This window comes from Oratosquilla oratoria, chromosome 4, assembly GCF_046742065.1.
Source record: "Oratosquilla oratoria isolate Oo_2021 chromosome 4, ASM4674206v1, whole genome shotgun sequence".
Taxonomy (NCBI): Eukaryota; Metazoa; Arthropoda; class Malacostraca; order Stomatopoda; family Squillidae; genus Oratosquilla; species Oratosquilla oratoria.
The window spans coordinates 32,484,070-32,544,069 of record NC_134780.1 but is presented as its reverse complement, the minus strand read 5'-3'; the positions used below and the strand labels follow the sequence as shown (position 1 = coordinate 32,544,069).

General features: G+C 40.9%; 1 protein-coding gene across 1 annotated transcript; it reads left to right on the top strand.

Annotated features, from left to right (window-relative positions):
- The first annotated feature begins 16,788 nt into the window (after positions 1 to 16,788).
- LOC143024749 (uncharacterized) lies at positions 16,789 to 55,480 on the top strand. Its single transcript, XM_076183857.1, has 4 exons — positions 16,789 to 17,494; positions 47,488 to 47,601; positions 49,343 to 49,448; positions 55,163 to 55,480. The coding sequence occupies exons 2-4, from the start codon at positions 47,515 to 47,517 to the stop codon at positions 55,279 to 55,281; spliced, it is 312 nt and encodes a 103-aa protein (XP_076039972.1). The 5' UTR covers positions 16,789 to 17,494; positions 47,488 to 47,514; the 3' UTR covers positions 55,282 to 55,480.
- The last annotated feature ends 4,520 nt before the right edge of the window (positions 55,481 to 60,000 follow it).

The window sequence follows — 60,000 nt, the reverse complement described above, 5'->3', positions numbered from 1 at the left end:
TCGCCAGGGGCTTGGATGCGGAAACAGCGGCTACGGCCGCAGCTTTCCGCGTTCTAATCCCTCGTTTTCCCCTTCGGCCTCGGCCTCGGGGCGGAACCCCAACACGGAATTCCCAGCACGAAGAAGAACGCGAAGAAGAACTCGAAGTAGAATGCAAAGAAGAGGAACGCGAGGAAGAAGAAGAGGAGGAACGCGAGGAAGAAGAAGAACGCGAAGAAGAAGAAGAATACCACCTGACCCCGACTTACCCAAACCCCCTGGGGCTAGGGGGTATAATATAGAATATAGCCCCCGCCACGTCGGCTGCATGTCGTAAGAGGCGACTAATGCTGATCCCCGAGCGGGGCTCTTGTTTCCCCGCACAGGGCTTCCTCTTAGACTTCTTTTTCCACTCTTCTCTTCCACTTGCTGTCCCCTCCCTCCGACCTAATTTTCAGCCGCCCCTCTCAGTAGCGGCGCTACACCCATCCTACGGTAATGCGTCCCTGCCAATAGGTTCGTTGGTGGCAGGGTATCATGCCACCTCGAAGGGCGCCTGCATTGCAGCACGGTAAGCCGGTGCAGTAGGATTTCGGTAAGCCGGTGCAGTAGGATTTGTTCCAAGTCCTAGCCCAGGCGTGAGGCTCCGCCTGGTGCCGTCCTCCCTATCCTCATTTACAACCTGGCCTTGGCAGCCAATCATGAAAAAATCCCCTTTTAGTGGGGTAGCCGGCCCCCTAAATCCCTGGACACATCTTTAATGACTTCTAAGATAAAAAATCCTTTTGCAACCATTGATATATCCTGTTTTCTAATTTTGAAACTTTTGAAAACTTTTAAATGCAAACGAACGCAACGCAGACGCCGTCTGACAACAAGATGATGCATTCATACGATCACGCCAAGGATGTGCGTGGTGTATTGCAACATACGTTGTCAGAGTACAGTTGCAAATCAGTTGGACACATTTTAAAACATAAACACAAATAAATATGATGATTTATTCATCCCAGAAAAGGAAACAACGGGCGTTTTATACACTCAAGAACGTCCTAATTTATTTTGAATATTTGATTATGTATTTATGAGTCGTTTTATTTGATGTATTTATAAGTCGTTTTAACGCACGTCCCTCCTCCCCCCCACTCTCTCTCTCTCTCTCTCTCTCTCTCTCTCTCTCACTCACACTCACACACACACACTCACACACACTCGGTGGCGCGGTTGGTAGTCTCCGACTGTCGCTACGGCGGTCCGGTTCGAATCCTGCTCAGGGCTGAAATCATTTCAGTATCACTGCGCTTCGAGTCGTTACTCCAACTATCGTCGGCGGGGAGTTGGGTGTGTGTGTGCGTGTGAGGTCACAGTATTACCCATAGATCGGTCATATGAGCGAGCTCTGAGCCCTCTTCCGGGAGGGAAAGAGCTGTCGATCACGGGTCCAGCACGTGATCCAAAGACCAAGAAATTAAAAACCATCTAGATAAAATGAGATATGAAGACGGGACACCACGAGCATAGCTCCCCTTCCTGCAAAATACAACTAGGTAAATACACACACACACGTCGGTCGGGGTGGCAGCGAAGTCTGGATTCCGGTGACATCTTCAAAATTACGAGGATCACAATAAGGAAGTATCTGTGTTGTATTAATAGGGAAGGGGAAAGCTCATGGTGCAGTGGGAAGGTGAAGAAAAAGGAGAAGGGGAGGGATTACTGAAGAAAATGGAAGGAAATGAGGAAGGGGACGAACGGGCCACGGATGTTAGAAGGGGTGTAAACAAACGGGATTCAGAATACACAGACGAACAAGGAAGCAGAGGTGTCAAGAGCAGAAATATAGTTAATAGCAGCTCAATGGAAAGAAAAGATAACTGCTTTTATGGATTTAATGAGGGAGGAGGTGACAACCTCTCCCGACTAGTAAATCTAGAGAAACTAGGGGAAAAAAAAAAAAAAAACGAAGAATGAGAGGTTAGGTTTGACCAATTGACTCTAGTTGCCGAGAAAGTTGATAAACTGGAAGAACTATGGAAAGAGAATAAAATCTAACTAAAGAAATAGAAGAATTAAAAAGACAATTAAGGGAAGTAAAGGAAGAGAATGAGGAATTAAAAAAAAGTACAAGAGAACAATAAAATGGAATTTAGAGGTATAATGGAACAGCAGATGAAAGAACAAACTACGGACACAGTTATTAAAGTGATGAGGGAGAAAGAGAATATAGTAAGAGACTTAGTGGCTAAAAAGAAATGTACAATTATATTAGGGATGGAAGAGAAGTATAATCTAAATAGGACTACAAGAATGAAGGAGGAAAAGGAAAAAGTAAATAATATATTAGAAGTAGTTCAAGAAGATGAACTAGAAGTAGAGAAACAAATAAAATAAATGTATAGGCTCGGGAAATACAATACAGATAAGACTATACCAATTAATGTTAAATTTAGGTCACAAACGACAGTAGAGAATATCTTAGCAAAACAGGGAAACTACCACAGTGAGTAATATAAAAAGGTATGAATAAAAAGAGAAACGAATAAGCAGGAAAGAGAGGATGAGAAAACAAAAAGACTAGAAGCCCAGGAAAAAAAAAACGAGAAAAGAACAGTCGGAAAAAGAGAAATTCTATTGGAGAGTAGTGAATATGAAAGTGAGGAAATGGTTCATAGCAGAGGAAAACAGAAGGGAAACGGAAGTGTCTTACACAAATATAGATGGCTTAATAACAGGCTTGAATGAACTGAATGATTACCTGAAGTAAATAGAACCGGACATAATGGGAATTGTAGAGACAATTGAAAGGTCCACTACCACCCAACAGTGTAGGACATGGTGCATATAATTATTAGATTAGAAACAGAGAGGTAAAACAAGGGGATGGAGTTATGTTTCTGACTAAGAAGGATATAAATGTGAGGAATGTCACATATGGAAAGAACAGAGTAGAGATGATTATGATGGGAGTGGAGGACAGGGATGGGAAGAGCAGGAAGTTTGTAGTAAATTATGTGTCTCCTTAAACGGCCTCGTGGGAAGAGAACACAAATGTATGTTGGAAGACACAAGGATAACACTAAATAAGATAATGGAAGATGGAGGAAGAATAGTTATAATGGGTGACTTTAATTGTAAAGAAATCTGCTGGGAAGAGATGACAGTGAAGGGTGGAGACAACCATGGGGAAATGTACTACTTGCAGAAAAAGAGAAGACAGGGAGAAATCACTTCGGGCTGCATCAAAGTATAATTCACACATGAGCACCCTACCCCCCATCCCCCACCCTTCCATTATTTTCATAACAGTATCATCTAAACACAGTCAATCTCCATTCATCCCTATCTCCTGCCTTCTCCCTTGCTCAGCATACATTCTGTTCTTTCTCAACTCCCTTTAACCCCATCCATCTCGGTCGTCCCCTCAACTTCGCTCTCTCCACCTTTGCCTTATAACTGCACCACACCCTGCTCTAACCCCATTCACTGATCCATCACAGAAAATATGTATGGGATTAATTCTTGGTATTGTACTGAATTGGGGCAAGAATTGCTGCCTTGGTTTATTACTGTTCAAATCACATTTCTTAGTGTCCAACTTGTTTATGTTTATTCGTACTTTCAGTGTGGTCCAAGGTTTAAGTTTGGCTTCCTTAGGTATTGTATGACAATATTTGAGTATTTCATAGTCCATTACTGCTTCACGCAGTCTTGTCAGGTATTTGTTCTTTCTAACAGTGTCTGAAGCTATTTCCACTCCTAATTTCCTTTCACCGTTTCTTATCATCCTTACAATTGACCTTACTGCTAGTTCTTTTAGGCTACTCTAATTGTGATGCTTGAAAGATTTAGTTCTAGTCGTATAACTTCGATTCATGTAGTTCTCGGACAGCCTAATATCATTCTCATGGCTTTATTCCATATTATTTCCAGTGGTTTCAGTTTGTTTTCTGTGCATGCTATTAATAATGGCACAGCATAGTCTATCAGCAATCTGATTGTGGTTATATACATCATTCTTAGGACAGAGATTCCAGCTCCAATTCCTTTACTGGACAATACCTGCAACAGCTTTAATCTTGATGTGCAGACATGTTTCAAGTAGTCTATTTCATTATTTCTCATCTGAAATCCAACATACATACCTAAGTATTTATATTTTAAGACTTTCTCTAAATTTATTCCATTTACTTCAAAGGTTTTATCATTCCTCATTCGTGTTTGTGCTTTGTTTTTATTTTCATTTATTACAAATCCCATGTCTAAGCATAGACCTTTAAGTTCTGCCAATGCATTTTCCATTATGCTTTCATTTGCACATTGTAGTACTATATCATCCGCATAGATGATGATCTGTGTTCCTGAGGTAAAGTTATGCCATGCAATTTTGTCTATCAATACATTCAATAGTGTAGGACTGAGTACATCACCTTATGGTGTCCCTAAGTCTATTTCCATTGTGTTAGAATCACATCCTTGATACCACATTTTTACTTTTCTTCCACGTAAATAGTCATTTACCCATTGTAGCAATTTCCATTTAACACCTTTATTTGCTAGTTCCACCAGTGTAACATATTTATTGGCCCTGTCAAAGACTCCCTGTAAATCTACATTTGTGTTGCATGGTAGTTTAATAACACATTCTGCTGTGCTCTTTCCTTTGATGTATCCGTGTATATTTCCCGACAGTTGATCTATCACATACAATAACCTATTTAGTATTACTCTTTCCATACAGTTGCATAGACATGATGTTAATGATATTGGTCTATATTCTCCATTTCCTTTTGGTATTGGGATAATGGTCGCTATTTTCCAGCTTTCAGGTAATTTACCATTTTCATATGGCAGGTTGATTAGATCTAGTAATGGACTATTTTCCATCACTATCAGACAGTTTATTTATTGTGCCGTTACGAGAGGTAACGGGGCTTTTTTATATGTCCGTGTATCCCCATGTTTACATATCTTTTTGTCGTAAGGCTCGTTTCCCCTCGGAAGAGGTTTCCAAGTTTGTTTTTCGTAATGTTTAATTTAAGTATGCTGCGAGCAGAAGCTTCGTCTGCTTAAGAATACTATCGTTGTAAGTTGTCTGCAAGCTGTGCTGCAAGATAGCATCTCATTATTTGTACAATGTTCACTTTAAGAATTAGACTTAAGAAGGTGTGTAAGAACCTGTTGCGGTGGTGTGATGTCACATCACGCCTCCAGCCAGTGTGGTTTGAAACGCCTTCAGGTATACCCGCTCCCTTCGCGGCCTACTCGGTGAGTTTTGAGCCGAATTTAGTTTTAGATCTGGTATATTGTTTCTTGTATGTCATAATGAATTTAGCCTTAAGCTGCTCGTATTTCATGTTCAGATTATTTGTAATTCTGTATAAAAGCTGTTAGTAACGAGCGTTGCTCTGGTTTGTTTACAGTTTTTCATCTCCTACTCCTACTCCTACTACTTCTACTTCTACTCTTCCTCCCAATTACTGTGTGCTGCCATGGTTTCAACGGCAGCACCTGTTGTGTGAAGATGAGAAAGTCGTGTTTTCTATTGCCAATAAATGTTAGCGACGAGTACCCCGTGGATCCTTAACCCCGCGTTGTTTACGTTACGTAATCCAGAAAAGAGGGCACTCGTTACGCTAACCCCCTATGCGTCGCAGAGTAATCTGTGACGCCAAAATGAAAAACGATGGCCATTGGCGCTCTCTGCCAAGAAAATCGCTTTCGTGAAGAGGTGAATGAAAAGAGCCGCTGCGAAGGAGTTAAAAGTTAGCCATGCAGTATGCCAAGTCCATCTTGAGGATGTGGCAAGACCACGCCCTGCACGCCGTTGCCACGTCTAGATTCCCCTCGTCGTCACCACATGAACTTGATGTGTCGCCTTCCTGGCATAAGTTTGCGTGTGTGTGCTTGGGTTTGTAGCGCAAGTAAAAGTGTAGTGTAGCGCAAGCCAAAGTGTAGTGATCGTATCGGCGCGCGAGTGTGATGTGGCAGTCTTAGTGATCGTATCGGCGCGCGAGTGTGATGTGGCAACAACGTATGGTTGCCAAGCCCCAACAGTGTTTACATAACACCACGTCGCAGTTAAGCATGTGTTTTTCCTTTGAAGGCAAGCTACCTTGCCTAAATCCTGTCATATGTTAATATAAGCATGCGACTAATGTGCATTTTTAGATTGAACCAAATGTAGGGTTTAATCTGTTGTTGTCTACCTCAATAGTCGTATAGTTAGGAGTGTGGTAACGTACTCCGTGGTTTTCGATTAAGTTCGAGTTTTCCTTGTCTGCCTAAATCCTGTCATATGTTAATATAAGCATGCGACTAATGTGCATTTTTAGATTGAACCAAATGTAGGGTTTAATCTGTTGTTGTCTACCTCAATAGTCGTATAGTTAGGAGTGTGGTAACGTACTCCGTGGTTTTCGATTAAGTTCGAGTTTTCCTTGTCTTCTTTATCATATTACTGTCTTGTCTCTCACTGTTTCTCTCGCTTGGCAATATGTCTTCCAACCACAGTATAGATGAAGGACCCGTCTCTGGTAGGGTCAGAGTCCTCACGGCTGAAGGGCAAGAGGCTTTTCAGAGAGCGTCTGATCAGCATGAAGAGAGGGTAAAGGCGAGTAGAGAAGGAGTACAAGCCTTATTGGAAGAACCGAATCATGGTCCTTGGTTGTATGAGGCCCACGCTGTGTACCAGGATACTGTAAAAAGGTACCTGGAATTCTTAATGCGTGAACGTACTCCAGAAAGTCTGGCTCGTGCTGAATCAGTGAAGCACGAAGACAGGGATTTTCAGGCATCTTTTCGTCAGGTAATCAGTAACTATGCTTCCTCTTCCTCAGTTGAAGTCACGGAAGAGGAACACCACACTGAACCGTTTTTACAAGATGACCCGAAGTCCAATCAAGTTCCTTTATCCCTCGTCGACCACTCTGAGCGTTGTATGCCCCCTTCCATGAAGGGCAGTTCAAGAAGGTCGGTTAGGTCAGGTCGTTCCAGTAGCACCAGTGTTAGTGTTGCAAGGAAGCAACGAGCCAAGGTGGAGACCGCTCGTATCAGAGTCAAGTTTGCCGAACAGGAGGGTCAGCTTATGAAAGAGCAGGCTGAAATGCAGGCCAAGTTCAAAGTTATGACACAGCAAAAGGAGTTGGAAGAAGCCGAAGCCGAACTTAGGCACTTAGGACCCGACGATGATTGGGAAACATGCAGTGACTGGGACCAATTAAAAGGTACAGTCGCTACCCGCACCCAACTATATGTGGAGCAACAGGGTGGTATAGTCGATGTTTCCGCTAGTCAGAAGGATCTGGTAGGCTTGAATCCTGAAAGCCCTGTTTTCAAGCCCTGTTCTGATTTCAGAGTTAACTCACAGCCTGCTAACAATGTTCCATTCAGTTTTGAACCTCGTATCGAAAAGGTAAAGGTGAGGTCTGTGCAACCTGCGCAGCAACCTGTTGCTAACCATGTTTCTTATGTGTCACCACCTGTAGTAAAACCTCCTCGGAGTGCATCTCCTAGGTTGGGGACAACCTCCAATTCTGCCGATTTGAGCAAGTTCTTCTTGCGGAAGGATTTACTTCTTAGCAGGCTGTCTACGTTTGATGATACTGCGGAAGACTATGCTGTTTGGAAAGAGAGTTTCAAGGAAGTCGTGCAAGAGTTAGGCACCTCATGTAAGGAGGAAATAGACCTGTTAGTTAAGTACCTAGGTCCTGAGTCTAAAGAATGGGCCCGTACAACTAGAAACTCAAATGCCAAGAATCCAACCCTGGCGTGCAGTAGAATTTGGGAGCGCTTGGATGACAGGTTTGCTGCCCCTTCGATCATTGAGACTTCAATTAAAAAGAAGCTCGCCAACTTCTCTAGGATTTCACCTAGAGACACCTTAAGGTTATACGACCTGTGTGACATTCTGTACCAGATAGAAGCCTTGAAGGCTAACCCTGTATACAGTACACTGTTTGCATATTATGACGCCTCGTCAGGCATCAATCCCATTGTCGCAAAACTTCCACCCTGTATACAGAAAGCGTGGACTGGCAGAGCCATGAACTACAAGACTGCTCACGGTGTGCCGTACCCACCTTTCTCCTTCTTCATTGAGTTTGTGAAGGAGATGGCAAGGGTCGAGAATGATCCATGTTTCTCTTATCAAAGCCTTGGAGCTGATGGTTTTGTGAAACCAGAGAAGCCACCTCCCTCTAAGTTTCCTCAAGTGCGTGTGAAGAAGACTGACACCATGTTGTCCAGTGGCAGTAAGTCGACCATGGGCGCTGACAGGTCTGTTGGCGCCGCTAGTCCTACCGAGCAAAGAAAGGCAGAAAAGGGAGATTTTTGCGTCTACCATGATGCCTACGTACACCATTTGGATTTCTGCAGGGCTTTTCGCACCATGTCAGTGAGCGAGAGGAAGGTTTTCTTAAACGATAAAGGAGTGTGCAACAGATGTTGCAAAGGTAACCATCCTCCTTCCAGCTGCAAAGAGAGAACTTTCTGCAAACTCTGTAAGGCCCATACTCATGTGACTGCCTTACATCACGATGAACCCAGGTCGAAGAGGAGTTCGACTCAAGCGGTTACACAGCATGGAAGGGAGGTTGCTCAAGATAAAACACCTCGCTCCCCTGTAGTCAATCAAGTGCCGCTTCCAAATGTTCTTACCCCCATAGTAAAGACTCAGGGAGGGGAGGATGCTGCGGTCAATTCCAAATGTACCTTGATATGCAGTAACCCCACCTCCATGAGTAAGTCCTGTGCCAAGACCTTCTTGGTAAAGGTCTATCCTGAAAGTAAGCCAGAGCTCGGAGTGTGGTGTTATGCCATCCTAGACGATCAGTGCAATTACTCTTTAGCAAGGTCTGAGTTTTTCGATTTGTTTGACAAGCTGAGCAAACGGGTTTCATATCGTCTAGCTACCTGTGCAGGTGTAACGGGCGCTTCTGGGCGCACCACCAAAAATTACACCATCGTGTCTTGGCATAACTCACAAGAGGTACATATCCCTCAGTTAGTGGAATGCGACAGCATTCCCAATGTAAGAGAAGAGATACCCACCCCCGCCATAGCTCGTGGTTATCCCCATCTGTCCGATCTGGCCGAATGTATTCCACCTCTGGTTCCTGAAGCTGAGATTCTACTCATCATTGGTCGAGATGTGCCTTCAGCTCATTACATTTTTGACCAGAGAATTGGACCTGTCAATGCCCCTCTAGCTCAACAGACCAGTCTGGGTTGGGCAATCATTGGGGAAGTGTGCCTCCATGGCACTTGTAGGCCTCCTGTCATTAGCAGTTTCAAAACATCCTTTGTACATGATAGACGTCCCTCTATAGTCGCACCATGTGGTAACCAGATTCATGTTTCTGAAGTAAAGGATGATTTGTTCAAGGTAACCAAAGATGATGACAAGGCCGCCCTGTCGATTGAAGACAGGAAGTTCTTGGATGTTATGAACTCAGAGTTCCGCAAGGATCAAAGTGGTCATTGGGTCGCGCCACTGCCTTTCCGTCCCAATGTTGTAGCCACCAGTAATAATAGAGACTTTGTGTGGCACCGCACACTGTCTCTCCATCGTAGCCTCAGCACAAAGCCGGAAAAACGTCAGCATATGATGGCCTTCATGCAAAAGATGTTAGATCGTGGGCATGCTGAGGTTGCACCACCATTGAAGTCTGATCAGAAGTGCTGGTATCTTCCATTGTTTGGGGTGTACCACCCTAAGAAACCTGACAAGATCAGGGTTGTGTTCGACTCTTCTGCCAAATCCAGAGAGTTCTCCCTAAATGATATGCTGATGTCAGGTCCTGATATGACAAACAGTATTCTCGGGATTCTTCTACGTTTCCGTCAGGAAGCTGTAGCAGTGGCAGCTGATGTAGAACAGATGTTCTACAATTTCAAAGTGAAGACTGAGCAAAGAGATTATCTCAGATTCTTCTGGTACAAGAATAATGACCCTGATGAAAGGTTGATTGAGTATAGAATGACTGTTCACGTTTTTGGGAACACGCCATCTCCCGCCATTGCCACCTATGGCTTGCGTAAGTCTGTAGAAGATGCCTCTCCTGAAGTTCGCTATTTCATAGAGAACAATTTCTACGTGGATGATGGGTTAGCATCTCTGCCAGATGCGGAGACTGCTTACAAGTTAATCCAAGACTCTAAGTCAGCACTTCAAGAAGGAGGACGCCTGCGCTTGCACAAGATCACTTCCAACAGTAAGGAAGTGCTGGAAAAGTTTGCCACCAGTGAGCTGGCTGATAACCTTCAGGAGCTGAACCTAACTTCTGACTCTATGCCTATGCAGTCTAGCCTGGGCCTCTTATGGGACATCCAAAGAGACGTTTTCGTCTATAAGTTCATGGATTCAGACAAGCCTTCGACAAAAAGAGGGATACTGTCTGTTGTAAATAGTCTGTTTGACCCCAAGGGACACTTAGCTCCAGTAATAATCGCGCGAAAACTACACCTAAGAGAGATAACCAATCGAAAGTGTGGTTGGGATGAACCCAAACCAGCTAAGATCCATACCAAATGCGCCAGATGGCTAACGTCATTAAGGGACCTCAAGGATATAAGCATCAATCGTCAGTTTGCTAGTATTTCTTTGTCTCAAGCTCACAGGATAGAGCTTCATACCTTTTCAGATGCTTCCAGAGTAGCAGTAGGAGCTGTATCATATCTTAAGGTTTTCAGTGATACCAAAAGCTACCAGGTGTGTTTTGTGAGGGGACAAGCTAAAGTAGCTCCCAACCATGGTCATACTATTCCCAGGTTAGAGTTGTGTGCTGCAGTGATGGCAGTTAATCTCAGCAATTCCATCTCGGATTGCTTGGACAAACCCTTAGACGCAAGACATTTCTATTCTGATAGCATGATTGTCTTGGGCTATATTCATAATGAAAGGCGTAGATTTCATGTCTACGTGAGTAACAGAGTAGACCACATTAGGTCGTCCACCGAACCTAACCAATGGCATTATGTACCTACAGATTGTAATCCAGCAGACCTGGCTACCCGTGGTCTTGAAATAACCGACCTAAATCAGAGTGATTGGTTGTCAGGTCCCTCAAGCTTATTTGAGGATGTTGTATCCACCAGTGGAAGTTTTCCTCTTGTAAGCCCTGAGACAGATAAAGAAGTAAAGGTATCAGACTACACAATTGAGTCTGAACCCCTTGTTAGTGCAAACAAAAGCAATGTAGAGCCTGCAATTGCGTCATTAGCTCAGAGGTTCTCTAATTTCTCCTGTTGGAGGAGACTTGTAAGAGCGGTAGCTCTCCTTAAGCATATAGCCCGTTCTTTCAAACAAGGTAACAAGTGTTGTTCAGGTTGGCATATATGCAACAAACATAAGTCACCCGATCAACTAGAAGATGCAGCTGATTTCATTGTTCAGACATACCAAAAGGATTATTTCTCGTCTGCCATGACTAAATTGCAAGGTGAAGTTTGTTTACCTCCTTCCAGTCCCATTGCATCTCTGTCTCCTTATTTAGACCAGAAGGGCCTACTTCGTGTAGGAGGCAGGTTGAGTCAAGGCGGTGATATACTGGGTATGCTTGCAAGGCCTATTATTATTCCAAAGGAATCCCATTTAGGCTTGTTGTTGATCCGTCACTACCATGAGACAGTGCACCACCAAGGGAGAGTGATTACAGAAGGAGCCGTCCGTACAGGTGGTTTCTGGATTTTGGGAGGAAAACGTACCATTTCTAAGGTCATTTCCAAATGCGTCACCTGTAAAAGGGTAAGAGGTAAGGTGTGTGTTCAGAAGATGGGAGACTTACCCGTCGATAGACTTACTCCCAATCCGCCATTTTCCTATGTAGGAGTTGACCTTTTTGGCCCCTGGCATATAAAAACTCGGCGTACTAGAAGTTCCTTCCTCGAAAGTAAAAGATGGGGCGTTCTGTTCACCTGTCTTGTTTCCAGAGCTATCCACATAGAGACTGTAGAAGAATTGAGTACTTCTTCCTTCATTAATGCCTTAAAGAGATTCATTTGTATTCGTGGCCCAGTTAAGATGATGCGTTCTGACAGAGGCACGAACTTTGTAGGTGCTGTCAAAGCACTGAACTTGCTTGCCATTACCGATGAAGGTGGTGATGTCAATAGTTTCTTGTCAAGTCAAGGTTGCACTTGGTTGTTTAACCCTCCTCATGCTTCTCACATGGGTGGAGCATGGGAGCGTATGGTGGGGATAGTCCGCAACATCATGAATGTGATACTGACTAACCATCACCCCAAGGCATTAACACATGAGGTGTTAGTAACCTTCTTTGCAGAAGTATGTAAGATCGTGAATTCCAGACCTTTAGTTCCTGTTTCCTCGGACCCTAGTAGTCCTTTCATTTTGTCTCCGTCCATCCTTCTCACTCAGAAAACTGATATTCCTGTAACTCTTCCTGAAGAGATAGATATTAAGGCAGTATACAAATCTCAATGGAAGCATGTCCATCACCTTGCTGAGGAATTCTGGAAGAGATGGAAGAAAGAGTATCTTTCCTCTTTACAACCCAGAAGAATGTGGGTCAATTCCTCTCCAAATGTAAAGGTGGATGATGTAGTGTTGGTAAAAAATCAAGAGTGTCCCCAAGGACAGTGGCCCTTGGGTATTGTAAACAAAGTATTCCCTGGCAAGGATGATTTAGTCAGGAAGGTCCAAGTAAGAGTTGTGGTAAACAACAAAGCCCATGAATATGTAAGACCCATTTCTGAGCTTGTGTTGCTAGGTCAATAGTTTTGGTAATTTTTCCCCCTAGAAAATTAGGAAGGGAGTGTGCCGTTACGAGAGGTAACGGGGCTTTTTTATATGTCCGTGTATCCCCATGTTTACATATCTTTTTGTCGTAAGGCTCGTTTCCCCTCGGAAGAGGTTTCCAAGTTTGTTTTTCGTAATGTTTAATTTAAGTATGCTGCGAGCAGAAGCTTCGTCTGCTTAAGAATACTATCGTTGTAAGTTGTCTGCAAGCTGTGCTGCAAGATAGCATCTCATTATTTGTACAATGTTCACTTTAAGAATTAGACTTAAGAAGGTGTGTAAGAACCTGTTGCGGTGGTGTGATGTCACATCACGCCTCCAGCCAGTGTGGTTTGAAACGCCTTCAGGTATACCCGCTCCCTTCGCGGCCTACTCGGTGAGTTTTGAGCTGAATTTAGTTTTAGATCTGGTATATTGTTTCTTGTATGTCATAATGAATTTAGCCTTAAGCTGCTCGTATTTCATGTTCAGATTATTTGTAATTCTGTATAAAAGCTGTTAGTAACGAGCGTTGCTCTGGTTTGTTTACAGTTTTTCATCTCCTACTCCTACTCCTACTACTTCTACTTCTACTCTTCCTCCCAATTACTGTGTGCTGCCATGGTTTCAACGGCAGCACCTGTTGTGTGAAGATGAGAAAGTCGTGTTTTCTATTGCCAATAAATGTTAGCGACGAGTACCCCGTGGATCCTTAACCCCGCGTTGTTTACGTTACGTAATCCAGAAAAGAGGGCACTCGTTACGCTAACCCCCTATGCGTCGCAGAGTAATCTGTGACGCCAAATATATCATAAGTTATTTCTTCTCTGGTGCTGTGGATTTTCCTTTTTTAATAGCATACAAGAGTTCATCTTTCGTTACTGGAACACAGGTTTCGTCGTTTAGTGTCATTTGATTTGTTACCTGTTCCTGCCTTGTCGTAAGTTTATCATTTAAACAGTTTTGTACTTGAATTGGGATATCTGCAATACTAGAAGCATCATACCATTTCTTTACCAGTTCATTAGCTTTAGTTTTTGGGTCTGGATGAGCAACTACCTTCATTTTAATTCCACGGACTTTGTTAACTTCATGCCACACATTACTTAATGATCTGGAAGCACGTATGTTTACCAAGAATTCATTCCAATAATTTTACTGACGGATTTATTCATTTCTGATGTGTGGAGCCATGGTTTCTTTATTTTGTGCGTTAGGGTTTTTACTCCATTTCACTTGTGCTTTCCTTAGTAGTCTACCCCAATCTTTAACCGTCTTATCATCTGTATAATTTTTTCACCTCCTCTGTCACCACTGTCACCACCACTATTGGTCCTCGACCGTTTACACTTCTATTAGTCTCGTAATTCCACTCACAAGGCCCCTTGCCTTCGTTACGTCAGTTCCAATAACTTTTCAAGTTCCTCTTATGCAGTAGGCCCCATGCCTTGTATTTCTCATGTAATTCAGACCAGTCCTGAGGTTAAGGAAAATTGATTATTTCTTTTCTTTTCTTTCCACTACAATTACACTGTCTTGGTTACACTCAGGATCTCTCTCCCTCGTCTGCCCCTGAGATCCCTCTCCTATACGTCAAGCCACCTTCGTCTGACGTCACTAATTTTTCTAATCCAATCTCCTCTGACTTCTCAAATAAATGTCACTCCTTATGGGCGTGACTTTGAATTCATGCACCAATAATTTTTCCTCCTCTTCCACCTTTTCTCCAAACCGGAAACCCGTTACAATGTCACAAGCAATATCGTTTACCTCAGCATTTGTCAAACGAAAATAACTTGCGCTCACAGAGTGTTTTGATTACATCAGCGATTATTACAACAGTCACCTCCCGTCGGCCGTGTTTATACAGACAGAACGGCGCCTCAAATCTTTGTTTATAAAAACAGTTGATGCCGAGCTAACGCGTGTCTGACTCGCTGACTCAGCATTTCAATACCCTAGTGTTTCCTAACCTTATTAGCATTCGTACCTCTATCTACCGGCCTCTTACAATTTTTTTAGTCCTATTGCATTCTCTATTATCTGTTCTTCGCTGAACCAAGATTTTTTTCTATTTCATCAAGTAGATCTATATAAAGTTTATTCTCATCACTATGAGAGTTTGTCTTTATGTTTCATACCATTTTCTAATTCTTCCTATAAATCCTGATTTCATTTTTTCTTTTAGATTGTATCTTTTCCTTTTCTTGTTTGTGATCATCTTTTCTATACTCATCGTGACTTCAATTGCGAAGTGGTCGCTTAACAAGTCCCTAACAATCTTAGCATCTGCTCTATACTCTTCAAGATTGAATAACCTGGCATAATCAATTCTGCCCCCTCTTACATGTGTAAGTTCACCAATTCCCTGAACTCTTATATTGTCCATATATTCCAGTATATTTTCTCAATATTTTACAATTTTTATTCTGACTACCTTTGCTTCCCAACATGCTATGTCGTGCATTTAGGTCTCCCATCAACAAACATTTTCTATTATGTATACAATGTGGCAAGTCATCAATATCCAATTTATCAGCAATATCCAATTTATCAGCATGTACAACGGCAAGCCACAAAAATCATTCCAAATATAAAAAATAAATTATACGAAAATCGACTAAAACATATGAATCTGCTTTCCCTAAAAAAAAAAAGCGTAGACTCAGAGGTGACTTGATACAGGTCTTTAAAATTCTAAAGGGAATTGACATCAAAAGTGACAAAATTTTCACACTGAATGAGAATCAGACAAGAAATAATGGTCTCAAACTGTCCGGAAATAGATTTAATTTGGAAGTGGGTAGAAACAACTTCACCAACCGTGTAGTTAATGAATGGAATATACTTCCTGCAGAGGCAGTGCAATGTAGTTCAGTTCGAAGCTTTAAATTTCGTTTGATTAAACACCTAAGCAAGATGCTGTAACGACTGCCATTTATTTTATATTATTCATTTACTTGTTTGTTATTATTTCTGTTTATTATTTGCTTGATTTTCATTTATCATTAGTTATCTGTCAATTTATTATTATTTACTATTTACCTGTTTGCTTATTATCTAACTGTACATATGCATTTATTTACTTATTATTATAATTTATATCATTACATTTTTATCTTTTTATTTATCATACTATACTTTTTTCCGCATCCGACCTAGTTATAGTCCAAAAGGTCTCCTGTCGGCATGCTCGCCTTTGTAATCCGCCTTTGTACAACACAAAGTACGCAATCTTTGAAATGTAATTCAGTACAAAGTAGTTCAGTTCCATTAATTCTTGTAGCCATACAAAGGATTACAAAGGCGGAGCATGGCGACAGGAGACCTTTTGGTCCATATCTAGGTCGGATGCGAAAAAAATCATAATAATAAAACAAATTAATAAATAAAAATACAATAATGTAAATAATAAAATACATAAATAAATGTATAGGTGTAGTTAAATAATAAGCAGGTAAATAGCAAATAATAATAAATTGACATATAACTAATTATAAATGAGAATCAAGCAAATAATGATAAACAGACAAATGAAAACAGAACAAATAAACAAATAATATAAAATAAATTATAATCATTACAGCACCTTGCTTAGGTGTTTATCTAAATGATTCTTAAAGCTTCGAACTGAACTACATTGCACTGCCTCTGCAGGAAGTATATTCCATTCATTAACTACACGGTTGGTGAAGTTGTTTCTACCCACTTCCAAATTAAATCTATTTCCGGACAGTTTGAGACCATTGTTTCTTGTCTGATTCTCATTCAGTGTGAAAATTTTGTCACTTTTGATGTCAATTCCCTTTAGAATTTTAAAGACCTGTATCAAGTCACCTCTGAGTCTACGTTTTTTTTTTTTTTTTTTTTTTAAGGAAAACAGATTCATATGTTTTAGTCGATTTTCGTATGATTTATTTTTGATATTTGGAATCAGTTTTGTGGCTCGCCGTTGTACTTTTTCCAATCTGTCAATGTCTTTAATGAGATTCGGTGACCATACGGAAACAGCATATTCCAAATGTTGACGAACTAACGATTGATATAACATCTGAGTGATGGGCTTTTGATGTCAAAAGATCGCGCAATCAGTCCTAGAATCTTATTTGCTTTCTCAGAGGCTGAAATACACTGCTTGGATGATTAGCTGGTATACTATTCTTGACAAAAGTAGTTAAACCTCTTGTATTATTCCTGGATGAATTACTATCTAAGTCATCATCATATTCACTAGCAATACTAAGTCCATACGTAACGTCGCCATGCCATTCTTATCTATTGTTCCGTTCAGCCAGGGATATTTCATAGCCGTCGCACACATGCTGCTTATAGGCAAGTATGCAGCGTTAATGGCCGAGAGGTTACCAGGGGTTTGCAGTTCGTTAATGACCTAAGTAGTGAATCGCGACCTCTTCAAAGCTTCAAGGGTAGGTCAACACTCGGCTATCGCCATGCACGTAGTCCCCCAAGACCTTCGACCTCCACACAGCTCTCGCATACAAAGTGCCGGACCTACAAAACAAGACCCTTGGTAGTAATTTTTTCCTTGGCGGAATAATATTCGCTGGGGATACCTACTAGGTTCATTTCAGAAAATGTGTCGAACATGAATAACATTCATTTCCTGTTATACACAGAGTATGTGCATGTCTTGTGTGTTTTGTTTGGGTACGATAACTGCCCGGCAGCTAACGATGGGTGTCGAGGAAAAAACGGGATGCGAAGTATTACACCTCAGTTGGTATCCTCAGTTTGGTAGGACTAGTAGTGCAGCAAAGAGTGAGTGACCATTAATAATGTCAAGATATTAATAATTCCAACGTTATTGTTAATTATTTTCATCATTACAGGTTTGACTAGTCGTTGTTCTTATGGCGTTTCGTATGAAATATCATCCGAAGTTGTATCTTCAACCTCCGTCGCAGGACAGTTGTTTTCATGCCATAACTGTTCTGGCTAACAATTTCACGATAGTTGTGCGTTAAAATACCGCATGAAAGTTGCGCAGACACATTTACTCTTTATCTAACCGATGACCTAGATAGTAATCCATCCAGGAAGAGGAAAAACAGGCAGCAAGAACGGAGCACAGTTGGCTTCTAACCGATGAATGAAGGTAGGAGATTACTAAACACTAAGCGGCAGAAGAAAAGAAACGAAGAACGAGACATTGACGTACAGCAAGATGCTGTATTGGACGTATAGCTAAAGAGTTGGAAACGGAAGGCATGTATGGTGAAAGAAAAATACTATTTCCCCAACAATCCTGAAATGGACTTCAACAAGAAACTGCAGTGGGCCGTTAGGTTGAATAAAACGCATCAAGAATTTTAACTCCTGTTCAAAGAAGGTAAGCACAGACCGTACATAACTGTGAAGAACGATGAAGCAGCCAATATACTAAGTACCACGGGATTTGAGAAAGTGATTATGGAACCTAAGGACAGTGAAAAGTACACAAAAGTGATAGTATTCCAATATCCAGTGTGCATAGAACCGGAGGACTTGTTAGTTGATGAAAGGGTTATTTAGGCTAAAAGGCAAGAAGTAAAGTACACGAGAAAGTTGGAAACAAAGTTTTAAGTAGCTGAACTAATGAAAGATGATATACCTGTAAAAATACTTGTGCCATGCGTAGGATATAAGAAAGTAGCTATATATCATGAATCTCCAGAAATATGTAGTGTAGTAAATGGGGACAGCGTATAAAAGTCAGAACAACTATCGATGGGTCAATCAATCAATCAATCTAATCAGCCATCCTGAGTCCACTGCTGAACAAAGGCCTCCTTCATAGCATTCCATGATTCACACGATCGCGCCAACCTCTGCCACGTCACTCCTGCGAACTTCTCTATCTCGTCTCTCCACCTTCTGTCTGGTCTCCCTCTTCCACGCTTCCTATCTTGCGGCGTCCACTCAGTAACACACTTGATCCATCGCTCATCAGTCGATCGCACTTAGATGCCCAATTCCACTTCCTCTCTTTTACTGCCTCCACAATATCTTTCACTCTAGTCTGCTCTCTTTCGGTCTCTCAGTGTTAAATCCCATCATTGATCTCTCCATTCTCCTCTGTGCAGTCCTTACCTTTGTTTCTATTGCCTTCGTTAGTTTCCAAGTCTCACATCCGTAGACCATTGCTGGTAGAATGCATTGATTGTAAACCTTACGTTTCAAACATAAAGGTAGCCTCTCAGGATTTTATTATATTTACCAAACACTTTCCAACCAATTGTAATGCATCTTTTTATTTCATTCTCTTGATCTTTCGTCACTTTCACCATTTGCCCTAAATAATTATACTCCTCAACTTCTTCAAGACTCTCACCATCAATTACAATCTCTTTACTTTGAACTTTCGTGTTGAACATTACTTTGGTTTTACTCTTATTCATTTTTAAACCTACTTTGAGACTTTCCTTGTTTAGGTCGCTCAGCATATCTTGCAAGTCTTCTGCTTTTTCTGAAATAAGAATAATGTCATCCGCAAATCTTTTAGGTGGTTCAAATATTCGCCATTAATCTTCAAACCTTTCTTTTCCCAACTCGGCCTTCTAAAAATATCTTCTAAGCAAGCTGTAAATAGTTTGGATGAAATTGTATCGCCTTGCCGTACTCCTTTCTTGATCTTGATCTTTTCTTCCATATGTAGTCGAATTATAGCGGTACTTTTCGCATAAATCTTTTCTAAAACTCTTACGATCTGTTCGTTTGTACCCTGCTTGCATAGCGAGTTTAGTATTGCTATTTGTTCTACCGAGTCAAAGGCCTCGTAATCTACAAAAGCTAAACACAGAGGTATATTGTAATCTTTCATTTTCTCGATTAGTTGGTTTATCGCCTGCAAATGGTCTAGAGTCGAATATCCGTTCCTAAAGCCTGCCTGCCCTCTCGGTTGGTTTCCATCTAAAACTTTACTTAGTCTATTTGTAAGGATCTTGGAGAATACTTTATATACGTTTGATAGCAAGCTAATCGGTCGATAGTTACTAAGGTCCTTCTGGTCTCCTTTTTATGAAGCGAAATCACTATAGCAGTGCACCACGCACCAGGAACGCTTTTTTGACGTAAGCACTGGGTGTACAACTGAGTTAATTTAATATGAACATATTTCTCTGCGTCTTTCAACAGATCTATCGATATACCATCTTCCCCAGGTGCTTTTCCTCGTTTCATAGTTTTTAGAGTAAATTCTACTTTGTAATCTCTGGTACACTCTTGGTAAAATTCTTCTACTCTTTTTACCATTCTGTCCCTGCATTTAATGATTTCTCCATTTCTATCTTTCAAACATATTTGCTGTCTTCCTAGAGCATGTCTGCGCTCCGGCACTTGAATACTTTTACCTTTCCGAATAGCTTCCTCCATTTCTTCCATGTTTCTCTTTCTTTTCTCTGATCTCTTCCTTTTGTTGATAAGCTTGTTTAGTTCTAATATTTCTATTTCGTCTCTCCTGCTTTTAATCTGCATGGTCCTTCTTCTTTTAATTAGGTCATTTGTAGCTTTGGAGTATTTGTTTTCTCTAATGTTTTTTGTACTTCCTACTTTCTCTGCCGATTCCCTAATGATATTTACTAAATTCAAATTAATATTTTCCACGCTGTCCTCGTTAGTTCTTAGAGCTTCGAATCTATTTTTAAATTCTAACTGAAATTTCTTATTATCATCCTTAACCTTTGCAAGGCTCATTTTCTTTCTCAAAATTAGTTTATTTCTCTCGATACCCTAGAGAAATAAACTATCGATGGGTACTGTGGTAAAAATCATGACTCGAGAGAATGTAGTGAAAAGATTAAGAGCAAACAGAAGGTTGTTCCAAAAATGCTGCAATTGTGGACAAGAACATAACGCAAATTCAAGATTGTGTAGCAAAAGCCCCTCTGTTCAACATCCAAGTGACAGGTAAATTGGTAGTAAATCAGCCAGAAAACAATATTCAAATGAAGGAATGTGTAATATTTTAAACAATTATTTTAGCTCGGTATTCGTAAACGAAACACCTCAAAGTGAATTCCAAACTGAAACCTGTGAAAAGTCTAGGGTAAACTTACTACGGTAAATATAACAAAAGAAAAAAATAAAAGGTGTATAGATAAACTCAAAGTTAATAAAACACCAGGGCCTGACGGTTGGCATCCAAGAAACTTAAAGGAAATGAAAAATGAGATTGTTGTTCCATTAGAAATTATTTTCAAGAAATCCATCATATCCGGAGATGTCCCAAGAGAATGGAAGCTAGCTAACGTTACTCCCATATTCAAAAAAGGTGACAAAAAGAAGCCAAATAACTATAGGCCTATAAGTTTGACTTCTATCGTAGGAAAAATAATGGAAACTATCATCAGAGATGCTATCGAACATCATTTAGAAAGTAACCGTTTGATAAATGATAGCCAGCATGGTTTCAGACGGAAACGTTCCTGCGTGACTAACTTACTCGAATTCTACAACACAGTTATCTCGAGTTATGACAAAAGAAACAATATAGATTTAATATATCTAGACTTTGCAAAAGCTTTTGATACCGTCCCACACGAAAGACTACTTACTAAATTAGCTTTACACGGAACAAGTGGTAGCCTATTAAGTTGGACGTAATTGGTTGAATGGTCGAAAACAGAGTTGTTTTAAATGGAAAAACTTCTAGATGGAAAAATGTTACAAGTGGAGTTCCTCAGGGTTCCGTTCTTGGACCACTTCTATTCATAGTATATATAAATGATATAGACCATGGACTAAAATCTACTGTTTCCAAATTTGCTGATGATACAAAACTGTGCGGAGTGGCAAATGATCACTCAAACCAATTAGATATTCAAGAAGATTTAGATAAATTACAGCAATGGTCTGAAAAGTGGCTAATGAAATTTAACTCAAGTAAATGCAAGGTAATGCACATAGGTAAAAATAACAGTAAGTACGATTACAAGTTATTTGGAAATTCGTTAACAAAAATGGATAGTGCAAAAGATCTCGGCGTAATTATCAGTAACGACCTCAAATCATCCAACCAGTGTATTTCAGCCTCTGAGAAAGCAAATAAGATTCTAGGACTGACTGCGCGGTCTTTCGATTTCAAAAGTCCATCACTCATTAACAAGCTATATAAATTGTTAATTCGTCCACATTTGGAATATCCTGTTTCTGTATGGTCACCAAATCTCATTAAGACATTGACAGACTGGAAAAAGTACAACGGCGAGCCACAAAACTGATTCCAAATATCAAAAATAAATCATACGAAAATCGACTAAAACATATGAATCTGTTTTCCCTAAAAAAGCGTAGACTCAGAGGTGACTTGATACAGGTCTTTAAGATTTTAAAGGGAATTGACAACATCAAAAGTGACCACATTTTCACAATGAATGAGAATCAGACAAGAAACAATGGTCTCAAACTGTCCGGAATAGATTCAATTTGGAAGTAGGTAGAAACAACTTTGCTAACCGTGTAGTTAATGAATGGAATAAACTTCCAGCACAGGTAGTGCAATTTCGAAGCTTTAAGAATCATTTAGATAAACACCTAAGATGCTGTAATGATTATAATTTATTTTATATTATTTGTTTTTGTTTTGTTATCATTTGTCTGTCTGATTTTCATTTATTAATAGTTATATGTCAACTTATTATTATTTACTATTTACCTGTTTGTTTATTATTTAACTATACATATGCATTTATTTATGTATTTTATTTGTTATTTACATTATTATAGTTTTTATTTTTTATTTTATGATTTTTTTTTTCGCATCAGAAAAGGTCTCCTGTCGGCATGCTCCGCCTTTGTAATCCTTTGTAACAAGCGACCTGTTGGCAATAACGGGCCGGTTGAAAATGTATGGGAACGAAAGGAAAAAAAATTGCAGGAGAATGTTGACTAGCCAAGCACACAAATCAATATTGCAGAAACACTTGTTAGTGAACTAAGGGAATTGATAAACGTGCTCATGAAAATGGAAAGCTGGTTGAATGATATGTACAAACGGGAAAGAAACGTGAATGAAGAGGCAAGGGAAAATGAACATAGCAAGGGACCTGATTCTTTTAAAAAGGTAGAGACAAACTATTCAAAAGAAAATGAAGAATGTAACAAAGCCAATGAGAGTTCAGGTGGCTTATGGTATATTTGGACAATGTAACCCTTTTGGTCAGTGCTGTAAAACAATATTTTGTAAGCCCAAACGACGAACTTATAGCAAAGTAATTGAAACGACAGAAAAAAATTGGTGAGGATCTTCAGAGAAATGGAGGAAAATCAATTAAAATGTATTACATGGAATGTTAACAGTATATATCAGATAATGATACTTGTATGTTTTAACGAGTAAAGTGGATGTATTATTATTCCAGACGTAGGTACTGGTGGTGTAGACTTCAAATTGGCTGGATATCAAAAGTTTGAATGATTGGTTAATTAAACAAGTAATACAAGAGGTTTCTACTTTTGTCAAGAATAGTATACCAACTAATTTACGCATGGCCATAAGAATTAATGGAACTGAACTACTTTGTACTTAAATACATTTCAAAGATTGCGTAATTTGTGTTGTGAAGAAGTAAAGCTGTTCATTACAACATGTCTGCAGGTATATTAGCATGCTAATACACCCCTTTTGATGTATAACTTTCTATGTTAATAAATCTTTTTAATTGAATTGAATATTTAGTTATCAAATATTTTCCACCATTACAGATACAAACAACTAAAATGTGCAGGTTTGTTGTGGCAACAAAGTTAAATGTATGTCAAATTTGCAAGGGCAAATATAAACATACACAAGGGTCAGTTAAGGGGGGACTTTGTAATTCATCCAGGCCCCAAAAAGTAATTATATGTACTGCAAATATACACTAAAGAAAAATTGACTTGTGGTAAAAACCTGACAACACTGACACGAGGGGCGTTTAGTAAGAGCCTGGTTTTTCTATGCTACGTGGGTTTGATCATTCTGCCATGTAATTATCACAACTGAGTGAACAAAATTAGCCAACCAATTTAATCTTCATGTATGGATATCGTCATTAAACTTCATGGCCCAACGTGGTGGGCTCAGTCGGTCATCACGATTACCACGAGTAGATAGAATGACTTGACACTTAAAACATCCGAAACAGCATGTGGTATCTATATTTATAATAATGCATTCTTTTATAGCAATGCAAGCATTGTTGAACACGTGAAAACAAAGGCGCATCAAACACCCGAGTCCAGAAGGTGCACCAGACACCAGTGTATATCGACTAGACTAATCAGCCTTATTTCATCACCGAAGAGCAACCAATAACCTACTAAGTATTTCAGCGGCTTTGACCCATCGTTTTTCGCTCATATTTCCGAAATAACCATTCACATCAGTATGATATATTAGCACAGCCTAATTCACACCCTGCGATAATTTTTGACGTTATAGTGCATTCACAAGTGCATTTAATTACGGCGTTTACTCTTGATATTAAGTGTGTCGTAGCCGACACCCGTGAAGTAAATCGAACAGGTGAAGTCGTGACGTCATCACAAACTACCTCGTGTATCCCAACTTCACTTGTTCGATTTACTTCACGGGTGTCGGCTACGACACACTTAATATCAAGAGTAAACACCTTAATTAAATACACTTGTGAATGCACTATAACGTCAAAAATTATCGCAGGGTGTGAATTAGGCTGTGCTAATATACCATGCTGATGTGAATGATTATTTCGGAAATATGAGCGAAAAACGATGGGTCAAAGCCGCTGAAATACTTAGTAGACACCCTATAATGTGATACGTAATATGAGGCTTGCGTGTAGATTACGGCCTAGTACATTAGTACTTTAGTATTGGCAGAAGCCGAAGGCTCGCCTGCCTCTATACAAAACTCACCACACACACACGAGAAGCATATATATCCCAGCACATAGTTTTCACCGTGTAGTGTCACAAAATTGTAGAAGAGCAAGTACGTATTGTACGTGACGATCGTCTCGTGACGTCATCAGCGGCACTCGTCGGTACCATAGGAATTTGTCCGAATCGAATATAGATATCCGTATTTAATTAATATACCTAAAGAGGAACAATTCCCTCAACTCTGATCAGGAATTATGAGTCTCCTTAATTTTTTAAGAATGGCATTATAGCGTATAAGTCCCGAATCAAGGTCATTAATCAAAACGAAATTCCCATAAAGGGAATAATCCTACTTTTGCCAAGGAAACAAACGATGGAACGAAGCTGTAGTGACCCTCTTGGTTGAGTCATTTGCTCATTGAGCCAGCGAGTTCTCACCGAACAGGTTGGAACCCAGAATGATATGAAAAGGTGAAATATGCACATACATAGTCTAGGCGGTGAAATATATGAAAAGTAAGTAGCATTGTGCATGTTATTTTCTTGTGTTCTAATCATATATACATGTCTATGTATACGAAGGTGGGTTTGTGTCAACTGAACGAGAGGTAAGCAATGTGCGCAATTAATGAGTACTTTTGTGTTGGTGTTGGGAATAGTGTAATACCAATCCGAAACTAGCCGGGGACCAAGGAGATCGCTCAAGAGGGGGTAAGGGAAGGTATCAGACGTTTAAAAAATAATACACACGAACATACATACATACATACATATACCAAGGCTTTTTCCCCCTTCCAAGGGAGGTAGCCAAAAAGGGAAAGGCACAAAAACACTCCCACCCATTACATCCCCAAATACACTCCACACCCCTCCCACCCTTCCTCTCATCTGAGCACCTCCTGGATGACGGGTCATCCCTGCACCCTGCCCACCGCCCTGGTTCAGAAGCAGTGTCGCAAGACACAGTACATCCACAGCAAGGCCGCTTCATTTAATCGGCGACCCCCCCCCCCTCTCCGTCCCCCTTTGCATATAAGGCGAGGACGGGGAGAAATCCCTTCGGGCTGCGTCAAAATTTACTCACACATACTACCCCACCCCCCACGTCCCCGCCCATTCCTCCTCATGCAGGCACAACATCATCCATATACAACCATTCTCCACTCACCTCTGTCTTCCGTCCTCTCCCTTCCTTCCTCAACAGACATTCCCCTCTTCCCCAAAGCCCCCTTCACCCCATCCATCCACCTCATCCTAGGACGTCCCCTCATGTTCACTCCCTCCACATCTGCCTTCCATACCTCTTTTACTAGTCTTTCTTCACTCATTCTTTCCATGTGTCCAAACCATCCTAATATTCTTTCATCAACCCTATCTCCCAAATCCTTTTTCACCCCTGTTCTCCTCCTCACCTCCTCATTTCTCACTCTATCCAGCCTAGTAACCCCCACCATACTTCTCAGACACCTCATCTCAAACACATTCAAACTCCTTCTCTCTTCTTCTCTTATGTTCCACGTTTCTGCCCCATACAGTGCTGTTGGCACAATCACTCCTTCATACAGTCTCCTCTTCGCATCCATTCCCAAATGTCTATTCCTCATTACACTCTTTAAACCACCAAGGCATTTACTCGCTTCTCTCAATCTACATTCTACCTCCACCTTCACTCCACCTTTTCCTGCTACACTTGCACCCAAGTATCTAAAACTATCCACTTCCTCCAGTCGCTCTCCCTTAATGTTCACTTCCAGTCTACTGCCACTTTCACCCCTTGTACATCTCATCACCTTACTTTTACCCACATTTATCTTTAGCTTTCTTCTATCACATACTCTCCCAAACTCTGCCACCAGCTTCCTCAATCCCTCCTCTGACCCTGCCACAAGAGCAGTGTCGTTCGCAAACAACAGCTGGCTCACCTCCCACTTTTCTCCATTTTCTTTAACCATCTCCAATCCCTGACTCACTACCCTAGCATTCACCTCTCGCACCACCCCATCCATGTATAAATTGAACAGCCAGGGCGACATAACGCATCCTTGACGAAGTCCCACCTTTACTTCAAACCACTCACTCTCTCCATTTCTAATCCTAACACATGCTCTACTACTCTCATAAAAACTCTTGACAGCTCCCAAAAGCTTTCCTCCTATCCCATAAATCTGCATAACCTCCCACAGTGCCTTTCTGTCTACCCTATCATAAGCCTTTTCCAGATCCATAAAAGCCCAAAAAACATCCTTCCCCTTTCCTATAGCTTTCTCACATATCTGTCTTACCACAAAGATCTGATCTACACAACCTCTACCCGTCCTAAATCCACACTGTTCCTCCCCAATTACTCCTTCTGTTCCTCTCCTAATCCTCTCAATTAAGATCCTCCCATAAGCCTTCCCTACTACACTCAACAGGCTAATCCCTCTGAAATTACTACATTCACACTTGTCCCCTTTTTCCTTGTAAACATGCGGATTTTCCCTTGTAAACATGCGGATTTTAAAACTATGAGTTGTGAGATATGATTACCAGACAGGCCCATAGAAACCTAGTTAATGGACCATCCGATAGTGGTTTATTGAGGAAAATAGGATAGATTGTTCAGAGAGGTTGACAACTAGAGTTACACAAGCTGGAATGTGTGGAATAGTGATACTTTCGAACAACCACGTTGAAGTGAGTAGTACCGGAAGACTAGTTACGTATTGAACAAGGATATAGTAATAACGATGTCAATAAACCCAGCATCATATAGTGTAATTAAACTCCTACTAAGGTTTGATTGTGAAAATTATGTACGAGTGATGTGCATTTAGGGAATTAACGAGTTGCAAGATGAAAAATTCATAAGGGAGGGACCCCCAAAGTTATTAATTAGTATTTGTAATTGTTGGATAATTGAAGTGTGTTTAGAACTTAGGAATAAACCAAATATTAGGAATGTAGCAAAATCTCACTCTCCTTTCGAACCTAAACACCGAAGAGGAAATTAAATCATTTGGCAACGCCGCCACGACGTCATACATTGACTCGAAGCGGTGGGATAATATTCCCATAGGCGTAGTTCGATTGATTATAATTTGATCCACAGCTGTGGGATGGTATACCCTCGCTGAGAATTAAAAGCAGATGCCAGTTACGGCATTATAACCGTAAATCACCAAACAGCATGCGCACATTATTACTGGCTTCTGATTGGCTGCCTAGAATCGTGCCACCGTGGTCTTTTTGGCGTGGGTTGACAGTCGATTTGTCCGCATCCATTATTTCATTGTTCATTGGTTGTTTCTGGTGACCACATCGTTCAACTCGGACAGGTATTTGAATTTATATCCACCTTTTGGCGTATGGTATGTAGATTAAAATCACAAAGTACATGAACTGTTTATAATGATTTTAAAGTAGCATTTACAAAAAAAAAATTAAGGGACATACTCAATCTATTTTATTTTGTATATATTTGAAATACTTATTTTTTTTAAGGTAATTTTTGTGCAAAACCATAATAGGTCTACTGCACCCCCTGCGGTGAAAATCTGGCAACATTGACATGAGGGGGCGTTTAGTAAGAGCCTAGTGTTTCTATGCTACGTGGGTTTGATCATTCTGTCATGTAATTATCACAACTGAGTGAACAAAATGAGCCAACGAGTTTAACCTTCATGTATGGATATATTGATTTAACTTCATATCCCAACGTGGTGGGCCCAGTCGGTCATCACGATTACTACCGTACATAGAATGACTTGACAAGAGAATCTAATGACTTGACACTACAACATTCGAAACTAATAATGCATTCTTTTATAGCAATGCAAGCATTGTTGAACACGTGGAAACAAAGGCGCATCATACACCATCGCATCGTCGTTCGTACTAATGGCACCCTTGCAGAACCGGGCTGAGAGCACTCCCATCGGATGGTGTTCTTTGTTGTTGTTTTCTTGATGTAGAGGAAACCCTCAAAGCAAAGATTCAAGCCGCGTTTGTTGTTGGTGATTACTTCCATGATTGTTGTCTGTATGATTTTACATTATGACATGGCCTTTTTATACAATGCAGACTCGTGGAACGGGACGCGGATGGATTACATGGCAAAACCCCGGGGGCGTGGATGACATACACCAGTTGTTTGATTTTTGTTTGTTTGTGGCTTCCCAAAGGATTACAGATCTAGTTCACATTATGTGACTTTTTATTATTATTATTAATGTGACTTCACTCTCAACAGTGTTTTCAAAGATTGGGGTTTTGTCCTCTTGACACACTGGGGTTTTGTCATGCGTTCGCATTCACCATATTGTATAGCAAGGTCTAAATATACAGGTCAAACCATTTGAATTATTGTGCGCAGCTTCTGACGTCATTAGGCTGGGTCTGTTTTCTCTTTGTGAAACACTGAAGAAAACTGTGAAACGCCAAGGAAGACAGGAACTATAATATTTTATATTATATATATATATATATATATATATTATATATATCATATATATTATATATTCATATATATATAGACAGGAACTATAATATTTTATATATATTTATATATATATTTTATATAATATTTGTCAGAATATAACTAATTGCGTGGAGCGGTGCGAGCGAAGACAACGACATTCCCGAACGACGCACCAGCTTCAACTGACAGCTATAGGACCCGTGAACCCCACTTTGAACAGCCAGGTGACGTTCACGGGCCCGCTGCGCCAACTCCCTCGAAATTCGGTCGGAAGTGGTTAGACCTTATATCCTTAGATCTTGTTGTATAGTATATTGGTTATGCGGCCCGCATTCATCGTCTCGGTTGTCCGGCCTCCTGTCTTAAAAGTTTGATGACCTCTAGACTATATCAAGGTTATTTTTGACCCGACCCAACTAACCATTTTTTGGCCGCTAATAACTTTCTCCTACAGTTAACTACCTTTAATCTGACAATCAGTTAAATATGTCAAGGTTGGTCAAAATCGGTCAAAGAACATTATCGTGAGATTTTTTTGTCTATAAGTATTTCGATAAGAAAGTTATAAGGCTCTGAAAAGCGTTCGATAGACCTTGGTTGAGTCACTCATGTTAATTTTTCAAACGACTCAAATGATGACTTATTTGAAGAAAAAAGTTTCACTGGGAATCGCTTTGCTGTGTAATAAATTCTAAAAAAAATAGTATATTCATACCATACTGAGATGTTTTTTTATCAGGTGCTCAAGTCTTTTCTGCATGAGGGGACGGAGAGGGGGGTCGCCGATTTAATGAAGCGGCCTTGCTGTAGATGTGCTGTGTCTTGCGACACTGCTTCTGAACCAGGGCAGTGGACAAGATGCAGGGATGACCCGTCATCCAGGAAGTGCCAAGATAAGAGGGAGGGCAGAGGGGAGTGGAGTATGTAGGGGATGGAATGTGTGGGAGTGGGTTCTATGCCTTTGTTTTTTGGCTACCTCCCTTGTAATGGGGGAAAAGCCTTTGATATATGTATGTATATTCACGATGAAGCGGACAATAGCTGATTTTTTTCAAATTGAAATTGGCCAGGAGCCATAAACGACGAGATCGAGGCAAGTACTTTAACAGCGGCTTCCTGTAATTAACAGGAGTTACCGAAGAAGGAAACGATATTTCGACCATTTCAAGTGAGACACGAGTTGATATCGCAAATTTTGTTTTAAATACGCAAGCAATGGACTTCAATAAACTTGCTGTGATTCATGAAAAAACGCCATCTTTTGAGACCCTTCGTTATACCAATGAAGGTGGACATAAAGTACGCTTTCAACTCGGATGGTGTTCCACGTACTTTTGGCTCAAATACTCTGCGTCAAAGGCGGCTATTGCGTCGCTTGTGTTTTGTTTGCTGGTGACCAAGCTGGAACTGGAGGACAGACTAAGCTGGGAACCTTAGTTTTGCAGCCGATGTACAAATGTGAAAGAAACTACTGAGGTGCTTAGTAACCATAACTGCAACGGCTATCATAAAACCAGCATGGTTAGGATGCAACAGTTTCTGGACATTGTGCGACATCCAACGAGAGCTGTTAATGTCATGATAACTTGGAAAAGTAAGGAGCAAATTGAGAGCAACCGCCGTCTGCTTGTCCCAATTATTGAGACTACTGCTTTGTGGCCGCAATATGCTTCCCCTTCGAGGGCACCGTGATTTATCAGCTCCAAGTGTATCTGGAGGAGTTTTTTTTAGCGCTGTTGTGGTACTGTTCCATTGGCGGCAATGCTGAATTAGCGAAGCTTCCTACGGCATCCAACAAGGAGCAAGACTATTCAAAATGAACTTGTCGAAATATCGAGCGAAATATTGTCCATATACTATTTTTACTGTTATTTTTATACTTTTGTATTTCAATACATATACATAATTGTGCAAGAAATATCTAAGTGTATTGATTTGTAGGGCGACTAGTGCAAGAGAAGGTGGTGTCTCAAGTTGCTGGAATCTTTGCGATCATGGACGAGACGACTGATGTTGCGAAGTAGTGCTGGGCAAATACCGCTAATTTCAATATCGAAATTATTGGTGAACAACAATACAGTTACCGAAATTACCGACAGTTTACCGGTAAAAGACTCGTGAGGTAGTAGTGACGTCACAAGTTCGAGTCGAGTTCGAAAAATCAATGTTTTTGTCCTTTAATAAGCTATATCTCTGGTTCTATTTTACATATTGTTTTTATTGTTATGTCATTGTAAAGGGAAAAGGTCATACTTTAATTGGTGCTACTATAGTATGCTATCTAGTATCTACCGCGCGAGTGAGTGAATGGAGGGTGTCTGAGGGTGGATGTGGTGTATACATTTTCGTTCGTCTGTCTGCATGCATGGGTTCATGTCAGGTGGTAGTGGTAGGCAGCTACCGGTAAAGTTACAGGTTTTATCCAACAACCTTAACGATAGCTTACCGGCAAACATTCTGCTACCGTTAAAGCTTCGTTAACCGATAACTCGATAAGCTTACCATAACATTCAGAGAGCGGTAAGCACGTCTCGGCTTGGTGGTACTGAGTGACGGTAGTGACGGGCCCAGTGCCCCGCTAATTTTACCGGTTAAACTTTTACCATTAAGCAAGTATGTACCGTTAAGGTCTCGGTAATTCTTTTACCATTAAAACCGTTTATTTCGGCACTTTTTTAATTTTTCAATAGAATTAATGTTATTTCTGTGATCAGCATACGAAACTGTATTAATTGTGAAAGTTTCATAAACAAAATTCCGCGTGTCGCCAAACGAAGACCCATATATGTATATATATATATATGTGCTTAAGTGATGAAAATGACAGTATGCTTCTGTTTCTAAATAAGAATATGAACTAATTTGTATGAAAAAATAATAATCTATTGGAAGGGGTAATTATACATAAGTTCACCAGAGAAGTTGAACAACTTTTATGACACGCTCACGTATAAGAACTCCCAGATACCCTTGTACCGCTAAAGTCTAAATTTTTAGCATTAAAACCGTTTCTTCGGCACTTTCTTTAATTTCTCCAAAAAATTAATGTTATTTCTGTAATCAGCATACGAAACTATACACCACACACACGCACACACAGCTCTCTTCCGGGAGTGAAATAGGTGTCGATCACGAGTCCAACACGTGATCCAAAGACCAAGATGACCAAAGTGAATCACACACACACACACACCTGTCCAGGGCTGAAATAATTTCAGTATCGCTGCGCTCCGAGTCGTTACTCCAACTCTCGTGGGCGAGGAGTTGGGGGGGGGGGAGGTGCGTGTAAGGTCACAGCATTACCCATAGATCGGTCATACGAGCTCTGAGCTGCTCCGAGAGGGAAATAGCTGTCGATCACGTATGTATATATATATACATATATATATATATATATATATATATATATATATATATATATGCTAATAAGAACACGGGTACGTGTGTTCACTTATGCAAAGTAGACCACTTGGAAAAAAGAAACTAACGAAGCAGAGCGCTTTCGTATATTACATCTTCAGTGCAACAAGTACATAGTGATAGAAATACATAGACAATATATACATGATACAAAGGAACAATACTTACACACTTCTTAACAAAAATCCTACAGAAGCAGTTAATAGTTATTATAATAAGAAATTAAAAGAACTGCTTCATAAGAATAGAGACCTCTTACAGAAATTAATTTCAATTAGTCCCCCTTTGCCACATATGTATGGTCTCATTAAGACTCATAAATGTAACAACCCCGCTAGACCTATTGTTTCGTCAATTGGTTCCGCTTCTTATAAGCTTTCCAAATGGCTAGTTACTATCCTTAGCCCTTTAGTAGGTACAATCTCTTCTTCTCATGTTACAAACACTTCTGATTTAATAGACAAACTCCATAATATTAAACCTAATTATAAGTTTACATTGGTTAGTTTTGATATAGTCAGTTTATTCACAAAAGTTCCCATAAATGATTTATTATTTTACCTTCAAGATGAACTTAATAAACATGTTCTTCCATTGCCATCATCTACATTGATTGAACTAATTAAATTATGTGTCAAAGATTGTAAGTTTCAATTCAATGGTAATTTCAATTCCCAAAAATTCGGCATGAGTATGGGAAACCCTTTATCCCCAGTTTTAAGTAATTTATACATGGAATTTTTTTTAAACTAAAATATTACGCACAATCTTCCCCCCTAACATCCCTTGGCTTAGGTATATTGATGACATTTTATGTCTTTGGCCAGAAGAAAAAATGTCCATAATTTTTTAACTAAGTTGAATACCCTTGTTGATTCTATTAAATTTACTTTAGAAATTGAGAAAAATTGTACCTTACCTTTCTTAGATTGCACTATCCTACGTCATGACAATAGCCTTAAATTTAAAGTATATCGTAAACCAACCAATGTAAGTTCATATATTCATTATTATTATTCTCATCCAAATAATATTAAACGTACAGTATTTGCCTCAATGTATTTAAGAGCTTTTCGTATTTGTAGTCCTGAATTTATTGATGAAGAAATCAGAAATGTTTTTAACATTGGGCTAGAATTAAAATACCCTAAGCAATTCCTTGATATTGCTTACAATTTTGCAAGGAAATCATTTTTAACTCCTCAGCCTAAATCACCTTTCAATTATCATAATGTTTTAATTTTACCATTTCAAGAAAAATTTGTTAAGTATCACAGAATTATTAAAAAGATTTAACGTAAAGGTAGTTTTTAAACATGATAGTACAGTAAAACTTAAACTTATCAACAATAGTATTGAAATTAAAAAAGGATGCATTTATAAAATTCCTTGCAAAATGTGTAATCAATTTTACATAGGTCAAACTGCCAAACCCTTAAACATTAGAATTGAACAACACAAGAAAAATGTTAGGGATGGCAATCATTCTAGTGGTATATTCAAGCATATTGAATTAAATAATCATCCAGTTGATTGGGGTAATGCCCAGGCAATCTATTATACCAACAACATAATAGCAAGAAATTTAATAGAGTGCAGTTTGATTCATACCACCAGTAATCAAAATACCAACCTACATAAAGGCTTGTACAAACTTGATAATTTCATTTGTCAAGAAATTAGTAAGATAATATCAGGTAAAATGTAATCCAACGAATTGACTTAATGTCGCCCTATATAATTAGTAGAAACAGTGACCCTTGGCGACTGTGACCTGATGTCGCCCGACCATCGTAAGATAATTGACAATGACCTTCCGCTCTCCAGGGGGTAATTGGTCGCTACGCTTATTCAAACTGTCCTTGTTCCTTTGTATCATGTATATATTGTCTATGTATTCCTATCACTATGTACTTGTTGCACTGAAGATGTAATATACGAAAGCGCTCTGCTTCGTTAGTTTCTTTTTTCCAAGTGGTCTACTTTGCATATATATATATATATATATATATATATATATATATGTATATATATATATATATATATATATACATACACATATATGGGTCTTCGTTTGGCGACGCGGAATTTTTTTTATGAAACTTTTACAATACAGTTTCGTATGCTGATCACAGAAATAACATTAATTCTATTGAGAAATTAAAAAGAGTGCCGAAAAAAACGGTTTTAATGATAAAAACTTACCAAGACCTTAGCGGTACATACTTGCATGATAAAAGTTTAACCGGTAAAATTAGCGGGCCACTGGGCCTGTCACCACCGTCACTCAGTACCACCAAGCCGAGACGTGCTTACCGAAGTTACCGCTCTCTGAGTGTTATGGTATAGCTTATCGAGTTATCGGTTAACGAAGCTTTACCGGTTAACGAAGCTTTACCGGTAGCAGAATTTTTGTCGGTAAGCTATCATTAAGTTTGTTGCCGATAAAACCGGTAATTTCACCGGTAGCTGCCCACCACTATTGCGAAGAAAGAACAAGTCACCATCTGTATCCGTCACTTCAGCAACGACCAATTGTGGGAAGAATTTCTGGGTTTCGTGCATGCCGAAGACTTGACTGGAGTAGGACTGGTTCATCTTCTCAGCACAGTAGATAGTGTCGGTCTCGACATGAACAGCTGTCGCGGTCTCTGTTTTGATGGAGCCAGTGCCATGATGGGGAAGTTTCGCGGGTGTGCAGCAGTTATACTGTGAGAATATCCACTCGCAGAGGTGATCTACTGCTGCAACCATCGGCTGAACCTAGCGTTAACAAAGGCTTGTGAAACAAAGTAAGTCAAACTCGTTCTCCAGACCCTCAACGAGGTTTACAACTATATTAGTTCCTTAAACATGCGTTCTATGAGGTTTCCTCAGCTGGTGAAACACCGCACATCCTCGAAGCGGCAGAAGTTGGTCGGCCTCTGCGCTACTAGATGATTGAGTGACACGATTCCGTTGTTTTCATCGAACTGCTACCAGTTGTAGCCATCTTCCTTGAAGATAAGAGCAATTCGGATGCGAAAGTGGGACTACTGCTGATCGCCATCCAAGAGCCACGCTTTCTGATTGGTCTTGCCGTCGCTGAGTCTGTGTTGGTTCACACTGTGGAACCAAGCCAAACCCTGCAATCTCCTATAGTGGATCTCGTGTCCGCATATACTACGATCAGGGAAGTAGTGACGCATCTTGCCAGAGTCAGGGAAGATGCCAACACTAGATTTCACGACATCTTCACGAAGGCAGAGGAGCTACTACACGAGATCGGCTCAACGCACAACACCATTCCCGTGCCCCAAGTTTGCAAACGGCAGACGCAACGTGAAAATGCTCCTTTCCAAGCAGCAGAAGAGTATTACCGCTGATCTGTATACATACCATTTCTTGATCAGGTCTTGAGTGAGTTACAGCACCGGTTCCAGAATGATACCGTTATTACTGGCTTCAACATCAAGCACCTGCTCACTTAAGGATGGCTTAAAATTTTGCTGGCAATGGGTATTAAAGGAATTATGTGGGGTGAGATATTGAACATGCCCTTATTCTGTTCAATTGTGTTGGTTCCTTGTGTGATTGCTGCTTCCAAACACTTTCTGCGGATCTTGTCAGGCTCACTATCAGAAGCTCTGCATTTTTCCAGAGCATCAAGTGGTTCTCACGGTTATGTTCCTATTTTTCTTCCCCCTTTTTCTCGATTGTGAGCCAATGTCCGTCACTCAGACAATCGGGCCAGCCTCCTCCTCAGACTTTCCTAGTATTCAACTCCCCTACCTTCCTCCCTCACCCTTTTCCCGTTCCCCCCATTCCTCTTGTTTCATCTCAGTCATGTGTATTGCAACTATGTACTTGAAAAAAATGTAACAAATGAAACGTCATACAAATAAAGGTTCTGTCCACGCATGGTGTTTATTTCGAGTCTTGTCGGCAACTGCCATTTTCATAAAAATTAAATAATCTAGTGGCTCCTCCACCCCCCAAATTTTATTCCTGGATCCGCCACTGATCCTATGCCTGTAATGACCTACATAATTTATCACAATAAGTGCTGACAGGTGTTACAAAACAATTGTAACAATGAAATCAAATATTCATTTCAAATCACGACTAATGTCACCTTTACCCTTCTCAGTCACAATGTATGGCAATAACGGAAAATGCAGTTTGACCCAAAGTGATTTTGAAATATCAAACCTTAGGCCAATATGCACAAAATGAGAAATACTGTATAATTCAATTGGAATCGCTACGAAGAATGATAATCATGAAGGTCGACACGGAAGTTATCTCGGTCCAGAATGAGGTCACTTTAAAATTTGATAATAGATGAATGAAAAAATAAGAGAATAAACAGATCAATAAATAAGTGAATTAATAAGAATATATAAAAGTAAAACATCTTCACTATCAAAATCTGGGATCTAACATAATTATGAACTATTGGGGCTGAGATTGAAAAGCTAGATGCAAGGTAATACTATATATATTCCCCATTAGGATACACATATATGAAAATACAATTAATACAATTTGAATCTCGAGGATGACACAAAAGAGTGTATTAAACTTATTTCCATTGTGGTCCTCTTAAAAAAATCTAGATACATTAAAACAAGTAATATAACTAAGAACAGAACATGTTTTATCATAATACTTAAAAGAATAATCATTGACATCTCATTATGTAAAGAAAAAAAAAAGATGATATATAGAGCTAAGTACAGAACATGTTAATCATAGTAAGTTCTTACAAATAATAATGTTTGACACAATATGTGCATACATATACCAAGGACTTTTTCGCCCTTACAAGGGAGGTAGCCTAAGTCAAAAGGCATAATATCATTCCCACCCATTCCACCCCCATTCAACACTCCTGGCTCCCTTCCTCTTTTCTTGACTCCTGGATGACGGGTCTTCCCTGCATCTCGCCCATCCCCCTGGGCCAGAAGCAATGCAGCAAGACACAGCACTTCCACAGCAAGACCGCTTCATTTAATCGACGAACCCCCATCCCCTCTCCGTTCTCTCATGTAGTAAAATTGAAGACGGGGAGAAATCCTTTCGGCAAGGGACTTTTTTACGTCTTCACTTCAGAAGCCTTCAAGTTCAACCTAATTTCACACCACTAGTCTGAGAACGCTACCAAGTAAGTTCTCAGACACCCTTTGAATTATTAAACTGTATTTACCATAGGTTTAATTTTCTCAGACTATGGTTTAATCCTCTAAAACTTTGAGTCAATTTTCTCTAATTTGAGAATTTAATATTTAATATATGAATTTAACTTAATTTTCTTTTGCAGTCGATTTCAACTCTAACTTAATTCCCCCTTATGTCGTAAGCTACAATCTAGCAGTGGTGGGCAGCGATAAAGTTTGCGATAAAGCGATAACGATAAAGCGATAAAATTTTCCGCTAATTCCTATAACGATAAAGCTATAAATTTCCAAGATACCTTAAAGCGATAAGCGATAAATCCAAAAATACTCTATTTTTGCTACTTATGCATTTAAAAACCTCTATTCAACACTTAAAACACCAAATATTACATAATGAAAGACTAAAGGACCCGAAATTAACATTTTATTACTTTATAACAACATTTAATGAAGACAAATTAACAAAACTATCACAGCACAACATCACAAACACAAATACAACAATTTAAAACATCTCCTCATCCTCCTCATCCACCCCCCTTGGCACCTTGAACTTCTGCTTGAGGAGGTGGAGGTTTCCCTTCAGAAACACCAGGTGCTTAAAGTTGTCCTCACTGAGGCACGCCCTCTTTGGCCTCAGGACGTCCCCAGCTGTGCTGTGCTGATCACGTGGGACAACTTGTAATAGTTTGTCAGAGCGGCCATCTTGTCTTTGATGATCTGCAGCTCCTGGCTCGAAATACTGCAGCCACCCGCAATCACAACGTCTCCCTGGTCACTGGCCTGGCTGCCAGGGCGGCTGTCCTCTGGCTCACTGCCCAGAGCGGGAGATGGTGGGAATGTCCACAGATCCCGAACTCCCGGAAATGTTCCGCTCCCTTTCCTGAGTCACATCACTGCTGCTGGCCTCCACGCGGAATAACTCCTCCACTGTCCTCTTGCCTGACATCTTGACACTCACTAATCACTAAATTCACTATTCTCGAACACTGAAGCGCGCCCCCCGCGACACTAATTAATAACGCAATGTAAAACGCAAAAACCTAAACGATTTCCTGAAAAGGAAAAGTTAAAGCGCAAAATCACGCGACGTTCGTACGAATGGGAGGCACGCGCGAGGCGCACCTCAAAACGCAAAAAATATATAAAACTAATATATATTAATTAGATATTTAGTTAAGATAGCAATATACATTAAGAATTATGTATATATAAGTTATAACACACAAAGAAGCTTTGGATCGCTGGTAGCACAATGCAACACAGAGCTGAGATCAGATGCATCCAGTTGGGGGGCTATTCAAAGAAACTGACAACAGAAGCGCGGTCTGCCAAGCGCCTGGCCGCATCTGTTTGCCGCGTAACAATGAGCCTGTAACCTCCCGCCGTAACGGTTTTTCGTCTTCTACTTTATCGCTGGATTTATCGCGGGAAATTTGAAAGCGATAATTTTTCCGGTCTTACGATAAACCAAGGTCTAAATATACAGGTCAGACCGTTTACATTCTTCTGCGCAGCTTCTGAGGTCATTTGGCTGAGTCCATTTTCTCTTTGTGATACACTGAAGAAAACTGTGAAACGCCAAGGAAGACAGGAACTATAATATTTTATATATATATATATTATATATCATATATATTATATATTCATATATATAGACAGGAACTATAATATTTTATATATATTTATATATATATTTTATATAATATTTGTCAGAATATAACTAATTGCGTGGAGCAGTGCGAGCGAAGGCGACGTCATTTTTGGACGACGGACCAGCTTCAACTGACAGCTATAGGACCCGCTAACCCCACTTTGAACAGCCAGGTGACGTTCACGGGCCCGCTGCGCCAACTCCCTCGAAATTCGGTCGGAAGTGGTTAGACCTTATATTCTTAGATCTTGCGATAAACGATGAGCGATAAATTTTCGGTTAAAGCGATATTATCGCTTTACTTATCGCAACGCCCACGACTGCAATCTAGCATTATTATTTAAAGTTATGATAGGTGGTTATGAAGGCCGGTTTCCTGTTGTTCTTTTGTACCAAGTTTGTTCGGATTTTGGTCATTTCCTCGTTTGAGGACCTTAACTCTTTGATGGAAACAACCAGCACTGAGGGGGCGCTATTATACCCACATTCTTTCGAAGTTTATCGAATTGTTCCATTGAACTTGGTGGCCTCTATTGTTTAAAATCGTGATTTTCCTTGCTTAGTCTGTTCTTTTCAGTTTAAAAAATGTATCTATATATTATCTTCATGAAATTCCTCCAAGATCAGTCGTATTAGTTGGTCTATAAGACAGTTTTCGCTATGACAGTCGTACTCTCTTGATTTGGGAATAAGTCTTTGGGTTGTAGTTTCAAAATGGCTAGCGACGAAAGGTCATTTTCTGAGTCTGAGGACTTAAAAAAAGATCCGAAGACAACGAGCCCATAAAAAGGGTCTTATCTCAAAAGACTTAAAGGCTCTAAAAAATTCACAACTTGACTCACTTTCTCTTACCGTCCTTGACACCATGGTGTCACAATTAGAATGTTTCCTCTCGGAAATCCAAAAATTTGGCGAAGATGTGTACTTGTTACTCCCTGAAGAAGAAAGGGACGAGGATATGGAAAAATCCAGGGTTTACCTCCTGTCCACCCTTCTAGAATTGTCTCCTTTTAAAGAACAGAGACAAGAATTAAAGTTCTTGACTCCAAAGGTGAATCTTGCAAGTCCTCTGAACTTAATTCTGTAAAACTTCCTCTCCCTCCTATTGTTCTTCAACACTTTGAGAACAATTCACACAATCCCTTTGCCTATTTCAATTTTAAAAAGGGTTTTCTGAATGCCATTGCTGGTATCCCCAATCTGACTAATAGTCAGAAATTAATTTATTTAAAGGGATATCTCAGAGGGGAGGCTTTTCACTTAGTGGAGAATTTACAAATGGATGATTCGAACTATGACACTGGATTCCTTCTTCTTGATGAGTTGTTTTTTAATAAGGAAGAGATCTTGGACAAGATGTTGATTTCTATTATTAATGTACCTGAGGTTTCCAAGTTGAAGGACCTAGAAAGTTACATTAGGTCTGTAGACTCCAAACTACAAGACCTTAAGGGGATTGGAGTTGACTTTACTAAGGCTGGAAGTGAGGGCCTCCTTTTGATCGGTAAATTAATTTCAAATAAATTACCTAAATTTTTCTTGATTGAATTGTCTCGGGTGGTTGATTCATATTACCCCAATATTAATCAGCTTAAAAAAGTTTATCAATCAGTTTTAGTTAGACTTAAAATGGGATCTGATGACCTCAATGTCAAACCCACATGAAGTGATACTACCAGCTCCCTTGCCTTCAAGGAAAATTCCTTGAAAAAACCAGTTGATTCTAGCAAGGGAGTTAGTCACTCCTTTGAGGTCAATCCAGATTCCATTAATAAGTCTATTTACAGATGTAGATTTTGCCCCGCTTGTGACCATGGAAGTTCAAAATGTTCTTCCTATATCTCCCTTGAACACAGGATAGAGCAGTTCAATTTGGACTCTGTAACAGATGTTTGAATCATGGACATGGCTCTATGGAATGCCCCGGGTTAAAGGCTGCTCTGCCTTATACCGTAAATGTTTTGTGTGTAACAAACCCGAGCATCATGGAGCCATGTGTCCTTTGGCTAATAAGTTACCACTGATTCAATTGTTCCTTTGGTTTCCATTCCTGTTAGCAGAGGCAAGAGAACTGCCCAATGTCTCTTTTTATTAGACACTGGAGCCCAGTTTTCTATCATTAACAAGGAATTGGTGGAGGACAGTTGGACCTTGTTTAAGTCCTCCTATGGAAAGGTTGGTTTCTTCATTTGGTTACCTCTAATGAATAAAAGAGGTTTTAATTACACTGCAAACTTAAAACTCCCCTCCTGGATGAATCTGTTTAGTTTGTTTTTTGCAATAGAAGGATTCAACTTGTCCTTACAAATTCCTTCATTATCCTCTATACTCCAAAGTAAGAACAATCATGAATTTTATGTTTCCCCTAGTTTTCCCAAGTTGAAGGGAGATCAATTGAAAGTTTTAGGCATCATTGGAAATTACATTCTTCAAAACTTTCAACTACTTTCATTAGAGAGTGCCCCCTTATGTGGTAACCCATCTTGCAAGGTTATTAAACTTGCTGATGGTTTCATTTCTTACGGGACCGGGGTTCAATATATCCCTCCTAGTGAGAAACCTTTCTACTTAAAGAGAATGATAAAAGGGGTTTCTGAAATGCCCTGTAATGAAGTACTAAATTTTGATAACTTCAAATATAAGGAGAAACCTTTAAGGATAAATCCCGAATCTGATCTTAGAGTTGATTCGTTAAATTGTATTGAGAACTATGGAGATTCTCTTATTTTTTATAATTCTTCTTTCAAGGCCAATGGAATTTCTCTAAAGAAATCTGAGAAGGAAACTTCCTTTACTCAGTCTAAAAGGACTGTTAAATACTTTCCTCCCAAAAGGTTAGGCAAGGATAAGTTAATAATTATTAATTTCTGTCTACAACGTGTAAGTTTACAATTTGATCCTTTGCAGGAAGTCTTTGTTAACTCTTATGCAGAATATGGTTTTGATAATTTGTATTTTCTAGAATCCATTGGCTTTAAAAAAGAACAAACCCCTGATATTGATGCTTTGGAAGTTGATCAATTTAAACAGTCCATTTCCTTCAAAGATGGACACTATTATGTGAAGATCCTGTGGAAAAAGGATTTGGTGGACCTTGTTCCCTCAAATCTAAAGATTGCATTGGCAGTGGCACAAAGGGTCTATGACAAGCTTGAGCAAAGGGGCCTTAGGGAAGAATATGAAGCTGTGTTTGACCAGCAAGAGGCCTTGGGTATTATTGAACCAGTTACTAAGAGTCCCTGGCCAAATTTTTATACCCCATAGACATGTGCTCAAGAATGATGAACTTGCCACCTCAAAAATAAGACCTATTTTCAATTGCTCTCTTAAAATAGGAAAAGCTCATTCCTTAAATGAAGCTGCATTCCCGGGAGCTAATTTGATGAATAACCTCTCTCTTTCGTTGTACGTCAGAACCAACAATTATGTCATTTTGGCTGATATTATAAAAGCCTTCTTGCAGATCTGTTTGAAGGATGAGGGTGATCGTAATAGGTTCTGTTTCTTTAGGGGGATTAACAACCAATATATTCCTTACAGATATAATGCTATCATTTTTGGTTTCATCTGCTCTCCCTTCATACTGAACTTCATTATACAACATCATCTTTCCATGCAGCCTGACACTCTAACTGCCTCCTTAATTAAAGATAAATTCTATGTAGATAATCTGGTCTACACTACTAATGAATTTCGTTCCCTCCCTGCTATGGTCGAGAGGATTAATGAGATCATGCTCAATGGAGGTTTACCTCTCAGGGAGTGGACATGCAACCAGACTTCTGTTCTTCGACTTCTTGAACAAGAAGTCATTTGCAATAAAGAAGAGGTAAAGATGTTGGGATACATACATAATAAGAATTATGATACCTTAACAAAGATGCCTCGACCAAAACGCAAGTTTCGTCTTCTTTGGCTTCTATATTTGATCCATTAGGTCTTTTTTCTCCTGTGTTTTTACAAGGAAAAGTTCTCATTAGAGAGATGTGCCAAAAAATGGTGGATTGGGATTGGAAATTGGATAGTGAGTTGCTTGCAAGATGGAAAAAGTTATGTGAAAACTTTAGGGAGGTTAATGACTTGTCCTAAGGAAAACTTTCTGTTCTGAATCTCCCATTAAATTATTTGTTTTTGCTGATGTTTCTAAGGAAGCCTATGGCTGTGCCATCTATGTAGGGCAAGAAAGAAGAGAGTTAAGGGAGTCTAATGGCTCTCTTCTATTTGCCAAGGTCAAGGTGGCTCCTATTAAACAAAGAACATTACCTTCTTTGGAACTTATGGCAGCTTTACTATCAATAAGATGCCTCAAAACTATTTTTGAGGAAGGACTGGTGTCTGCCCCACTGGTTGAATCTGTGGTACTCCTTGTTGATAGTCAAGTTGCCCTTTCTTGGATCCTGACCAACAAGGCTCCAAGGAAGAATATATTTGTTAATAATAGATTGAAGGAAATTTCCAATCTTTTGGAAATTTTCAAGGCCAAGTATACTCCTATTTCTTTTACTTATGTTCCTTCTGAACATAATATGGCTGATTTCCTAACTAAACCTTGCAGTGCTAAGGTGTTCAAGGAAAAATTCAATTGGTGGGTTTATGGACCAGAATGGTTGTTATTGCCACCTCATACTTGGCCGAAGGGTCACTTGGGATGTATTCCCTCCAGCATCAAGGGAGACATTGTCAATGCGGCTGTTGTCCAAGTTGACACTCCTCCTCTAATTGATGTTAAAAGGTTTTCTTCTTACAGCAAACTTTTGCATCACACTTCTTTGATTTTTAAGGCTGTCTTTTTGTTTAAGAAGTCTAATGCTGACCCAGTTAAGGCAGCTTCTAATTATTTGATGGGAATAATGCAAAGGGATTCCTTCCCTGCTGAATTGACTTATTTACAGAACTCCAATACCAATGACATACCTCCTTTAGTAAGTCAAATGAACTTGTTCTTGGACAAGAATGGTTTGATAAGGTCCAAGGGCAGAATTGACAAGAACATTGACCTCAAATATGAGGTTGTGAATCCCCTTTTTTTGTCAAAATCTCATCACTTGACTAAACTTTTGATATTCTTTGCTCATTGCCAAGTTATGCACATGGGACTGCAAGCTACACTTAATTTCCTTCACATGCATGGATTCTGGATCTTTAAAGCCAGACAAGCTGTTTTAAACATTTTGAAGGGTTGTATAGTTTGTAAGAAATACAATTCCCGTGCAGTTAATTATCCTTCTCCTTCCTCTTTACCTGCCTCTAGAGTGAATCTAAGTGTGCCCTTTGCCCATACTGGTGTGGATTACATGGGGCATTTATGGGTCAGAGACAGGAATGGAGATAAGGTAAAAGCTTATATTTTGATATTTACTTGTTTCAATACTAGAGCTGTCCATTTGGAAGTTGTGGATTCTATGTCCACTCCTGAGTTCATTTTGGCTTTCATTAGGTTTGCTAACAGATATGGAATTCCTTCAGCTGTTTATTCTGATAATGCTAAATCCTTCATACAAGCGGGAAGTGTTATTGAACAACTTTTGTCATCTTCTGAATTTGAAGAGTTTAAAACTTCCTGTGTTCACCATAGAACCATCCCTGTTTAGGCTGCATGGTATGGTGCCACTTGAGAAAGGTTAATTCATACAGTGAAACAATGTCTCTATAAGGTATTGGGTAGGTCTGTTCCTTCCCTGGCTGAGATTACCACTCTTTTATCCAATGTTCAAATTTTTTTTAACAATAGACCACTTACATATCGTTCCTGTGAAAATGAGGTAGATGTCATTACCCCAAATCATTTCCTTATTGGAAGGACCATTCCTTCCTTGATGTTTGGCGATTTGGAACAAGTGCCTGAATGGGAATCAGGAGAAGACCTCTCAACTTAGTCATGGACTGTAGGATTATTTCTATGAAAAGTTTAAGAAATGATGGTTGACAGAGTACTTGGTCAGCTTAAGGGAAAGGGATAGAGCTGCGTACCCCAGTTCTAGAAGCTGGGAAAAAGGTGACACTACTTTTTTGAAACTGCCTTTTAAGACCAGACCTTTCTGGTCCTTAGTTAGTGTTGTTGAGACCTTTCCTGACCAAGACCATGTGATACGTACAGTCTCTGTCATTAAGCCCGATGGAAATTCTATCAAAGTCAATGTTAGACTTTTAATCCCTCTAGAGCTCCATGCTGAGTTACATTCCCATCATGAAGATGAATCCCCTAGGGATCCTATTTTGCAGGCTAGCGAGTTGGAGCCTTTTGAAGAGGCCTCTAACTTGGAGGAGGTTATTTCTTTGGAAAACGACTGTGTCGCTCCAGAACTTTCCTCTATGAGACCTTCTCGTAAGAATGCGCTAGCCTCTAGAGACCTAGTAAGGTCTCTAGCACTTAAAAGGTTATTGTAAATTTTCCTCAAAAGTGTTGCATTTATTAAACACTTTCTTTTTGTTGTCGGGCAGGTTGTGGTAATTATTGTTGGGAATATTAGTGCTTACCTCAGTTAAGGAACTTTCCCTCAAGATGTTATTTTCTTTCGATTCAGGAGCCTACCCTGAAACTTCGAATCATGCCTATTGTAACTTTAAATAAGATACGATTAAACTCCCCTCCCTTTTACTTATTAAATCTATGAAGTAATTTTGGTTTGATAACTCAGGAACTTTGAGAAATTAGTTAAAGTAAAAGTTAACCCGTGGCTTCGAGCTTTTTCCGAACACGTAAGAGTCCCGCCGAATACGGCCACTGTCATCGGGTCTGAATGTCAGATCTCCCAGAGCTCTGGTTCCTGGCAGACCACTCTTAAAACCAGTCAGCAAGGGACTTTTTTACGTCTTCACTTCAGAAGCCTTCAAGTTCAACCTAATTTCAGACCACTACTCTGAGAACACTAACAAGTTCTCAGACATCCTTTGAATTATTAAACCGTAATTACCATATAATAAAATATATATTCCTTAAAAGATATATTTATTTTAAGAGCCAAAAAAGGAAAAAAAAAGACTATTTTCTCTGAGTATAGAGTGAGTTTTATTCAAATATTGAAACATGTTACTGTTATTGGTTCCTGACAACTTAATGTTGAAAATAAGTTCTTTGTAAATATATATCTTTAGAAATATATATTTACAAGGAAATTAAATGTTTCTCAGTTGATATGTGATGAAATAAAACATATAAATTCCCAGTACTTACAATTAAGGCATGCATTCTGTTTCGCATGCAGGATTTCCTCTTAGACTAAGTAAAATTGCATATAATAAACCACAATATTTTTTTATGAATTATATTTGAGACAACAGCTCTGAGATTTTTTTATTTTGTGCAGCTGTGAATATCTGACCATCTTCAAAACTTGTCAACATCCTCACTTGCATCTGGAAGTGTTAGTCCCGAGAAACAGACAGTCTACAGACCAGGCCCAAGATTCTTCCCCATCAACTTTAGTTCCTTCACCTTTTCACACGAAGAGAGCTGACAACCAGAGATGACTCCCCTCCCTCACCACAAGCTGGTGACATGGGAATTATCACACACTTTGCATATTTGGACAAGGAAATGGTAAAAAATATTTAACTACACCAATAAGACCAAAACTCGAATATGCAGCAACACTATGGACACCCAGTACTAAAAAGAATATTAAAAAAATAGAAAGAATACAAAGAGCAACAACAAAACTGGCACCAACTCTTTCCAAAATGACATATAAACAAAGACTGTCCAAATTAGAATTACCAACTCTGGAACAAAGAAGGGAAAGAGGAGACCTACTAATTATCTATAGAATTATGAAGGGAATGGAAATCTTGGATAAGAATGATTTACTAAAATGGGACAATAGAAAAACAAGAGGACATGAAAAGAAACTAAAAAAAGATAATTACAGAAGAGATCTGAAAAAAAAATAGCATCCCACACAGAGTGATAGATACTTGGAACAAATTGGACAGGGAAACAGTGTGTGCAAATACTATTCAAGATTTTAAGAAAAAACTTGATGCTGAGAGATACAAAGACGGGTCACCACAAGCATAGCTCCCTTCCCATATAATACAACTAGGTAAATACACTGATACAACAGAGAGAGATCTCTGGGAAGGCCCAAACACAGCTGCCAGATGTGTGTTAAACAATGACTATTGAATAATTTGAAACTATCAACACTTGGTAAATTTTATTTCCTTTCTTAAAGAATAGACTACACTCTAGTATTCTACAAACGGTTGAATATATTGTAATACTGATCCCTTATTGCAGGAAAACGCTGAATAAACAAGAGAAAAGATGAGGTGCTCCTGCCCTAGAGTAAACCATTTCCTATGCTGCTGCTCTGTGCGAACAGGATCACTTTTCCTGGCGTCATGTGAACTGGTAAGTTTTACCTTATATGATTATTTATCTATTTATTTATTCTTAGGTGAGAGACTGATGCCACTCAGTTATTAAGAGGGGCTTTTCCTTTTTTCTCCTTCATAATCTCTCTCATTAGTCATCCAGTTTATCAAGATCCCATGTGGCCATACAGTTTATGAAAGCCTTTATCCACTTTTATATTTCTTGTTAATTTCTCTCTCATCAAGGATTTGGGAGATAGGGTTGATGAAAGAATATTAGGATGGTTTGGACACATGGAAAGAATGAGTGGGGAAAGACTAGTGGAAGAGGTGTGGAAGGCAGATGTGGAGGGAGTGAACATGAGGGGACGTCCTAGGATGAGGTGGATGGATGGGGTGAAGGGGGCTTTGGGGAAGAGGGGAATGTCTGTTGAGGAAGGAAGGGAGAGGACGGAAGACAGAGGTGAGTGGAGAGTGGTTGTGTATGGATGGTGTTGTGATTGCATGAGAAGGAGTGGGCGGGGGGTGGGGGGGGGTAGTGTGCGTAAATTTTGACGCAGCCCGAAGGGATTTCTCCCCGTCCTCTCCTTATATGCAAGGGGGGACGGAGAGGGGGGGTCGCCGATTAAATGGAGCGGCCTTGCTGTGGATGTGCTATGTCTTGCGACACTGCTTCTGACCCAGGACGGTGGGCAGGGTGCAGGGATGACCCGTCATCCAGGAGGTGCTCAGATGAGAGGGAGGGTGGGAGGGGTGTGGAGTGTATCTAGGGATGAAATGGGTGGGAGTGTTTTTATGCCTTTCCCTTTTTGGCTACCTCCCTTGGAAGGGGGAAAAAGCCTTGGTATATGTATGTATGTAATTTCTCTCTCTCTCTCTCTCTTTCTCTCATTAGCACTCGAACTCTCAAGGTCCCATGTGGCCATACAGTTTGTGAAAGCCTTTATTCATTTTCATATTTCTTGTTCATTTATCTCTCTCACTATCTAGTCAGTAAAACTATCAAAGATCATATAATTTGTGAGATGATTTTTCTATATTATATATTTTCTTCCTAATCTCTCTCTCTATCAGCCAAACTCATTCATACAAGAAGTTTTTTCCAATTTTATATATATTTCTGTTAATCTCTATCGCACCCACTCCCTACTTCTCTCTCTCTCTCTCATGACCTACCTATATGTAATGATCCTTTCAATTTGGAGGCTCTCAAGAGAGTGTGTAATGAATAGATGGAACAGACAGAAGACAAACACAGCTCTTTTTATAATATGGACTGACCTCAAGTTTATTCACCACAATTTGATAGTCTACATCTTATTTACCTAGTAGTATTTTGCAGGAAGGGGAGCTACGCTTGTGGTGTCCCACCTTTGTATCTCGCAGTGTCTAGTTTGCTTTTAAACTCATGAATGGTTTTTGTGCACACTATTTCCTTGTCCAGTTTGTTCCAAGTGTCTACCACTCTATGTGGAAAACTGTTTTTCTTCACATCTCTTCTGTAGCTATGTTTTTTTATTTTCTTTCCATGCCCTCTTTCGCTTCTCCAGTCCCAGTTTAGCAAGTCCTCTCTATCAAGTATTTCTGTGCCTTATGAGGATATTCATATGTATAGTATTTTCCTAATATTGACCATGTTCAATTATTTTTTATTACTGGATCTGTTTGGCATATACATATATACATATATATATATATATATATATATATATATATATATATATATATATATATATATATATATATATATATATATTTGAGCTTTGAAAATTTTACAGTTGCTGTTTACATCCACACTACTGGGAATGCTGTATTCTTTTGACTTTGCAGTAACTCTAAAGAAGAGTGAAGCAAAGTCTGTGGGTGAAGGACCAGATCCTGCATGTAAGTCATGATATATTGTATTAAATGTTCTGAGTCTAAATAAAATGAGGAAGATAACAGGAGTGAGAAAAGAGTGTAAAGTTGCTGTGTAGAATGAGCAAGTAATGACAGCATGATACAGTAAAAGAAAATAAAAAGTAAGAAGCTGAGGAGGTGCTCAGAATTTAGGGCAAGTAGACATCACTGGTAGGTGATGAATTTGAAAGCAGAACTGCATCATGCAAGGTTTAATCAAAAGTGATTCCCCAGTTGACACATTGAAAGTTGTGAAGCTTATACTAAGGAGATATTAGAAGTCACTGGAAGCTGTTGGTAAGATCACTTTAAAGTCCTAAGAATAGAAGAAAAGTAAGAGGGTGTAAATGTAGTACAAACAATGATGGAGGAGTAGAAGGGGGGGAAAGATACAGGAAAGAGTGAAATATGAATGAGGTAAGTTAACAATATAATGGTAGTGCTGAACGAGGCAAATGTGCCATATGGAAATAATTGTTAGAGATAGGAAGGAGGAGCATAGATGAATGGTTGCAAGAAATATTGAAAAAGACAGAGAAAAGGTAATATATGACTGGAAGGAAACATGTGGTTCCTCTTTACAGTAGGATGGTGGAAAAGGAGGGCTTCCAGCAATTACAGCCTAATCAAATCATGCCTTAACTCCTTATAAGATAGAAATACAGAAAAAGAATCTCCATCACTTAGCCCAACCATATGCAGTTGCTTTTTATGATATATATGGAAATATTGTGGCAGCAACTTTGTATTTCTGTATGTAAAAAGAATTAAGTCCTAGGTGTGGAAAAGGTGAGAGTTATGAATAGTAGAATCAGGGTAGTCAAAGTTGAAAAGTGGCTTAATATGATTCCGTGGGTGGAAAATTGTTGCATATAATGGTGCCACTACAATCCCTAAAGTACATACATACAGGGTCTAACAGATAAATCCGTACAACTTCTTATCACATGTTTTAAGATTAATATCTCGGGTTATAATAAACAGAGTTATGAAATTTTCAGTATATTTAGAAAAGGCAATAAGAACAATGATTTCATTCAATGTAACCACCTTCAGCTGTTATGACGCTTTCAACGCGTTTATGAAACTTGGATACAGCGTTGATGATCTCAGACTTTGATAATGAACCCACAGCCTTCTTGATGTCTGTCTTCAGGGTTGTTATACTTCTGTGTGGCTTGTCACATGCCTTGGCCTCAATTCGTGCCCAAAAATAATAATCTAAAGGGTTTAGGTCTGGCGAATTTGAGGGCCACAACTCTTTGTTCCAGAACTGCACATTTGACCCTTCGAGAAGGTTGGTGGTCCTCTTCGCTGTGTGGGCTGGAGCCGAGTCTTGTTGGAAGACAAACTGGTTGCCACTAGCCTTATCTTTCATCCAGGGTATTATTTTCTCTTCTAGAACTTTGCAATAGATAACGGCATTGACTTTCTCCTTGTTGTTGAAGAAGTGAGTGAAGACGTCCCCCTCAGTTGACACCACACAGAGCACCATGACACTTGCTGGTTTCTTCGTCGTTGTCTTGTGTTGAACCTCTGAGGATGAGGAGGCTATCCAGCGATCATTCCGCTTATTGAAAGTCGCATCAACCGTGAAAATCTTCTCGTCGGAAAAAAAACTTGATGACTGAGCCATTCGACTTCATCCAGTTCAACAGCTTTTGGCACCTGGTCAAGCGGATTTCTTTCATTTTTCGTGTCAAAAGATGTCTTTTTCCTTGTGAGAATGAGGTTAATCCCAATTTCTTTAATGCTCTGTGAATTGTCATTGTGCTGACACCTCTCTTCTTTGCCAATGTCGATAATGGTAAGGCTGGATTTGCATTGACACTTCTCTTGAGACCAGCTAAAAAGCGAGGTGTTAGAATTCTGCCCCTTCTGGGCTTGTGAGCAGCTTGTTGGTCTTCGCCGGTCTCATCAAAACGTTTACAAACATCGTAAACAGTTTGTCTGGAGTATTTTAGCATCCTTATCTAGGAGTGTGACCCGCGCGACGAAGTTCGCATATGGCTGAACGTTTGGCTTGTTCCATTGCTTAATGTTTATTGCACCGGTGCTAGTATACAACTGGCTAAATTATTAGACAAATGGAAGTATCTGGAAACAATCAGAATTGCCATATGTTACTTTTTAAGTGCTTAAAACTTCTTCAAAGTTTGTACGGATTTATCTGTTAGACCCTGTACATATACCAAAGGCTTTTTTCCCCCTTATAAGGGAGGTAGCCAAAAAACAAAGACAGAAAAAACCACTCCCACCCAATCCATCCCTATCACACTCCACTTCCCTCCACCCTCTTCCCTATAGTAATAACTGCATATAACTATGCAATCAATACCTCAGCACAAGGTGCACACACATACACATGCCAGATGAAAATAATTGCCATTTGAATAGACAAGGGGAGGGCAAAACTATTCAGGGTCTTACTAGAGGCAAAACATCACTGGTTTCAACTTTTGGAGAGAATCTGCAAAGGAAAACTGTGGTCTTTGTTTCTGAAATTGCTCATGATAGGAAACAAAAGATCAAAATTAATTTCTTGTTTGTTTTTATTAACAAGTGTTATCTTTTTTTTTTGCTGTATCTACAGTACCCCATCTGGGATATTGGCTGTACGTTATTGTGGCAAAGTAGCATGCAGTTGATACTTTAGGGTCTATATGGGGCACCCCTATGGACCAGAGTCACACATAATTTTGTCTATGATAGAGGAAGTCTCTGTTCATAGAGAAATTATAACATTTTTATTATAATGCGACTGTCCATCTGTTATGCTGTCCCCCCCCACCCCTTGTTACTGTCCTGTACCATTTCTCTGAATATTCATTTCCTTTTTTTGCCTAACCCTGTGGTGGGGGAAAGGAATACTGCCACCAACTCTTCCCACTTGTCGTACAAGGCAACAAAAAATGGGACGAGGATAGAACTTGGAATCCTGCTACCTGTAGCCCCAAAGGGAACATTCCTAAAAAAAAGTAAAGGCATAAGAGGGTCTAGGAGTTTTCCAACCAGCACCCAAAGGTTTGGGTCTTTTAATGTGTATAGATGTGGTACAAATGAGAATAAAAGGGAAGAGATAGGCAGTATGTTCGTGAGATATATATTGAAATAGAAAAAAGGTAATATATGACTGGAAGGAAACTAGCCACTTCCTCCGGACTCTCTCCCTTAATACTCACTTCCAGTCTGCTGCCACTTTCTCCCCTTGTACATCTCATCACCTTACTTTTACCCACATTTATCTTCAACTTCCTTCTTTCACACACCTTCCCAAACTCTGTCACTAACTTCCTCAATGCCTCCTCTGATCCTGCTACAAGCACAGTGTCATCAGTAAACAACAACTGGTATATCTCCCACTTTTCTCCATTTTTTTTTTAACCACCTCCAGTCCCTGACCCACTGCCTTTCCATTCACCTCTTGCACCACCCCATCCATGTATAAATCGAACAGCCAGGGCAACATAACACATCCCTGACAAAGTCCCACCTTTACCTCAAACCACTCACTCTCTCCATTTCTAATCCTAACACAATCTACTACTCTCATAAAAACTCTTGACTGCTCTCCACAGCTTTCCACCTATCCCATATATCTGCAAAACCTCCCATAGTGCCTTCCTGTCTACCAGATCCATAAAAGCCCAAAATACATCCTTACCTTTTCCTAATGAAACAATACAGAGTGCAAAAAACCATACACAAATTTAAGAGCAAATTAGACACTGCAAATACAAAGGCAGGACACCATGAGCATAGTTCCCCTTCCTATAAAATACATCTAGGTAAATACACATCTCTAAAATATTTCTTGGGAAGCAAAACCATTGCAATTGCTAAAGAGCAGAAATATATTGGAGCATTGATGATAGACAACCTGTCACCAGACATTTCGGTAGGATTTTGGGAAAGACACATGGACTGCTGGAGAAGATTAATAGAGATGAGGAAAAAACTCATAGAAACCCTGATCCATCCATGACTAAAATATATGTCACATAGAGTGAAGGATATAAGCAAGACTGAGAGAATATTAAGGGCATGAACCAAACTGGTTCCCACCCTGGCAGATAAACAATATGAGCAGAGACTAGATGCACTAGGATTAACAACTTTGAAAGATCAAAGAGAAAGAGGTGGTATGATTACAGTATTCAGGTTGCTAAAGGGGATAGACTACAACGACAGAAGAGATCTCTTGATTAGGGACTGGAGGAATTTAAGATGTAATGGGAATAAATTAAGATAAGAAAGTCTACATGTGTAAAGAATGTGAAGAAATACAGTTTCCCATAAAGATGTATAACAACTTGGAAGGATATAGACCATGATGGAACTGTATATGAATTTGAGGCAAGATATGATCAATTGGAGAGGTGAAGATAGGACCACATGAGCGTTGCTCCTTTCTTGTACACTACAATTAGGTGAATAAATCAAATTAAGTAAATTAGGTAGATACACACAAATTAAGTTGAAGAACATCATGAAGTAGAGCAATGAGAAGGCTCATGAATGAAGAAATGAAGAAAATATCAGAAAAATGAAACAAGGGCAAAAAGGGTAATTAAAATTACAAGAAGAACAAATATAGTTATTAAAAATTATGGAACAACAAAAAGAAGAGGAATATGTGGATAAAGAGATGATGAGGGTATCTGAGAGTAGAGAACTCGTGATAAGAGAAATGGAAAACAAATGAAAATGTATTTTAATGGAAGGATGGCATGAAGAAGATTTACCAACAAGAAAAGAGTGAGAAACAAAAGAAAGACAGAAAACAGAAGAAAGAGTACAAGCACTACTTGGCAATGAGGAAGGCACATATGAAGAAATAAAGGTATTCAGGTTAGGCAGATATGTACAATTCACAAAACATAGTGAATCAATTGATTGATAAGACATGGAATCTAGCAAGTATAAACAAAACCAAGAAAAATTAGGTAAGAAGATATGCAACAGAGGAAGAAAGTGAAATGAATAAAATTGTTAGAGGCAGCTAAGGGAAAAACTAAATGAGGAATGAACAGGAGAAGATAGAGTTTTAGCAAAGAGTGATATATCAGGAAATGAAGTGCTTCCTAAAGAAAAAATAAATAAAAGAAAAAATAAATAAAAGAAAAATAAAAGGATTAGAAACAGCCTATATATGGACTGATATCAGCAAAATTAGAAATGAATGACTAAAGAATAAAGAACCAGACATAATGTGCTTTGCCAAAATGTTCAAATGGGTGAGGGAAAATAGAACATGGTGGAGGGACACAAGGGGGAAAATGGAAGATGGTGTGACAATGGTAGTGAAAACAATCACTATGGTGGAAGAGGTAGAAATAGGAAAAGGAATCTGTAAGATAATGAATATAAGAATTAAAAGTGAGGAAGATGGAAAAGAAACAATGCAGTCTTTTATTTATATATATATATATATATATATATATATATATATATATATATATATATATATATATATATATGTATATATATATATATATATATATATATATATATATATATATATATATATATATATATATATATATATATATATATTTATATATATATATATATATATATATATATATATATATCAAAAGCTAATAATTTCTGGCTACCTCCCTTGTAAGGGGGAAAAAGCCTTTGGTATATGTATATATGTATGTATGGAATAATTTATATTTTTCTCTTACTGACAGTGACTGATCTGTATATTATTGTGATTGTGGTTTCCATCATTATCATGCTGTTGTCAGGATTGCAAATATACGGTGTGCTTTATGTAAGTATGCTATTGTATCTACTTTCCCTGCTGTGATAATGTAAAGAAAATATTAGTTCTTTTGAAATATAACAAATGAAATCTGTTCAAATTACATTACTTTTAAAATTGGGATCCTCAATGACCAAGTTGTTTAGAATGTCACTATTTGGGTGTGAAGTTGGAGTGGAGGTGATTTGAGGATGCTTGGCTGAGGGTGCCACCATCCTAGCCTTCTTTCAGAGGGAGTTCCTAACATTAAACTGAATGAACATTAAAATCAAAACAGGTTCTCAAAGTTTGGATCTACTTGGAACTATAATCAACAAATTCAACACACTATACCACAACCCACAAAATACAACACCCCTACCCCCCTAATCATCAACCCCCACCAATTAACAACAAATTTTAACCTTTTCCATCCATCCAATATATAACAATAAACAACTTTCCACTCATACCTCATTCCCCCCAAACTTTAAAACCTATCCTAAACCAACAAAACAACATCCCATCCCCTCACATTACCCACATTTATTAACATAAACCACCCAAACCCCCACTACATACAAAAAACTCCCCAAACCCTAATCCCTACAAAAAACCCAACCCATACACCCCAAACACCCAAAAACCACCCCCCCCCTTTAAATCACCAAAAACTCCAACCCAACCAACCCTCACCTTGCACCTTATACTACTATTACCACCCATAAAACTATTGCACAATAACATTCAATCATAATATCTATAACAACCAATCTTTCATAAATAAACCCCCACTAATCATCCCCCATCTCTACCCTACCCTATTCCTGTGTCCTTTCCACCCCAACACTTTTTTTTCCCACCACTTCATACCCAATAATATCAAATACAACTATACAAACAACCAATCACTACCAAATTCTTTCTATTATTATCCCATCTTCCTATCAAATCCTCCATCAACCAATCAAACATCCCCCACCCCCTCTATACAAACCCCCCCCATAAATATCACATTTCTCATCTCAAAACAACACTCCCCCTATTCCATTTCCCCAAAAACTTTACCTTCCACCCCCTCTCCCAACCACTCATTATTAATCCTTAACCAAACCAACCCCCAATATAACCCCAAACCCCTTTTCTCCCCACCATTCCAACCAAACCCCCCCCCCAACATTCTCACCCCATCTCCACTAAACAAATATTTCTAACTTACAATGTAAATCTAACCACCTTAAAAACACATACAAACCACAACAAATTTCATCTAACCCCTACATACACACTACCCTAACCTCCACTTCTATCCCCCCAAAATCCCCACACCCCCACAAATCCCAATCACACCTACCATTAACACATTATAAAACTTCCAATCACCCTTCTTTGTTATTAACTTACAATTTACCTTACCAATTTTTATTATTCCACCCCTACTTACTCCTAAATTCATCCCATACACTTCCCAATCACCACCAAAAAACCATCCACCCCCCCACCAAACACCCATCTACCCACCCTTTCACCCCATACCAACACCCCAATTAATCAATTCCACACTCCCATACTCACTTCTCATTCCCCCCCTCCAACCCTAACCCCACACCCCCCCATTCACCCAACCCCAATCACTACACCTCACCACTCCCCTATTAACCCCCTCCACCCCCACCTCCCCCACCATACCAAAATTCCAACCTTAATCCTACCCCTTTCACCCCCCCCCCTCTATACAAAACAAAAATCCCCCCCCCCCCTCAATACCCTCCACTTCCCCCAAACCCACCCAATCCCCCATTACCAATAACTCACACCTCTTCCCCCTCATCTATATCTTCTAAACCCCAACAAAACTATTATAAACCACCATCCTTTACTCACCTACCCATATCCCAATCAAATTCTTTTCATCTCCCTTACTACACAACTAATACCTAACTACCCTCCTCCTACTACCCTCTCATTCCTTCATACCCTAACCCCCAACCACCCTTACCTCCCCCCAAACCCCTCCATAACATTCTATACCCAAATCCCAAATTTCCTAAAACCATCCACAAACCACCCACCAAACTCCCCATTAAAATATAAATTAATTCTTACTTCCCCCCCCCAATAAATAAAACCTCCTTTCACATCACACAAATATCCCCCACCCTTCCCCCCCACCCCCTAAATCCACCCAACACTTCCCCCAAAATCCACCTACCACTACCCAATTCACCCCTTTCCCCTCCACATCCCACCACAAACCAAACTACAACCCACATTAACACCTTTCCTACAAAAATAACACACCAAAAAAACCCACCCTACACACCATAACTATCCCCCACCACCAACCCCCCTTCAAAAAACCCAAAAATACACCCCACCCCAACACACCCCCACCAAAACACCCCCAAACCACCCCCCCCCACACCAACAAACAAACCACCAATACCCATCCCCCCCCCACCCCCCCCCCCCCCCCACCCCCCCAACCCCCCCCACCCCCCCCACCACACCCCCCCAAAAAAACCCCCCCCCCCCCCCCCACCCCCCCCCCCCCCAAAACACACCCCCCCCACCCAAAAACCCCCACCCCCCCAACACACCCCCCCCACCCAACCCCCACCCCACCCACCCCCCCCCACCCACCCCCCCCCCACCCACCCCCCCCCCCCCCCCCCCACCCACCAAACCCCCAAACACACACCCCCCCCACCCACACAACCCCACCCACCCCCCAAACCCCACCCCCCCCACCAACCCCCCCCCCCACCCCCACCCCCCCCCCACCCACACAACCCCCCCCCCCCCCACCCACCCCCCCCCCCCCCCCCCCACAAAATACCCCAACTCCCCCCTACCCCCCAAAATAAACACCCAACCCCCCAACCCACACCACCACACCCCCCAACAAAACCCCAACCCAACAACACCCCACCCCCCCCCCCCCCCCCCCCCCCCCCCCCCCCCCACACCCCAACAACCCCCACAACCCCCCCCCCAAAACCCAACCCCCCCACCCAACCCCACCCCCCACCCCCCCCCCCACCCCCCATCCCCCCCACACCCCCCCCCCCCCCCCCCCCCCCCCCCCCCCACCCCCCCCCCCCCCCCCCCCCCCCCCCACCCCCCCCCCCCCCCCCCCCCCCCCCCCCCCCCCCCCCCCCCCCCCCCCCCCCCCCACCCCCCCACCCCACCACCCACACCCCCCCCCCCCCCCCCCCCCCCCCCCCCCCCACCCCCCCCACACACCCCCCCCCCCCCCACCCCACCCCCCCCCCCCCCCCCCACCCACCCCCCCCATCACCACCCCCCCCCCACATACACCAAACTCATAAAAACAAACACAAAACCACACCCCCCCCCCCACCCCCTCCCACCCCACCCCCAAACCAAATCCAAACCCACCAATCCCCCACATAAACCCCCCCCCCCCCACCAACAAAAAAAACAAAATACACCCCACCCCCACCCAAACCCCCCCCCCCCCCCCACACCCCCAAACACAATTCACCAACACCCAAAACCCCCCCACACACTCAACACCACCCACACCCCATACACCCACCCACCCCCCACCAACCCCACAAAACCAAAACCCACCCCCCCCCCCACACCCCCCCCCCCCCCCCCCCCCCCCCCACCCCCCCCCCCACCCCCCCCCCCCCCCCCCCCCCACACACCCCCCCCCCCCCCCACAACACCCCCCCACACAAAACCCCCACCCCCCCCCCCAAAACCCAACTCCCCCACACCCCCCCCCTACCCCCACACCCCCACCCCATAACAACCCCCCCCCCCCCCCCCCCCCCAAACAACATAATCAAAAAACCCCCATACAAATCCCACACAAACCCCCCACCCCCCAAACCCCCCCCCCCCACCCCCCCCCCAACCCCCCCCACACCCCCACCCCCAATACCAAAACACTCACACACCCCCCCCCACAAAAAACCACAACACACACAACCCCCCCCACCCACAAAACAACCCCCCCCCCCAACCCCCACCCCCCCCCCCCCCCCCCCCCCACCCCCCCCCCACCACCCCCCCCCCACAACACAACCCCCCCCCCCCCCCCCCCCCCCCCCCCCCCCCCCACCCCCCCCCCCCCACACCCCCCCCCCCACCCCCCCCCCAACCCCGCCCCCCCCCCCCCGCCCACCCCCCCCACCCCCCCCCCCCCCCCCCCCCCCCCTCCCTCCACACCCCCCCCCACCCCCCCCCCCCCCCCCCCCCCCCCCCCCCAACCCCCCCCCCCCCCCCCCCCCCCCCCCCCCCCCCCCCCCCCACACCCCCCCCCCCCCCCCCACCCCCCCCCCCCCCACCCCCCCCCCCCCCCCCCACCCCCACCAACCCCCCCCCCACCCCAACCCCCCCCCCACCCCCACCCCCCCCCCCCCCCCCACCCCCCCCCCCCCCACCCCCCCCCCCCCCCCCCCCCCCCCCCCCCCCCACCCCACCCCACACCCCCCCCCCCCCCACCCCCCCCCCCCCCCACAACCCCCCCCACCTCCCCCGCCCCCCCCACCTCCCCACCCCCCCACTTTTAAACACCCACCCTTCAATAATCATCACAACCCCACTATAAACCCACTAATAATCATAATAACCCACAACACAAATCTCCTCCACCCCCCCATCCCAAATATCCCCATTAACCCCCCCACAAAACATTCTATAAATAATTAATAAAAAATACACCATCCCAACCCAACCACACCCCATCCATAACCCTAACACAATAACCCCACCACAAATCCCCCCCCCATCCCCTTACCCACTAACCCA

Coding starts and splice junctions, on each gene's coding strand:
- LOC143024749 (XM_076183857.1), top strand. CDS start 47,515: ATGAGGTGCTCCTGCCCTAGAGTAAACCATTTCCTATGCTGCTGCTCT. Junction 47,602..49,342: donor TCCTGGCGTCATGTGAACTG/GTAAGTTTTACC, acceptor AAAATTTTACAG/TTGCTGTTTACATCCACACT. Junction 49,449..55,162: donor TGAAGGACCAGATCCTGCAT/GTAAGTCATGAT, acceptor TCTTACTGACAG/TGACTGATCTGTATATTATT.